At 32.8% G+C, this 64,091-nt stretch overlaps 4 protein-coding genes and 1 long non-coding RNA gene across 13 annotated transcripts; 2 read left to right on the top strand and 3 right to left on the bottom strand.

Moving 5' to 3' along the window:
• Positions 1 to 3,628: 3,628 nt before the first annotated feature.
• LOC133692035 (phosphoenolpyruvate carboxykinase (ATP)-like) lies at positions 3,629 to 10,571 on the top strand. Of its 5 annotated transcripts, XM_062112699.1 has the most exons (13): positions 3,635 to 3,910; positions 4,108 to 4,420; positions 4,515 to 4,687; positions 4,849 to 5,002; positions 5,106 to 5,190; positions 7,994 to 8,094; positions 8,348 to 8,646; positions 8,788 to 8,961; positions 9,180 to 9,245; positions 9,413 to 9,591; positions 9,737 to 9,906; positions 9,984 to 10,152; positions 10,243 to 10,571. In XM_062112699.1, exons 2-13 carry the CDS (start codon positions 4,134 to 4,136, stop codon positions 10,384 to 10,386), a joined length of 2,001 nt encoding a protein of 666 aa, XP_061968683.1. In that variant the 5' UTR covers positions 3,635 to 3,910; positions 4,108 to 4,133; the 3' UTR covers positions 10,387 to 10,571. The 5 variants fall into 5 exon arrangements, with proteins under 5 accessions (XP_061968681.1, XP_061968682.1, XP_061968679.1 ...); XM_062112697.1 differs by having other exon boundaries at positions 3,629 to 3,906; positions 8,348 to 8,961; XM_062112698.1 differs by having other exon boundaries at positions 3,629 to 3,910; positions 4,045 to 4,420; positions 8,348 to 8,961.
• A 2,434-nt stretch (positions 10,572 to 13,005) lies between these two features.
• LOC133691008 (ubiquitin-fold modifier-conjugating enzyme 1) lies at positions 13,006 to 14,716 on the bottom strand. Its single transcript, XM_062111316.1, has 3 exons — positions 14,266 to 14,716; positions 14,114 to 14,175; positions 13,006 to 13,355 (listed from the first exon to the last, which is right to left on the bottom strand). Exons 1-3 carry the CDS (start codon positions 14,596 to 14,598, stop codon positions 13,226 to 13,228), a joined length of 525 nt encoding a protein of 174 aa, XP_061967300.1. The 5' UTR covers positions 14,599 to 14,716; the 3' UTR covers positions 13,006 to 13,225.
• Positions 14,717 to 27,143: 12,427 nt separating this feature from the next.
• On the top strand, positions 27,144 to 46,289 carry LOC133690663 (uncharacterized). 4 transcript variants are annotated; one of them, XM_062110909.1, is made up of 27 exons: positions 27,147 to 27,632; positions 27,879 to 28,038; positions 28,280 to 28,372; positions 28,899 to 29,001; positions 29,151 to 29,313; positions 33,930 to 34,098; positions 34,766 to 34,894; positions 35,001 to 35,582; positions 35,707 to 36,336; positions 36,487 to 36,555; positions 36,982 to 37,089; positions 37,167 to 37,412; positions 38,190 to 38,237; positions 38,393 to 38,536; positions 39,010 to 39,174; positions 39,279 to 39,341; positions 39,575 to 39,685; positions 39,809 to 39,892; positions 39,979 to 40,026; positions 40,958 to 41,032; positions 41,648 to 41,743; positions 42,294 to 42,374; positions 42,458 to 42,529; positions 44,632 to 44,676; positions 44,770 to 44,853; positions 44,953 to 45,056; positions 45,741 to 46,289. In XM_062110909.1, the coding sequence occupies exons 1-27, from the start codon at positions 27,436 to 27,438 to the stop codon at positions 45,853 to 45,855; spliced, it is 3,984 nt and encodes a 1,327-aa protein (XP_061966893.1). In that variant the 5' UTR covers positions 27,147 to 27,435; the 3' UTR covers positions 45,856 to 46,289. The 4 variants fall into 4 exon arrangements, with proteins under 4 accessions (XP_061966895.1, XP_061966893.1, XP_061966892.1 ...); XM_062110908.1 differs by having other exon boundaries at positions 36,982 to 37,095; XM_062110911.1 differs by lacking the exons at positions 42,294 to 42,374; positions 42,458 to 42,529; positions 44,632 to 44,676; ... (1 more) ...; positions 44,953 to 45,056; positions 45,741 to 46,289 and having other exon boundaries at positions 27,144 to 27,632; positions 36,982 to 37,095; positions 40,998 to 41,032; positions 41,648 to 41,742.
• Positions 46,290 to 47,645: 1,356 nt separating this feature from the next.
• On the bottom strand, positions 47,646 to 51,053 carry LOC133692427 (probable beta-1,4-xylosyltransferase IRX9H). 2 transcript variants are annotated; one of them, XM_062113360.1, is made up of 4 exons: positions 49,908 to 51,053; positions 48,706 to 48,955; positions 48,378 to 48,590; positions 47,646 to 48,045 (listed from the first exon to the last, which is right to left on the bottom strand). In XM_062113360.1, exons 1-3 carry the CDS (start codon positions 50,672 to 50,674, stop codon positions 48,420 to 48,422), a joined length of 1,188 nt encoding a protein of 395 aa, XP_061969344.1. In that variant the 5' UTR covers positions 50,675 to 51,053; the 3' UTR covers positions 47,646 to 48,045; positions 48,378 to 48,419. The 2 variants fall into 2 exon arrangements, with proteins under 2 accessions (XP_061969344.1, XP_061969345.1); XM_062113361.1 differs by having other exon boundaries at positions 47,646 to 48,029; positions 49,908 to 51,052.
• Positions 51,054 to 56,621: 5,568 nt separating this feature from the next.
• Positions 56,622 to 57,570, bottom strand: LOC133690936 (uncharacterized). Its single transcript, XR_009841539.1, has 2 exons — positions 57,224 to 57,570; positions 56,622 to 57,105 (listed from the first exon to the last, which is right to left on the bottom strand). It is a non-coding gene; the product is annotated as an uncharacterized LOC133690936 (long non-coding RNA).
• Positions 57,571 to 64,091: the final 6,521 nt, after the last annotated feature.

Here is a 64,091-nt window from a genome sequence, read left to right as displayed (position 1 = left end):
AAATGCATGCCAACGATGTTTTTTTATTTTTTAAAAATCATTTTTGACATCAGCACATCAAAACGATCCAAAACGTACAAACCATATTAAATTTTAGCAAAAAAAAAAAAACAAAATTTTCAAATTTTTTGAGAACGCGCCACAGCCGCGTTCCCAAATGGTGCCTAAAGCATGTCAATAGAGGCGTTGTGATTGAGCTTTAACAAACTTTTTTTCTTTTCCTTCCACCATTCTCTCTCCTCTCCTTCAAAATTATAATGGGCAGCCAAAATTAAATTTCATCCTAACATTGTTTTTTTTATCATTTTTTAATTTAATTTATTTTTATTTTTATTTTTAAACATTTAAACATTTGATTTGACAAAAATCAAAATTCAAGTGTTTTTTATTTTGTTTGTTTATAGTATAATTATGTTTTCATTTATTTTTCATTTTGTTATCAAATATCGAGAGTAAGTTTTTTCTTGATATCGACAAGGGTTTATTTTTTAGTTGATCATTGTATATTTTTTTATTTAGTTTATTTAATGTTGTTGCTTTTTTAATTATATTGTTAAATTAATTATGCTTATCGAATTAAACTCGAGTCTTAATTATTATTTTTTATTTATTTAAAAACATTAATATAATCTCAACATTTTTTTTACAATGAGAAAAACTTGGCTCAACTTGCAGCATAACTTCAACCACTGATCTAGTATATAGATATGCATCCTCATGATAATCCTTTTTTATTTAAATACAACGAACGCGTGAGAAAATTGGTCCGTCTAATGTCCTCGTCGTTATCACCACAATTATGTTTCGTCGCAAAACTAATTATTGTTTTTTAAAAAAATGCTAAAAATATCCGGGTTTTTTTTTTCTGGGCACGCTGTGCCGAAAAAAAACTCCAATTAAGAGAAACACCTAGGTAATCCATATATAATCAATTAATTAAGTGGTTAATGCTGGCAGGACTCAGGAGTCAAAGGACGAGCAGCAAGAATGTGTGTGGATCCGACGTGGATTGCCAGAGTTATGCCTATCCAAAACCGAAGTGGTGGCTTCATAACTAGGATAGATACATGTCTGACTTCGATTTAACAAATCATTCGTTTAACAACCAACCCCCGACCCAATCAGAGGACCTATACGTGGCAAGGTACTTACTACTCGGAACCTCTCTTTGACCTTATTTAATTAACTGTTCAAGTGCGGCAGCTGTGCGGTGCTTAAAAGTCTAAAACCTATAAATAAAAAATAAAACAAATCTCGTTTCACTGAGAAGAATAGAAAAATTAAATTTTCAGGGGGGGCGTTGTTTGGTTTTGTGGTAAAATTATGTTTCTATTTTTTTTTTAATTTTTAAGTTTTAAATTAATTTTTGATATTTTTATATTGTTTTGATGTGTTAATTTAAAAAATAAATTTTAAAAAATATAAATATTTTTTTAAATAAAAACCATTTTTAAAAATAATATATCTAAAATCTCAGGACAGGTACGTGGATGAAAAATTTCAACCTTTTGACCCCTTTGGCCTCCCTTGAAATTGCTTTCGGTGTCAGTGGCAAATCACCATCAATGAAAGGTTAAAATAAAGCTCCATGTTTGGATGGTGTACCTTGTAGTTTAAAATTAAACTCTGTTTGATTTGATTTGAAATTATGTTTGATTACGTTTTAAAAGTGTTTAATAAAAAAATATTAAATTTATATTATTTTTTATTTTTTTTAAATTTTGATATTAAAAATTAAAAGAAAATATAAAAAATATTTTAATATATTTTTAAATAAAAATCACTTAAAAAAATCTCATACAACGATGTAAAACGCAAAAAGACAAACACAAATTATTCCATGTTATTTAATGTCATAATAACCAGACACGTTCTCGTAAACTTTTCTTCCCTAAAAAAAAAACATAACCAGGTCTATTTGATCAGCAAAAATAAGTTTTATCTAACATTTTCCAGTTTTGTTTTAATCATCAGGCGCTGAAACTAAGGCGTGCTGTCACCGGGTTCTTGTCTGGTGGCTTTCCTCGATTTAGACGTGTTTAGTGTTGTGATTGTATTATATTTTTTTAAAAAAATTAAATTTTTTAGTTTAAAATTAATTTATTATTATTATTTTAATATGTTGTTGTCAAAAATAAAATTTTTAAAATAAAAAATATATATTATTTTGATGTATTTTCAAACAAAAACATTTTAAAAAATAATTTTTATTATATTTTTAAATATTTTTTTATTAGAATATTAAAATTTTGAACATCAGTTATTATTTCTTTTTCATTGAAAACTACAGAGAATTTTTTAATTGAAAAACTGAAAAACAGGTACGTCTATGATCACAAGATATGAACATCAATTTCATCACGTTATAGCAAAACAAAAATTGACGATTTTAGGATACATGACAGTTAAACCAAATCTGTTTATTTTATTAAAAAATAGCTTAATTTAATTTATCTTTAAAAACTTGATTTGATTAATAAATCAATATATTTTTTATGTCATCGCAAAAAAAAGAGTTAACTTAAGAAAAATGTTGCTTAAAAAAAAAGGGGAAAAAAAACAAAAAGAAAATAGAAGAATAGTAGGTGGGCTGAAACTCATTGGGCCTGACCACTCGTTGAATACCAGATGTGATGCGGCGTTGACGGTGGCTCTTTGAGTCTTCGACAGTAACAGACGCCCTTTTTTTTGTAAAAAAAAAAAACTAAATCGTTTTTCTAATATTAAAAATTAAATATTAAAAATATTATTTTAATATATCTTTAAACAAAAATAATAATAATTACAATACAAAATAATATCTTTAAAAAAATCAAAATTCATCTGCGCCAGTGTACGTACGTATGGTCAAGTAGATAGCTTTTTATTTAGAATTTGTATAAAGCAAGGAGAGGAGGTCTTGAGAGGGCAGAAATCAAGGGTGTGACATGTTCTGAGCAAGCCATCAATTAATATTTAAAAATATTGACTAGAAGTTTATGTCCTTTTTATCCACAGATTACGCTATTGTGTAAATCACTTTTCGTATATAATATGATCAAGAGTTTCCAAGTCATGCTGATATTTAGTGATTTAAATCATATGATCGTTTCCCATCAGCCGCTCGTTCACGCAAGGCCTGTGATTAGTTTATATCCATCGCATGTGCAGATCAAAAAAGCACACCCAGTGGATCAATAGTTTCTGGGAAAGTTCTTGCTTGTAAGAATTAAGTTTATCCTTCAAATTTAATTGAAAATAAATCATTCATCTTAAAATTCATAAAATCTCAACCTTTAAATTTGATTTATTTAAAATTATTATTTTTATATTTTTTTTATCTGTGTTGATATCAAAATTGATTTTTAAAAAATAAAAAATATATATTATTTTAATATATTTCAAACAAAAAAACACTTTAAAGAGTAATCGTCAACGTATTCTCAAACACCTTTAAAACACAAAAACGATAATCACAAAAATATCAAATAAAATTATTTATTCATGATATAAATATTATTAGGCAATTACAATATTAACCCTATAAAATTTCTCCGTCCACCAATCATAGCCACATTCTCATGTGGCCAGTGTTTAACATCCATGATAGGACTGATTTTAGTGCTTTGCAAGGAAGACATGTGTGACCAGATGCCATTTTCATGACAGCTTCCAAACACCCATATCCATTCTCACAGCATGGCCTTGCATACTGTTTTGGTTTTAATTCGACTTTGGATTTTTCCAGTTCATTAGTCGCTATAGCAGCATAAACTTAACTGTCTAAGGCTCTCTTAACTATGGTTAGCTAAACCCTGGCTAAGTTGGCCTTTTATAAGAGGATTAGCCAGTGCATTTGGAGATCATACTTGCTTGGATCCCGCCTCTTCTTGCGTTAGAAACAAAAAAATCTGACACTTGGTACCTGTATGTGAGTGACAATTTTCCTTCCTTCCTCTGTTTGTTTCAAGAAATTTCTCTGCCATCATCCTTATCCTTGTCAGCTAATTTTTAGCATTTCAATGTTTTCTTTTTTGTTCTTAACCTGATCAGTTAGTTTTTCAGCTCGAAACTTCTTGTTCCATCTGCAAGGGGTATTCAATATTAGAAAGCTGTGACTTTTTGCAGATCGCATATAGAAGAAGAAGAAGAAGATGGACAACAGGGCACCTGACAATGGAGAGTTTAGCTTTGCTAGCAATACTCCTAGGAGTACTGGACGGAAAGGGCTGCCTAAAATCCAGACACAAGATCATAACAAGAAGGCAAACGACGTGTGTCATGATGACAGTGGAACACCAGTGAAAGCCAAAACGATCGATGAACTCCATTCTCTACAGAGGAAAAAATCAGCACCCACCACTCCCATCAAGGGAGCTCAGGGTACTTTCAATGCTATCTCTGAAGAAGAACGCCAGAAACAGCAACTCCAGTCCATCAGGTGATCAGATTATAGTAGTCAGAAATTAATTACGATTTGGTTACTGCGTGGTCAATTCTTTATGATTTCTTTTTTATGTTGTTGCTTTTTACAGTGCTTCCTTGGCATCGCTGATGAGAGAGACAGGGCCAAAGTTAGTGAAAGGGGACCCGGCAAGGAAGGGAGAGGGGCAACAAATTGCACATCATCATCATTATACGCCCACCATCAGCGCTACTGACAGTTCTCTCAAGTTTACCCATTACCTCCACAATCTTTCTCCTGCTGGTATAATTAATCAAACCTTCCTCGAGATTTCACCTTGTCTAATTATTTCCACTCTCTCTTGCATGCTCCTTGGACGAATTTATCAGACTGTCTATATGAACCGTGTCTCCGTGGCTTAGAAGACGTATTAAGTTTAACGTCATTGAATTAATGTGGTGCAGAACTCTATGAACAAGCAATTAAGTACGAGAAAGGTTCCTTCATAGCATCATCTGGCGCCTTAGCTACACTTTCCGGGGCTAAAACAGGCAGGTCACCAAGAGATAAACGTGTTGTCAGGGATGAAACCACCGAAGATGATCTTTGGTGGGGAAAGTAAGTCTCTTCTAATCAATTTTTTGCTACTATTAATTAATTATCTAGATCCCTTTACATTAGTTTAGTCCTTAATTCTGATTCACTAATTTCCTTTTTGCAGGGGCTCGCCTAATATTGAAATGGATGAACATACTTTCATGGTTAACAGAGAAAGAGCTGTCGATTATTTGAACTCGCTGGACAAGGTATATATATTGATAATTGATCGCTTAAAGTTGAGCTCTCTTTGCTTTTATGGTTATTCAAATTAATCCATCTGTGAAAAACAAGTCTAATTAATTGTCACTTGCTAGAGCTTAAGCCTTTCTCAAGCGATTGAAAAAGCGGCCCAAATGTTTTTATATATAAAATAAAAAGCGCCCAAATGTTTTTTTTTTGCAAAATTTATTTTTTATATATAAAATTATTATTTTAGATAATGATATAGAAAATAAAATTTAAAAAATAAAAAATATATTTTTAATATATTTACAAATAAAAAATACTTTAAAAATCAATAATTATGACAATGTCAAATGCCACCTTAAGTAATTAGCCCCTGCTTGACTTATTAACAATCAATCGCTTGTCAGACAACTTTGTATTGGTCCATATTGTTTAGATGGTCTTCTTATTTCATGGGAGACACGCCCTAACTTGCTGGCAATAACAACTGAAACATTATACAATACAGTATTAACCAGTAACTAATTAGTAATTAATTTTAGTCTAATCTCACGTATATCGCCATTTCATTGTACGTCTTTGTTAGTAAATTTAAAATTTTTTTTTTAAAAAAATATTTGCTTGCCACCGTCATAACAGCTCTGTTTTGTATGTAATGCCTGGTTTGGAAACGCGAGTCAACCTATATCTTTTAAAAATAATATATATATATATATATATATATATATATATATATATATATATATATTGGATTGTTTTGATGTATTAATTTCAAAAATAATTTTTAAAAAATAAAAAAATATCATTTTGATGCATTTCAGTATAAAAAACACTTAAAAAACAACCGCAACTACACTTTCAAACATGCACTAAATATATATTGTAATCCATATGATGATAATAGTAGCTTTTTTAGTGTTGCATATGGCCCATTTCTTTTTTGTCTCTTCAAAAAGAAAAACTAAATGACATTACTAAAACATTATGACACTCGAATAAAAATTTTATGGATTCATAATTTTATAGATCTATAGAGTAAACCATATCATATTAAATTAACTATTAAGTAATTTAATTTAAAATTCAAACTAAGTTAGGATTTGAATTGAAAGATTTTAATAATGACTAGCTAGCTAGCTACATTTAACGAGACTTTCAAAAAACTTTCCGCGACACAGCACGAGCATTGTTTTATTATTATAGATTTTTAATGCACTCATATTAAAATTATTAGGGTGTGTTTTTTTTAATTGTTTTTTTTTTTGAAATAATAATACAATGTTGTCAAAGAAACAAATATTATAGTTAAATGTTTCAGAAAAATAAAAAGAAAAAGACACGCTAATGAGACATAAGAAATTTTAGTTAGAGAGGTATCTCTTTCATATTTATTTTAAATAGACCTGATTTTTTTGGGTATGTTTTTTGAATGCTTTTAATTTTTATTAAATAAATAATATAGAAAAAATATTATGCTTTTAAAATTAAAGATATTAATAAGAAAAAGGAAGACCTTTATTAACAAATTATTTTTGTTTTAATGGAATTTAAAGGATTACTTTTCTTATATAAAATATTAGTTCCATATTATTAAGTTAAAAAAACTAAAAAGCTTTTAGCGGCACATAATCAAGTATCTTTATTTGTGCTTGTTTTTAACTTTACAACTTGGTCTTTAAGTAACTTGAAAATCTCTTGGCAAATATAAACCCTGATTTACTTTCTTAAATGAATGCATCATATTTTGAGTAGATAATTAAAAACTTTCTTGCTGCATGAAAAATCGATAACAATGCCTAACTTTTTTTTACGTTAAGAAGTTAACAAAAAAAAAAAAAAAGCTAAGAGCTTTGCGTAGCACAAGCTAACTAAGAAAGAATCCATATAGCGGCATGGCCTTGGCCTGTCTCTATATGTTTGCACGAATCTTATGCTTCCCGGGTCCCAAGATTACAGATTAGAGATCTGCAGACTGGCCAAACCTTTTTTCTGGCTGTCTTGGAATTGAATCGTAACCTTGACGTCTTAACAGGAACCAAGCAATCGTGCCCTCTTTTTGTCCATGTTTTCTTTTTGACATGGCCCCTGGTGCAACTTGCAAGGTTTGTGTGAGTTGGGACCGGGTGCTAAGATACACTGAGCTTGGATTTTTTTTTTGTCTGGTGTGGCTAATCCAGGCCTTTTCACTTCCACGACTGGTGTCCACAGGCTGGTCGTGGAAGATCCCAAAAGATTGATTTGAATGTGGTGTCTATGTAAAGTAATAGTTGCTGATGAGTGGTTATAACTAACATGCACTAAATTCTAAATGATACTCAATGCACGAGGTCTTACATGTCAATCCAAAGTTCTTTCCTTCAGGACATTTGAGGGTCTTTTGCATGCTCCTCTGAACTGATTGAACTTGTCAAGCTGTGCTAATTTGGTTCATGTCTATTTGTTTCTGCCAAGGAATTGGTAGTAGAAACGTAACAACTAGTTTGGAACACGAAGGCTTGATAGTTGATAATTCAATCGAGTAACTCTCAAGCAGTCACTTAGAAAATATACAACAGAAATATAATTGGCATGAAGGGTCCTCTGATGTAACTGTTTTTGCTGTACTGTCTTCTACTTTGAGGTTTTTCCATGGACAGAAATGATCCCAGGCTTCTAAATTCGTGGTAAAAATAAATGATTGACATTTTGACTGTCATCTGATTTGTATCTGAGCTACTCAGCAATACATATAGTCTTTTCATCCTTTAAGAAAAAAACATCTTTTACGTTTTGTGGTGATTTGTTAACTGATGTGAGAGTGACAATGGTAAACCTGCATTTCAGGTCTTTGTAAATGACCAGTTCCTGAATTGGGACCCTGAACACAGAATTAAAGTTCGTATCGTTTCAGCCAGGGCTTACCATTCCTTGTTCATGCACAACATGTAAGTGATGAGGCGAAAGCTACCTAGTCATTTTAACAATTTGTCTCCCTTTCTTTCATATGCTTTGAATTTTAGGTAATTTTCCGTGCATTGTTTCCTAGACATGTTAGCTGTTCCTAGCTTAGAATGCATTGACGGTGCAAAATTATTTGCTTCCAATTGTTCACCCTTATTAAAAAAAGTTAGGCAAGTGTGACAAGAGATGCGATGATGTGTTAGTTTAGTTTATTTTCGATAATTGGGTGGGTTACAGGTGTATCCGACCCACTCCTGAAGAGCTAGAGAACTTCGGAACTCCGGACTTCACTATATACAACGCCGGACAGTTCCCATGTAACCGTTACACCCATTACATGACTTCCTCTACTAGCATAGACATCAATCTTGCTAGGAAGGAGATGGTCATCCTTGGCACCCAATATGCTGGGGAAATGAAGAAGGGTCTATTCGGGGTAATGCATTATCTCATGCCTAAGCGTCAAATCCTCTCCCTTCACTCTGGCTGCAATATGGGGAAAGATGGGGATGTTGCCCTCTTCTTTGGATTATCAGGTACAGTTACCTTGGAACTTAACCGTGCAACATGGAGCAATCAACTGCCTACTGATATGTGCCTCGTACGATCTCCACATGATACTCGTTTCTATTACAAATTGTTGCTAACAATTCTTCCTTTGGTTTTGTTTGTCGCAGGTACCGGGAAGACAACTCTGTCCACAGATCATAATAGGTATTTAATTGGAGACGACGAACATTGCTGGAGTGAGAATGGTGTGTCAAACATAGAAGGCGGTTGCTATGCCAAGTGCATTGATCTCTCTCGAGAGAAGGAGCCCGATATTTGGAATGCCATCAAGTTTGGGACTGGTAATATATATATATATGTATATTGATCCGTCTTCCAATTCCTTGTTTTGAGAAAATGCAAACAAGTTTTATTCTCTAATATGGATAACATCAAATGAGAACTTGTGATGTGGAAGCGCTTCACTTCAGCAAGCACATGATATTGTTCTCCATTTTTTAGTGATTTCCTTTTGGTTGTACTGATTATAGCTAATAAGAATATTGCCTATATTTGGTAGTCTTGGAGAATGTGGTGTTTGATGAGCATACTCGAGAAGTGGATTACATGGACAGCTCAGTTACAGGTAATAATAAATCAACATATATTTGATTGAGCTGAAATAAGATGTCTATACTACTCGTTTATGCAAAGGATTTTTGTAAAATTAAAAATCTCCTCTATTGGGCTGCTAACTCAGCTCTTCTTGCAAACTCACCTCGATACATGCTAAGCTGGTTTTTCTGGTTGCAGAAAACACGCGAGCAGCATATCCTATTGATTACATTCCAAATGCTAGGATACCGTGCGTTGGTCCCCATCCGAAGAACATCATTCTACTGGCATGTGATGCGTTTGGCGTGCTCCCACCTGTGAGCAAGCTGAGCTTGGCACAGACCATGTATCACTTTATCAGTGGTTATACAGCTCTGGTAATCATAAACTTGTCCCATCTTCAATCCGATCCCAGATTGATCTGTAATAGATGTTCTACTTCCCCCTTCAACTTGACAAGGTCATTTAGACTCTTGGTTCAATAGAGAGCCTTGATTAGTAATTATCTCAACTCCTAAACAGGTAGCCGGGACAGAGGATGGTATTAAGGAGCCACAGGCAACATTTTCAGCCTGCTTTGGTGCAGCATTTATAATGATGCATCCTACCAAGTATGCTGCCATGCTGTCTGAAAAGATGCAGAAACATGGGGCTACAGGATGGCTTGTCAATACCGGTTGGTCAGGTGGAAGGTATGCTGCTTGACAATTGACACATTTTATATATCACACATTTCGGTTCAGCGGATAATTTTCCAAGTGTTTGGCAGTTATGGATCCGGAAAACGTATCAAGTTGGCATACACTCGGAGGATCATCGATGCAATCCACTCCGGTAGCCTTTTGAATGCTAGCTATAAAAAGACTGAAGTTTTTGGTCTCGAAATCCCAACTGAGATTGAGGGCGTGCCTTCAGAAATCTTGGATCCTGTGAACACTGTATGTTGGCTGTCTTTATCATATTTCTCTGCTTATTTCTTAACCCTTCAAACATGTGCCTTCCATTAATGCATGTAATTTTACTTGTAGTGGACGGACAAGAATGCATACAAGGATACCCAGTTGAAGCTGGCTGGTCTTTTCAAGAATAATTTCGCGGTGTTCACAAATTATAAGATTGGAAAGAACAACATGCTGACCGAGGAGATTCTTGCAGCTGGTCCTAATTACTAGTCGGGTGCTTTCAGATTGGAGAGTGAAACTGAAAGGAATAATACGAGGCTAAGCTAAATACATCTCGTAACATATATCATGCCTCGGTTAATATCAACGATTCAAGTCGTTTTATTTAGGTTTAATCGAATTGGAGCGTGTTGTGTATGAAGTGGTTTTTTAATGATATTTAAGACTTTTATATATATATATATAACATCCTTCAATTATGTTATCTTCGTTCGTGCTAGAAATGTATTTTGCTTATGGGATTTTAAATTGTGCTAGAAATTTGACTTGTCTTTTGCTTAATTATATTGGTAAAACACAAAAAAGGGAAATTCTCCGTTGCTTGGATTTCTTGCAAGTCATTAAGGGTTCCAGTTAGTGCGTGTTCTCTTCAGGGACTGAACTTGTCAGTATCAACAACACACGCACAAGTCAGCTACAACCGCTCTTCTTGAGAAATTCCCGCGGTTACTTCCATGCCAAAAGCACTGTTCGAAAACAATTCACTTCTATCTTTGACAATTCTCTCGTCCCAGGCTTAACTCAGTCCCCGAAAACTTTGGAAAACTCAGAGATTTGAAGTCGTTAAGAATTGGTTGCTGTCCGGAGCTGGACACTTTGCCACGTGGATTGACAAGGTTAACATCTCTAGAGATTTTGGAGATTATTGAGTGTCCTAGTTTAGCCTCCTTGCCAAAGGAAATCCTAGAAGGAATGAGCTCGCTCCGATCACTCTCTATTGAGAATTGTCACAGCTTAACTTTGCCACAGCCCTTGAGCGCCTATCTATCATGTATTTTCATATCTGGCTTCTCTGCGAAACGGCCTGCAACATCTCTCTGCACTTGAAAGTTTTACCACCATAAGATGTGCAGAGGTAGCGTCTCTGCCTGAGGGATTGGGATTCTTTGCCGCATTGGAAACCATCGAAACCCATGGCCATGGCTGTCCAAAACTTATGGAATTGCCAACATGGGTGGAGAACCTGGATTCACTTCGATCCTTGACAATCCCAGATTGCTATAATATCAAGTCTTTGTCGGAAGGTCTCCAACTTCTCTGTGCACTCCAACAGTGATCCTGAACTCGAGAAACGGTGTGAGACGAGCAAGGGAGCGGATTGGCAAAGAATATACCACACGCCACATATTTATGTTGGATCATCAACATCGCAGCAGAGGCGTGATACTGCTAGCAGCTCTTCTACTTCTTAGGTAAATCTCTTCTAGGTCCTTGCTAGTATAAATTCATTTACAGACAGCACTTTATCATTGAATATTAATAGAACTTGTTTTGTGCGGTGATGTGGTAGATCTTAGACCAAGAAACTGAGAAAGGATGTCTTTATCCAAAGCATCAGGATACCTGTGACCGAAGAGAGTAAGAGACTGCCCCTCATTTATACCAGTGATCCTTGCTACATGTATATTCTGTTTCCTGAAGCCCGCATTGAAATAAGGTGGGAGATATGCTCTGGGAAAGGAACTGGGATTGTTGCAATTTGCAAGTTATAAAGGCTCGCAGTCCGCGCATTGCTTCTTCTGAGGCTAAAACGCCACATTTTATGTTCATCTTAAGTCTTAACATATTTTATGCATAACTAAAGCAACCTGTCTTCTCTTCAACTCGCCGCATGAACACAAACTAGTTAGAATCGTTTAGGTATGAACTGTTTCAAAAGGAAAAAAAAAACGAAAAGGATGCTTATGATATATTCTTACCAACTATGAAGGCTTATTTACCTGATTGATTATTTTTATCAAAAACTAAAATGAAGATGATATTTTACCTTTGTTGAAAAAAGAAAAGGAAAAGCGGATTTCTTCTGCATTTTACCCTAGAATTCTTAGAAGAAGGTTATAGTTTCTTGTTCAACAAAATGATTGAAAATCTATAATAAAATTTTGACTGAATTATTATCAAAATAATTTTTTTTTAATATTAGTATCAAATCATTACAAAACAATAAAAAAATATTAATTTAATATTTTTTTCAAGTTAAATTTTGTTTTGAAAAACACCTAAAAATATTTTAAAAAAATCGTGACAAACATCATCAAACAAGCACAAACAGAGGAGATCAAGTTCATCTTCAGTTATTATCACAACTCAATTAGAATCTTCAGTATTTGTTTTAGCATTTCAAACTATTTTTTAAATTGTTTTTCACCTTAAAAACATTAAATTAGTATATTTTTAAGCTATCAGCATGAGTCAAGGATGGAATTAATTCAGAGGCTCCAATTACAGTGTTGGATTTTTCCTCTGTTTACTCCTAAGAGGCTTTTATTGTCATGTTTATGGCATGCTTCCGCTGGCATGATGAACCAATTACCAAGCTGAACGACAAGCTACGATGAACCAAAGTACAATCAGCAACAAACTGCTGCAATTGTTGTTGTCAGGGAGCTTCGAGGAAAGAAAGGGTTCCTCTAACAAGATTGAGATAATGTACAAAAAATTTTCAAGAGAGAACTTTTTAATCCCTCACAAATTTGTTTTTAATAAAATAGGAGCTATTATTTTGCAAGACGGACAGGAGCACATAAATAAATCCCAAAAACTGTATCTGAGATTCACTAAGGAAACAGCTCATGGTATCATTAAGTTATCAAAAGTACACACACAAAATTGACATAAATGGGGAATATTATCATTATGTATCTGCATTTTGAAACTAAGAGTTACAAAATTCAAGTCTATGTATCCAAACCAATAGAAATTGCAATCTCAGCAGATGGATTTCACACTCCTCGAAGTTGTACATTTATGATTTAATGCTTATTCTCTATGACCAAGTCAAGAAATCTGACACTAGATACTTTTACAGCCGGAATGGTTCATTGAATAACTAAGACCCACTGGTTGAGGTTGCATCATCTTTGTGCTTAATCATACCAGAATCCACAAGGACTGGGACCTCTGCCGCAAGCCATGGAGCAAGACCCAAACAAAGTGCATGTGCTATGCCAAACCTAGGACTGGCCAACCAGGAGCAAAATTCAAAATATTTTATCAGTTCATAATTCCACTAAATGGAAAGGATAAAAAAATAAATTATAAGGTGAGATTGGATGAAAGCTAGTAAGATAAAATGTAATTCAAGAAGCAGAACGGTATCAGCAACATAAAAAGTTCCATGAGATAAATCCATTTTTGACCAAATATGGGAATGCCCACCTCTGAAAATCAATATTATCTCATGCCAATTCATACATAATGTAACATTACAACATTAATGTTCAGAGTCCCTAAAGAAGACCAACCACCACAAAACAGACAGCCAGGGGTAGTGCAACTACTGAGTCAACAAAGAAAAAAAAAGTATATCAAAACAACAAAACTCCTCGTGAGTCGTAAGAGTCCATGGGAAAATAGCTTACAAAATGAGAAGAATCGACAAATGAGCTCCGTTAATAAAGAAAAAACATAATGATAACCTTAGCAGACTTAAATTATTCGACTCCCCATGCTATTTCTCCAATTTCATTAATAAATGAAAATCCAACTATGAATTGTGCATATAAAAGTAAAGTTTCCACATTCTAATAATCCCAAATCTTATCATCTCAATAATACATATTGTTTGATCTCTTCATTCGTTTTCAATTTACAATAATTCTTCAACAAACAAACAAAAATTCTTAATCCACAATATCAAAAAAATCCTTAATCCACAATATCAAATAAATCAATCAAACCATCATCCCAACACTGATTCAATTTAATTAAAACATACCAATTTTTAGCCCAGAGCGGCTTGAAATGAACCGTCAGACAAATCTTCCCTCCTCTATACATCTACAAACATGATCACCGAAAACAATTTTTAAAAAAAAAATCAACAAGAAACCAGCAAAAAGAAAAGGGAAAAAAGGACAAGAAATCAACCTTCTGAGTTTTTCCATCAAGCTGAGGCAACTCGAGTTCAGGCGCGGTAGAAGGGTAGGTAACAGGAATGTCAAACTGAAGATCAAACTCGTACTTAAGGAGATTATGAACGTACCAGCACTTGCCAGTCCAACGTGTCCCTTCAGGATTGGCTGCCGAGATACGAAACCAATCGTTATCGTTAGACTTGTTCATCTGTGTATAAGCGATCAAAGCCTTGTATTCCTCTTTCAGCCTCGTTGTCCATGCAGCTCCATCTCTTGGACCTGCCTTCGTTGTTAACAGCGGGATCTGGGTCAGTGTTGATTTCGTGTTTGGATCCCATCCCTCCATTTTTTGTTTTTTTCTAACCCTGACCCCCAATTCCAGATTTTATTTGTTCTTTCTTTCGCTCGTTTCTCCTATGTTTATCACAGCTTTCGCGTTTTGAGATGCTTTTCACGAAAAATAAAATAAAAGAATGTTTAATATTATAATAGTTATTGTTTAAAAGTTTTTTTATTTAAAAGTTTTTAAAATTATATTTTTTATTTTTTAAAATTTATTTTTAATATTATTTAAAAAAATATAATATTATTTGAAAATCATGTATAATCAATTAATTATTTAAATATCTTCTGAATAAACTTATTTAAAGTTGTAAAATATATAAAAATTAGGGGCGCTTAGAAAAAGTTCAGGCGAACCTAAGCTAGAGATATGGGCCCCACGCCTTAGCCCAAAATAATAAAACGATGCCTGGTGTTCTTGGGCCTAGAAGATGAAAGAGGCATAAAAGGTTTTTATTAAAAAACAGCGAATGACACGTCATTCATCTGTTATGTTTTATAATATGAATTAAAAAATATATAAATTGGTAGATCAAAAAAAATATTAATGTTAATTACAGATCAAATAGAGAACTTGATGTTTATTATAAGAAGTAAGATATTGAAGCAAATGTAAAACTTTGACCTACTAACGTGGGTAATTTTTTAATTGAATTATGTGACAATAAAATTAAATATTATTAGGAGATATAATGATTTAAATTCTATTATAAAAAAAATCATCAACATTCTCTTTTCTTATTGATGTGTTTTTGTATTAACAGTATGGTTTATTGAATAAAAAATAAAAACAATTGAAATATAAATTAGAAAACATTCTATTGATTTGAAATAAAAAGTTAAAAATGTATCTTTCTCGTCCAAACTTTATTCTCTTATTTATATGTTTCTTCTTCTTCTTCTTTTTCTTTTTAAACATGTATTTTTTTAATCTAAAATATTGTTTTAAATTGAAACCTATAACATTTTTAAAAGAAAGTTTCAATTAAAAAGCACATAATCATAAATTGATAATTTTTAAATGAGATATCAAACAATATAAAATCTAGGAAAAACTATATACAATTTTACAATAAAAAATAATTTGATAAATATTCAATCCGTGTTAGATATTCTTGGGGGAAATCTTAAATAGATAAATATATTAAGTTGATATATAATTACTAAAAAAAATAGTTGTTAATGCTCTCATTAAAAGTTATAATATTATTTTAAAATTATGGCATAGTCAATTAATTATTTAAATATTCTATGAATAAATTTATTTTGAGTCAGTCATGTTATAAAATATTAAAAAACAAAATAGGGGCGCTCGGGAAAATGCCAAGCAAGCTTAGGCCAAAGAGATCTATCTCCCTTGTGGCCTGAAAAAAAAAAAAAAAAAACCAGTGCTCTTGACTGAAAGGTTAAGCTAGTAACTGGGGTCTAAAGATGAGAATGACACTTCATTCACTTGCGACATTTCTCGACTATTAAAGTTAACTCTGATTTTTAGAAAATCAATGTCCAAGTTAGGGACTTTAAAAAATTAATTTCAAAATAATATTTACTAAAAAAAATGAAAATCTCATCATCTAAACTCTAAAACACTATTATTGACTATGAAAATATATTTTTATCTGATAAAAAAATCTTAAAATTAAAACAATTTAAAATTATTTTTCGAGCTTTCAGTTACAAGACATCATTCAATGAAAAATCTATCTTCAAATAGTTCCTCTCTAAAAAAATATTAAAAATACTTCAAAATTATAGTTACTAGTTGGTGTAATTTGATCTTCTAGAGCTTTTTATCTCTCTTCCTCTCTCTCTTTTTTTCTGATTTTGTCTCTTTTCTTTGAATATTCAAACACTATAATAATAATAATAATAAAACTTAATGATCAAAATGTAAAAAACTCAAAAAAGAGTGATCAAATATTAAAAAAAAAGTGAGACTTTAAATACCAATTTAACATTTCTACACCATTTCAAATTTTTTAAAAAAATTATTAATTTTGATCAATTTTAGTTCTGAGGACAACATAATTTTTTTTGTAAAATTAATTTTAATTTAATATTGAAATATTTAATGACACATGGAACACACAAAAACATATAAATTGAATCATGTAACAATAAATAAAATCATGTCAATATGACTTGTATGGATGCAATTGAAAATAAATAAAGTTTAATAATTGAAATGAAAAAATGTAAAATTTTAAGGACCGAATGTTGAAAATTTTGGAGCTACAATAGATTAAATGTTTTTTCTCGAATAGTTTTTTTTTATATATATATACTTTGAGTAAACTGAACATAGCCCTCAAATTTTATTTTTTATTTTTTCTAATTTGACTGTCATGGTATTTTTTTATCATTTCATTTCTGTTTCGTCCTTCAATCTATTTTAACATTGGCGGTGATAGTTTTAGTTTAAAAACATGACATGATTCATAAACACGTGAAAGATGACACTTGTCTTGAAAAATAAAACAATGATAATACAATTAATTTATCTACTACAATTAAAATTTATTTTTTTAAAAAAAAATCAATTAAAATACAAATATGGGTTATTGTTTCATGAAAATACTTTTTTATGAACCAATTTATGAACTTTCTTGTATTTATTTAACTTCATGAAAATTAATCGATAAAAAGTGATTTTCAATCAACATCAGGACTTAAAACCTTTTCGAAGAAAAATAAATTTCTTCTTTCAACTCTAAAAAACACTTTTGATCTTTAACAAAAAAAAAAACAAATTACTTTTAAAATCAAAATTTATTAAACTAGTGTTCAAGGTTTTTTTTTGTTTTGTATTTTCATATTGTTTTTTAATAACAATCAAGTTAATTCAGGGTAAATTTAGTATTTTAATAAATAAAAAATATAATTTAAAAATAAAAAATAGTTAGGACGTGCATTAAACGAGCCATCATGTTGAACATGCACACCATATTTAGATGGAAGGTGAGACCATGTACAGTGTCTAAAAGATGACATTTCTTGATTTAGTTAGAATCCTCTTAGCGATTCTTTTCTTCTCAGACAACATGTGTGGTGTACCGATTTCTAATTTGGCATTGTCAACTATTTTTCTCTCTCTTCTTTAATTTTTTTGTTTGTTCATTAAAATTTTGAAAGCAACTCTTCAATTTGTTTTTTTTTAATTTGATTCATATTCTTTTGATTATTGTTTGTTTTATTTAGAACATTTTTTTTTTCAATTTCATCATCTTTTAACTTTTTGTTTGTCATACTTGGTCCTTATTTTTTTTTTATTGTTCATTTTATTTGGAATAATTTATAAATGTTGATTTTTTTTTCAATTTCATCATCCTTCAACTTTGATATCTACTACACTTAGTATTTATTCTTTTGATAAACTTTTAAAAAATTAAACATTAATAGGTGATTTTTCCAGCTTATATTTTACGATAAAGTCAAACATTATAAAAAAAATTTCAACTCATTTTATACAATATTGTTAAACATAAAAAAAATAATCAACTTTCTATGAAACTATTAAAAAAAAACACTTTTCAGGAAACAAATAAGAAATGTAAATAGAATATGACTACAAATTGATTTGTTCTTCCACGAGTTGGAAAAGCATGTCCGAAAAATGCACAACTTATACCAAGCTAAAGACTCTTTTTATTCCTGACAACCAGTATCTCTCCCCTTCTCCGATTAATGTGTTTTAATATTGTAGTGTAGAGTATTTTTTTAAGTATTTATTAGAAATTTATTAAAATAATATTTTTATTTTTATTTTTTTTATTATTGATATTAATACATCAAAATTTTAAAAAATATATTTTAAAAAACATTAATTTGAAATTTTTTTCAAACAAGAAACAATTTTAAAAACATGTTATAATATAAAAATAAATACTCACCAATCAAAGTCAGTAAATATACTTGTTTTCAAAGACCCTGGGCCGTTGTTAAAACGAGTTTGGACCAACAAAAAACAATTTTAAAAAATATTGATAGATCCAATTGATCAGATTACACACACTTTTCTCCATGAATGCAAACCAGTAATGTAATTTTTGCAAGAATCTCCGCACTAGATTCAAGCTCGATAGGTATGTTTTGTCTCATGATAAAATCTCAATTAGATGTGCCCATTTTATCACCTAAAAGGATTAAAAAGTGATCCAAAGCATAAATTTATAATGCATTTTCCTTCCTTATTTTCCACAAATACACCTAAAACTGTATTACTAAAAGCATTGATTTTAAAAAATTATATACAAATTTCGTTTTATTGTGGATTGAAATATTAAAATGATGACTTTTCTCTTCATAAAAGAATTAAAGGAACTAATATTAAAGGGCTGAATAGGTCTTTTTATGAGGTTCTTTTGTCATTCTTGAATTATTGGGGGGTAACATTGCCTTTAAACAACTTTTTTGCATAGTTAAATTAGTTAACTGCGCTTAAAAAAAAGAAAAAAACTTAACTATGGTATGAAAGATTTCTTGACATCTCACCTTTTCAAGCACAATATAATGATTCTATTACCCTTAAAATCAAAATTCTCAAAGTTTGACTCCAGGGTCATATTTGTTATATCATAATAGTTTTTTCATAATAATTATCTAGTTTCAAGGGAAATGTTGCATTTTGATAAATAAAGAAAAATAAAAAAGTTGTTGAAGCGTGTATTGCACGTATCATTCTTTTTGTAAGTTTCAGGTGATGCATACGACTAACTTCAACGATTAAAGTCGTTGCTATGCTGCGTCATTTGATCTGTCTCGACATTTTTTTTATCTTTTAATGACATGTGTGGTTAATGGACCTTTTCTTTTCTTTTCTGTTTCCTCCTATAAATTAGTGCCTAACCCTCAAAGCTTGCATTTTAGTCTTTCAGGTTTTTTTTCCTTTGGATATAGTTTTTCTTTTTTTTATTCCTATTTGTTTTATTTTAATCAATTTATAAAATTAATTTTTTTTCAACTTCATTCTATTTGAGTTTTTTAATTTGTCAGATTTGGTTCTTATTTTTTTTATTTGAGATGGTTTTTGAATTTGAAATTTTTTTAATTTCACCCTCCTTCATTATTTTTTTTTTAGATTTGATCATCATTATTTTCATTACTATTTTTTTTTTGTATTGACATATTTTTTAGATTGATTTTTTTATATATATAATTATATCCTTCAATAATAAATTAGATGAGAATCAAGCTTTTTGATTGAATCTAAATTTGAAATTTATTAGATTATAATTTTAAAAAATTAATCCGGGTTTATAAGATTCATCGTTACCTGCTTTGTTTTTCATATCATTAAATTAAGGTTTTTTTTATTGGATTTTAACCAAACTTAAAATTACATTGTTGCCTTTCTGGATTTTGAGACTCAAGGTCTTTCTTTCTTTCTTTTTTCATTTTTAAACTACTTCATGTCTTTGTGTATCATCATTTCGTTTTCAATATCTATTTTTTCTTATAGAATTTATTATAAACACTTGAAAATACCATCATATAAAATAACATTCAGCAATCTAGTTCCTATACAACGAATATAGCATGTGATCTTTCAGTCTTAACATGATTAAAATCAACCCGTACCACCTGTTTAAGTTTCTACAATTCTATTTTCCTTCGGAGGCAAGTTCTCCTCGGAATTTTCTACTTTGCCTCTCGACCTGCTCTTCTCTCTCCTCTTCATTAGAGGGCTTGTCCACTTGATTGGTGCGTTCTCGTGATGGGATCGCATCACATTTTTGCTTTTATCAGCCCCATTTAGCAATATTTCTTGCCGTTCTTGCCTTGGAAATTATTCTCTCTATCCTTGTCTACTCATGGGAATTCCCATGGCTGAATTTGTAATGGTGGAAAATGGATTTCTCTCTCTCTCTCTCTCTCTCTCTATTTGTGCGCCACGCATGTATGGTTGAACCGGTTAGCATGGGGGGTTAGAATAATGAGAAAGGAATAAAAACAATCGAGTCGCGGGAGCATGCATGAATTGACTTTTCAAGAGATGGTGCCACGATAATTAAACTACTTCAATTAATTATTTATCATTCCGTGGTTTTCTTCAGAAGATTGCATATAATTAGCATAAAAAATTGTTTCTTTGGCAAATTGCCATTCTGTGTTTTTCGTGTCTAATTAGGGCTTCCTAATTTGTTCAACAAAGCCCTAGTTTACCATTGGGTTTTGGGTTCTTTGTTGTTTGTATTATCGAGCACTCGAGCTTGATGTAACAAACCGTAGCTGCCGGTAATGGGTGTGGTTTTTCTAGTGTAGCTTTGAATCCTACTTGCTGTAGCTGGCTTTTGTTTCATATGCCCTCAAAAATGGGGTACATTGTAATTCATAAAGTAATTAAAGAAATGTTTGAAAATGTTATGATCAGTTTAAACTTTAAAGTATTTTTTTATTTAAAAATATATTAAAATAAATTATTTATTTATTTTTTAAAAATTACTTTTGACTCAAACATATTAAAATGGTATAAAAATATATAAAAAATAAATTTTAAATAAAGCAAATTTTTAATTTTTAAAAAATACAATTTTAACTATATTCGATAGCACCTCTAAAAAGAGATGTTAACCCAACAGTAAAGTAGGATGATCAATCAATCCAACAAACAACAATGAGAAAAGTCGAATGAGCACATAAGGCAAGAAAATAAATATAAACAGATAAATAACACATGAGTAACATCAAAGTGCAAAACAAGCTAGAGAATAAAAAAAACAAACTAAAAGAAATGGCATATAACTTTCTCATTTCTTTTAAAACATACATTTGAATTACTAAAAAGAGAACAATTAAGGAAAAATAAAAAGAGTACGAGGAATAGATAACACAGTCAGAAGAAAGCAACATGTATAAAAGAAATAAAAAGATCATAAAAAGTCATGCTTGTACACAAGAAAAAAACATCACATAAAAGGAAAAACAAATACGTAATCCTAGAAAGTGAGAATCATACATTTAATACCCAAAAACTTATAATACCCAATAATAATAATAAAAGAAAAAAAACAACAAAAACAATAATCAGCAAAATGCTTAAAAAAACACAACAAGCTTAAAACATGAAAAAACTATAAACACTAAAACAAATCTTGAGGGGTGTAGCTCAAGTGGTCAGGTTTTGGGTTTGCTCCTTAGAGATTACCAGTTTGAATCCCACAAACCTCGGGGCCACTGCAGGCTTACATGGTCGTCAACTTCAAGGCCTGTGGGATTAGTCGAGATATGCTCAAGTTAGTCAAGATACTCACGTTAATAATAATAATAAAAACCTTATAATCTAAATTTCACTAAAATCAAATAAATTATCAACAAATAAACAAGTGGTGACTTACTAATAATATCCACTAACAAATAATACAACAATTCTTCTTCCTCTTCTTCTAAGTAATCCGTGTTAATATATGTAAAACTCCAAATTAGCATGATTATTGAACTTAGTTTTCCTGTGTTTTTAGTCAACGCTAGAAAGTTGAGAATTTCTTTTTTTGCTAGTATATAGTAAATGAGTATTTTATATCGTAAAAAGAAAAAAAAGAGGTAACCAAAGAGGACAACTATTATTATTATATAAAAAAAACAAAACAACATGCGTTTTTACCATTTAAAATTTACTAAGCACGCACTTATATTTTACTATTCATTCACCACCGTGTATTTTTGCTAAAATCTTTACATTTTGGTCATAACAGTTTGTAAAGTTTATAGTTTAGCTATGAAAATTTATTTTCTTTACATTTTCATTTCTTGAATATCCAAAAAAAAGAGAGAAAAATAATGAAAAATAAAAGAATAAACATAAAGATTTCCAACGAACACATTTCAACAATAAAAACTGATGATTTTAATGTTCGTATATTTATTTTCCTTATGATGGTTTTGTGAAGGTGGTCTTCGGTTTCTAATCATGGTAAAAAATAGATGATTTTAATGTTCATATATTTATTTTCCTTATGATGGTTTTGTGAAGGTGGTCTTCGGTTTCTAATCATGGTAAAAAATAGATCCAGCCTGAAAAGATGTTTTTATTTGCTTGTTTTGAAAGCGTGGTTGTAGTTGTTTTTTAAAATACTTTTTACTTATAAATATATAAAAATAATATTTTTTTTATTTTTTAAAAATCATTTTTAATATCAGCGCATCAAAATAATCTAAAAACATCAAAAATATATTAATTTGAAGAAAAGAAAAGAAAATTTAAATTTTTTCAAAAATATTTTTGAAATGCAAAAACAAACAGTGTTGCTATTAAATATGAGAAATTGAACTGACAATGACATGTTTAGAATTAAAAAAACATGAGAACGACATGGCAATTCAGTGATATATATATATATTAAAATAATTATTCTTTCATTTTCTTATACCACAGCATCAGAATTCCCACACGTGCTTTTTTTTAAAAAAAAATTATTTTCACACGGTGCTAAGTTTTAATTTTAAAAAATATTATTATGGCAAAAAAGATATTTTTTCTAGAAAACAAAATGAACAAAGACAGAGGGCTTTGGATATATATATATATATATAGTACATTACAAAACAAATAAATGGTGTGGCATTTTGCACTGTACACACAGACTGCATGTACTGTGGACTGTGGCAGTGCCCGGGCGATTTTGCCCTTGATGAGTCTGTGCATTTTATCTCTTCTCTGGCCCTGTTTTCGTGTCTTCCTCTCACTCTCTTCATTTCATGTCTCTGCTCGGTTCCTTCATTTTTGGCAGAGAGAACGACGGGCTGTTTGGCTCACGGTTGCTCGGTCGGCCCAGGATGCCGGTTTGTGGGCTGGCTTCGGGTCGTTCTTCGTGTTTGATGAGGTATGATTTCGCCCCCTTCTTTGCGCCAATTTCTGCTTTCTCTCGGTTTCTTTGCATCGGGTTCTTCGGTTCGTGTTTTTTTTTTTTCATTTTTTCCCTTCTTCTCACTCGATTCATCTTCTTTCTGGTGTGGGTGTTCAGTAATTGATTGTAGTTTTTGATTTCTCTGGTCTGGGTATTCAGCAATTGATTGGGTTTTTTAGATTGCTCATTGTCTGTGTGTTCGGTTTTCTTGGGTTCGTGCTCGGGATGCTTGCGTTTGGTCGTTTGTGTGTGTTGGGGGGTGGGTTATTGGTTCAATTGGGTTCGGGTTGGGTTGATCGATGGTTTGGAGGTCGTTCAATTCTCGGGTAAACATGGTCCTTGGTTGGTTTGATTCGGGTGCTCTCGGTTTGGTTTGATTGGCTGTTATTTGTGTTGATTTGGGCTCATTGCTCTCGGTTTAGAGCTTAACATAGAATGAATTGATTATTGAGTTGGTTTTTGCTCTCCGCTGATCGCTTAATTTTTTTTTCGGTTGCTTTGCTTTCTTCGATTGTTGTTACTGTTCCAATCTGGTTTCGTTACTTCAATTACTCCTGTTGCCCCATGTCACTTCACATTAATTAATTTGTCTGTGCATTTTGCAGGGTGACATGCTTTTTTTTTTACTTCTTCTCTTATGATCCTTGCCTCAGTAGACTGCGCCGCCTTCTTTCCTCTGTTAAGTAATTTTTTCATTCTAATTGTAATGTTTATCTTTGTTTTTTGTGTTGTTTCCTCTCCTGCATATTTCTCTTGCGTTTCATTTCGTCTGGTACCTTCTTTTGCTTTCCATTTTTCTTCTCAGCTCTGCTTTGGATTTCTTGCGTAATTGATCCTATTTCTTTTACTCTTCTTTCTTGAGGTTCTGGCCTGTTGCTTCTCACAAATTGCTGCAAAGACTCACCCTTGCTGCAAAGACTCACCCTTTGTGTTGGTCATTCTACTTTTGAGGTTAGTTGGCTTTTTCTAGGACAATTTTGGACAAAAAACAGAGATCACAGAAGAGTATATTCGCTTTCTCCAAGTACATATATGTATGTATGTTTTATCTATACATCCAAGTCTTCTCTTCCTTTTTTCTAATGTCTACAATGATTTTTACAGCATATGATATTAATTTTTAATTGTTTCTTTACTGATTTGCTGCATTTATTCTTCCATAATATTTGCTGAAATTTTTGAATGCATGACTTAATTTCTTCATCATTTCATTTATTACTTTGCGAATTTTATTTTTTTCAGGAAGATTAGCAACAAAATGATATGTCTCATTTCGAAGGAGGGATTTCACTTCGTTCTGCACCTCAACATCCCTCTATTTTGCGCTGATGTACAAATTGTATAATTAGCACTCTTTTGTCATCTTTTGTGACACTATGTATATACCAAAATATGTAACCTATGTTTACAAAACAAACTCTTTTATATTGTAGTTCTAACTTTTATATTATAAGTTTATCGTTTTTAATGTAATTATATAATATTATATACGCAGCAATGCTCGCGGCAACGCGCGGGCATATAGCTAGTATATATATATATTTTGTTCTCATTAATTCAAATTACCTGAATTCTTGTTAATGCTTATTTTAACTGTGTAAGGTTTTCATTTGAATTAATGAGAACATAATATATATATATATATATATATATATATATATATATATATATATATATATATATATATATATATATATATATATATATATAACCAAAAGCAGGGGAATTCAGGCTACGGTTAGATCCAGCAAAACACATCAATATGCGGAAACTTACATTTACTCTAGCCATGGGCACTCATCTCCTTCTCTTTATAATAAGTATTCAGTGCCTAAAGAGAAGGCCTAAATTGGGAAGTGAAAGAGCCTTTGGAGTCGAAGAAATCTTACAGGTAGGACTCTGATCTTGTCTCCTTCTTATCATTGTCCTTCTGATAAGTAGCAGAGAACCTCCCACTGGCCATACCTTTAGTTACAGTTACAGATTTGTGCTTGAAGGTGAAAGTGTGAAATGTGAATTGTGAGGGAGCGGCTTAGAAGCAAGGAGAAGGACGGTTAGAGTCCAGTGGATGCTAGGGTTAAGATTAAGCACGTGTTTTTTTTGTATTTATAATACCTCCAACTGAATCGGTTCGGTTAGGGTTTCGTCGATTTCGAGTTTCTGAAACCGAAACCGAACCGAAAATTTTTTCAAAAAATTTAATCGGTTTTTTTAGTTATTTTTTCTCGGTTTAGTCGGTTTCTCAGTTTTTTTACTCACTCTTATTAAATAAAATACTCCAAGCACAACAAGAAAATATGTTGCGATAACAAAAAAAAACGAGGTAGTCCTCTACATGCAAAAGCTTGTGCCATGAATGACATGTTAAGGAACTTAATTTATGGCATTATGTTTGCTTTCCATGAAAAGATGCTTACAAGCACTAAAACAAGTCTTCTTGATAAGGATTGAGTTGCTAAAAGCAAACTCCTTTTGGGAACCTAAGAGCTGCTTGTGTAGAAACTACATCATTTTCTAGATTTCCAAGCTAGCAAACCGAATCAACTGGTTTGGAAAAAAACCAAATCAAACAAAAAATGGTTGATCTGAATCGGTTTTTAGTTCGATTCGGTTTATAATTTAAAATAATAATAATTTTGATTTGGTTATTTATTTTGATCAAGAACCGGACTGAATTGAAAATGCTCAGCCTTAATTTAATTGATCAGGTTCTGAATTTGTTCTCTAAAACTTACCAGTTCGAGTGCCATAAATTTTAGAGTCATTGGAGGCTTACCCGATCTTTAATTTTAAGGCATCGGAGAATTAGTTGAGGTGTACAAGCTAACCCGAACACCTATAATTATAAAAAAAAAAGAAAAAAGAAAAAAAAAGCATTGCTTCGAAGATCCAAAACTGTCAAGTTCTAAAATAAGCCAATCTCGGGTGATATTCTTGATTCCATATTGTTCTATGATAAATTCAAGCATCTCAAATTAGACAAGGGATCCATTTTTGCTAGAATATGTTCAATAAGATTGTTCCTTTAGCCCTACAAACAAGCCTTTCGGCATGCCCAAATCATCCCTTGAATTTGAGAATTTAGGGTAAGGGTTAGGATCTATAAAAGAAAAGAGAAAAGTTGAAAATGGTTGCTAGGTTTTATTTTTTAATTTAATGATAAAGTTGTAATATTTGATACAAAAACTTTTTAGTTATTAAATAAATTATAATGGTAAATTTGTAAGAAATGAGATATATTTTGTTGATTTTTTTTAGAAATATATTAAGGTGGTGCTTAGCATTGAGGTTGAATTGTACTTTTTTTTTAAATTGAATTTTTTTAGCTTTATTTTTTTATGTTTTTGTATCATTTTGATGTGTTGGTGTCAAGAATAAATTTTAAAAAATAAAAAAAATTATTTTAATACATTTCTAAATGAAAAACATTCTAAGAGTGTCAGTGCTCAACTAAGAGGATATCTAAAATTACAGTTGTATTGCTCTTTTAAAAAAAAACTAAAGTTATTTTAGCTTTAAATGTTTTTTTTGAATTTTTTTAATAATTTAATATTAAAAATGAATTCTAAACAATAAAAAATATTATTTTAATATATTTTAAAATATAAAATATTTGTAAAAACAATTTTTACCACATTATTTCTAATGAATTTCGAACTACAATTTGGACCAAATAACCCATGTTCAAAGGTAATCTTGCCAAATAAAAAAATAAAAACGCACACACGCACAGCAACGCCGGGCCCTTTCACGCTCCGCAACGACATCGTCGTCGTCGTCCTCATCATTTTACCTATTTATAAAGCCAAAAGGCTCGATCCCAAAAGGTGTCAAACGCCAACATCTAAATCCCGCTGATTTCAAAAGATAAATCAAACTTTCAATTCCATGCCTTTTCTAGCGACAAAACCACATCTCTCTCTCTTCAAACCCTAACCCACCCATTCACTCCAAAATCAAATCCCCGCCGTGTACAGAACCAAATTCTACGCTCAACAATGGCTTCAATGGACGAAGCGCTCTCTCTCCTCACCGCAGCGAATTCTCACGGCGATTTGACCGTTAAGCTATCTTCTCTTAAGCAAGCCAAAGATGTTTTATTGTCACTCGAGCCGTCGTTGGCGGCTGAGCTTTTTCCTTCCTTAGTCGAACTGCAGTACTCGCCGGAGGGAATCGTCCGACAAAAGCTTGTGGAGTTAGTTTCGAAACCCTACTTTCTACATTTTTTGGTCAATTCATCCTAATTTTTGTTATGGTTGCTCGAATTTGGTTGCTAATTGTGTGATCATGAGAGGTAGTTTTAGGGTTAGGGTTTCTTTGTAATAGTCAATATGCTTATGTATACTAGCTTCATCATTTTGTTTTTGTGATTGATTGTTTATAATAAAATGGCTAGAAAAAATTTATTCCTGTGATTATTTTTATTTTATGTGGTTGTCAGGGTAATTGAAGAAATTGGTTTGAAAGCAATGGAGAATTGCTCAATACTAATACCTGTCTTATTGGGACTTTTAAGAGATAACGATTCTGTTGTTGCAAGGGAGTCTATTGTTAGTGGCACACATTTATATTGTGGTGTTCTAGAGGAAATGGCATTGCAGGTATCTTTCTGTCTCTACCCAACTATCCCTTTATTGGGCGAAAAATCTGAAGTTCGATTCAACTTGGTTTGTTCTCATTTTGGATGTAGCTTATAAAGAAATTTTCCTTTATTTTGACAGACATTTCAATGTAATCCATCGTTTCTCTTGCTATTACTGAAATTCTTAATTGTTTTTTCTTAAAATGCTTTATTTTATCTTTGCACTTTTTTTTTATCATGCTTATTTTGGAAAATTACAGTGTCACCGGCGTGGTAAGGTTGAACGATGGCTCGAAGGACTATGGATATGGATGCTTAAGTTCAAGGATGCTGTCTTTGCAATTGCATTGGAGGTATGGCGTGAATATGGTTGTTTATTTGCAGATCTTACCATGTGCCAATTAATTCATGGTTAATGATGTTCTCATCGAATGGTACTTGGGTAACTAATTCCCTATAAATAAGTCGTGTCGTGTGTTTTCTTTCCTTGTTCTTTTTTTTTTTGAGGGGGGGTGTTGTGTGGGTGTATGGGGCTTGTTACAAAAATTATCAATTCATTCATCTGCCATTTGCTGTGTTTAGAAGAGCTAGCTAGCTTGTGAGCAATTGGATTTTTGCAACCTTCCAACATGTTAACAGGCTGTAAGAAAGTTTCTTGTGCCTAAAGTAACTAGACAAAACAATTGGCAGTAGACATGTGATATTATGCTATTCTGGTCAATGGTAGAAGGATTCTTCAGTCATTGAACTGTTATAACATCAACTGCTGCCGCTATTGATTAAGTCAAATCTTTTCAACTTGAGGGAACTTTCTATTCCTTTGCATGAGGCATTTGAAACATATTTAATAAACTGAATGTTGCTTTAATTTGACTGTAGCCTGGACCTGTTGGGATAAAGTTGCTGGCGTTGAAATTTTTGGAAACATACATCTTGCTTTTTACTACCGAGACCACTGATTCTGATAGACTTGTTGCAGAAGGTATTGCATTCTGGCCTTTAATTGTTTATTTCTGTAAGATGATTTGATTATGGTGTTTTCTGTCTGAAGTCTTTTCTTGACTTTGATCTGTGCTTTTCTTATAAAAGAAGAAATAGCTCTGCCTTCTGATTTGGCTCTAATTCCTATAGGAAGCAGACGGTTATTCAACATTTCATGGGTAGCCGGCGGGCATCCTGTTTTGGATCCAGTTTCTCTCATGTCAGATGCCAATAAGACACTTGTCATTCTTTTGGATTTTTTATGGTCGCCTGGTAGTCTTCCTGGTGCACTGATGATCGCTGTTGTCAATTGGTGAGCCACATGCTTTTAATAAATTTTTCTATATTAGTAAATGGACATGGATATGATAGGATGATAATGGTTCATTGCAATTTTTTTTTGTAGCTAAAAAAATCATAGATTTGATAGTTTTATGGTGCCTATCTTCTTTTGTGGTAACTCTTAAATTAACTGTGCCCTTCCCTTTTTCCATCTTTGCTATTTTCTTTCTTGATTGTTTTTGGGTAAATAGTTTCTTGACATTTTCTTTTGGAGTCTAAAGAGCCAAAACCTTGAAGTGTATCCCTTTATTTAGCTATAATGAGATATGTCAGCATCCGTGTTGTGGGATTACTATCAGAAATCTTATAGGTCTGTTGCTCTTTGTTATCTTCTGGATGTGTGGGTCATTCATTCTATCCATTTAAATGCATGGAAGGTCTAAAGGCTTTCCGAGCATCACAGGCTGCCTTCTTAAGAAGGGGAAAACTATTTGTAAAATGTTTACTTTAATAATTTATTTTTGGCACATTAATACCATATTTGTGCATGCATCTTTGTGCACCTAAATACTGCTCATACCCTATTAGTTGTTTTGTTTGTCTGGATATCCGGATGCATTCATCAATACCGGCCAGTTTTTATTCTCATTTGGTGTGTTCATGACATATAGAGCAACACCATTTTTTCGTACTTTATCCTAGCTCTTATGCATTCTGATAGAAGTTAGAACATGCATACATATTTGTAGACACAAGCACTCACAAACAATATGCCACTTCTTTTTTCCCCATATATGCAGAGTTGCAGACACACAGACACATGTGGGCGTGCAATATGCCATTTCCCCAATAATTACATCATGGGCTCATTTTCAGTTTCACTGTGCCCTTTACTCTTCCAAAAACTTTTGCAGGCTTTTTTGCTGCGTCATTGATTTTTTTTCCTTATCCCAGCTGGCAGTTTAAGTAGCCATTAGTATGCCACATGAACGTGAACATTTGATTTCAATTATAGTAATTCAACCATGAATTTACCAGTTCTGATCTGTTGGGTATCTTCCAATTCAAAAGCCTTGAATTTTTTATAGATGTAGGTAGTAAAGTGCATTTTGCCTTGAGTTACATTATCTTCAAAATTTTGGAGCGATAACCAAAATTTGGAAACAGGTTGTAGTACAAGTTCAACTGCTTGTTTGCGGTATGATTGCAGCATGCTGACCAACTCTCTTATGAGGAATTATTGGGCCTGGATACTGCTGCATTGGTGGTTCAGACAATGGGAGTTACAGGGCTAGACAATGTCTATGTTTTATGGATACTTTCAAGCACCATTTGCCAAGTGATAGGAATGGTTAACTGATGGTAAATGATCTCCCCAGGTGCTGAGAAAGACTGGGTAGTCAAGCTACGCAGTTTATGCTTTGTAAAATGTTAGAGAGACAATATGCTTTACAATTTTTTTGACAATGTTCTAGATATTTGAAAATGTACCTATTGTTTTGTTACAGTTAATGCACAATTCAACACCTTAATTAATCGAAATTATTTTTTAACTAGGGATTACCCTGCCAAACTCGCTATTCAATTATCACGGTTCCAAATTTCTATCAACTGTTTTAGCTGCACTGCATTTTTTGCATGAAGTTTATGTATATCTGCTGGTTTTATTGTCAGTAATAGTAACTCAGCTTATATAATCGAGTTCTGTCTGTTAGGTCATTGCCCATAATGTCAAATGTATTATCTATGTTCTGATGGCTTTTGAGTTGGGTGTTGAATTTTTTCTTTGAAATTGTATTGTGCAATACGTGCATCAGCTTAGCCTTGACTCTGGAACCAATCATTCTTTATAAAATATTAGAAGTTTGCAAATGGGCCTTTGCCATCCAGCAGGGCTATATGCAGAAAGGAAGACATCACAACTATGGAACTTTTTTTGCTTGAATACTTTTCTCCGAAGTCAGTGAATGATTCTTAATTTGTTATGTTTCTAAAAGCTTCTGGAAAGAGTGGGTGAAAGGATGCATCGATACGACTATTTGGTGAACACTACTGATTTTTCATTATCCTTGAAGTATTCACATGGATGGAAGTTTTATTTTGTTTCTGTTCTTGTGGATTGTAACTGAAGCAAATAAAACAAATATACTTGGAATTTTATATTTAACCATCAAAAGAGATGGGAAATCAAAAACAGCACAAAAAGATTTTTGCAATGTATCTGTACTTAAAAACCATGCTTGGAGTTTTGCTTCTTGCTGTCACATGCAAATATCTTGGTGATGATGTTGTTGTTTAAGGGTTGCAAATGCTTAGTCTCTGTTTCTATGGTGTCATTTTCTTTGATGATCTGCAGCTGCTAAATATTGTTTATACAGATGACTGTTTTGCTGAGTTTATTTCTTCAAATTGCAGTATTTGTACTTGGTGACCAGGTTTGCACGCATTATGAATGCACAGGCAGAAGCTATTTTATTATGTTGGTATGAGAATGAGGTCCTTAATTGTTGTTATAGGGTATATTAAAGCCCAAAGAAGTATTGTGTGGCAGGGATATAATGATAAAAGGGAAAAGAAATACGTGGAACTGCACTGAAGAATGGCAGACACATTCCCAATTGAACTCCATGAATTTATCAAAACAAACTCGTTTCCTCTTAAAATGAGGTTATCTTCAATGTTGAACGAAGATAAGCTGTTCGAATGGACAGCCGCCTCTTCTTTCAAATATGTTCTCAAAATGTGAGGAATAATGTCATGTTTTTGATGAAATATACTAATGAAAGCAATGGTGTCCCCCCCTTTAGATACATGGCTGTATATTAGACGATAAAAATAAATAACTTATATCTAAAGATTTTATGTGGTAGCATTGATACTTCCTATGCTGGATTACTGAAAAGCTTTCACATGATGTAGAAAAACTCACAAGGGCCATAGCATGACATTTTGTCATAGAACATGGTTTTGCAATAATATTGATGTTATGAAAACTTTGATTGAGGGTTTGTTTTGATGAAGTGAATTCATTACTCTTATGCTGCTTTCTTCTAGTTGTTATTGTGGTCATAGTTTGTTGTATACAATGGGATTGGATGTCTGGATTCGTGATTGCAACTCCACATGCTATACACTGGTGTCTTTTCTTATTTTCAGAAGAGCAGGTAGAGTTAACCAGACTAATTAAGTACTTTATGTTATTTTCTTGGATTCTTCCATGAGTAGATATCTCAGTTGATTATGTGCAGCAGTAAGCAGGAGCTCTCAAAATCGACTTCTTTGTCTATGAGATTTCATCATTTATAGCATCCATTCCTTTAGTGTTCATCATGTTGTAATGCTGTGGAATGTTCATTGGTTAATGTGGACCATCCCAATTCTAAATTCTTCATGACCTTTAAAGATAGTGTTTATAGTTGTCCATTAGTTCTTATTGGAGACAAGCACACAATTTCAAAAGCTAAACATGAGTAGCTCTAAAGGGAACATATCTTTTTTGACTATAAAGGAAAAGAAAAGTTGTTAGATTTTGTTGGTGGCTGATGCCAATGAAAGAGTTCAGAAGATTCAGTGACCGGAGATTTAGAGATACTGTAGCATACTTATGCATTGCAATGGGTGATAAATATTTCATCTTTTGATTCTCCAAATGTCGTAGAATATGGAATATGGATTACCTTCATAAGCCTTTATGACAAGTCTTGAGAAAAGTTGAATGAACCCAAAAGGGGAGAGCTCAAGGACTAGCATGCATTAACCCTTTTCACTGTTTATGACAGCATAAAACAGATTAATGTTTATTTGGACTCGATTCTCACATGGAGTTAGTAATTCATTGTCAATGTTAATTGTTAATATGGTATTACAAGCCAGTTTGAGTTTCTGTTTAATTTCATACAGGGATTTTTTTTTTTTGAAAAATTCATATTGGGTATACAACATTATTGTTGGTCTATGTTATTGTTCTAGGATGTCCATTTACTGCCCAGTCAATTTTCAATTTCCTGGTTGCCCTATAAACTCTTAAGAGTGTTGACCTTATTAAATCCAGCTAATGTGAATCTATCTACCTTTTCATATGGAGGATGTCTTATTCTGCTTTCTGGAATCTTGTTCCTTTCCTATTTGAATAAAATTTCCTTTTGTCTGCAATGGTTGTATAACTCTGTGCATTTGAGGATTATAGTGAGCTTAATGATTGAGAACTGGGAAAGGTGTGGGTTTTCTGTGCACTTGGCCTTCAAATGACTGTCATCTTCTATCTTTTACCTGCTTTATATGCTCTACATGTGTTGTTCAAGCATTTCCTTGTGGTCTTTAGTATCAAATTTTTCTTTAAACTCTAATATATTTGTGGGGTAGAGTTGTGATGCACCCTTTTCATTTGTCTAAGCAATAGCTTCCCTTCCTAGCAATGTTTTCAGATTATGTTTCTTTTAATCATCCTTGGTTTCTATTTTTTGGTTTCCATTTTTCTTAATTACTTTCATCTCAAGTCTCAATGAGTTTTTATGCTTCGTTCATTATTATTCTTGACATCATTTAGGTCCTTATTTTATTTCTTTCTTAGATTTATCTCAAATTATTTTGTACATGGTATTATATTAGATTCTTCTGTATCTGATGACCTACTTATCTTTTTGACAGTCTTGCAGCTGTAGCGCGGAAGAGGCCGCTTCATTATGAGACTATTCTATCTGCCTTGCTTGATTTTGATCCAAAAGTTGAGAAGGGATGTCATGCTGCTAGTATCCAGTACTCTTTAAGAACTGCTTTTTTGGGATTCCTGCGGTGTACTTATCCAACCATCTTGGAGGTGAAGTTGCTTGACATTTTAACCTCTTTTTGAAGAAAAAAAAATCCTTCTCACTTTGCATTGCATGCCATTATTCAATAGGTAATTGTATACTAATTTACAGGTAAAAACCCTTTATCTTCATATTTTTTGTTCCTTAATTTTGAATATACATGCTTTATTTGAAAAAAATAAGTTCATTAAATTTTGAAATCACCAGTTGTATCCCAATAAAATTAAAGGAATTTGAAAGTTAAGAAAACTACCAAATCATTAAATTCTTTGTTGTGGAGTTTATAAATAACTATTTCAGTCTCTCCCTTCCCTACTGCTGTTGGTTTTATGGCAGTTATAGCTCTGCCTATCAATTCTATGTTTTAACCAGAATCTGCTGCTAATACTGGTACCACTTGCCCAATGCAAAATCTTTTAGCTCCTATCATCCTGGGCCACAGGTATTCTATATCACAAGCATGTGTACACTGCATATGAAAGATTATTTGATGAGAGGTTCTAGATTACAAACATAGTACTGTCCATATGTGTTCTTTAAGGATGAAACAGCAACACAAATAAAATGTTACCCTGCTTTGAAACTAGAATGAAGAAACCAATAATTAAGGGAAGTGGTATCAGAATTCTTTTATTTATCTTCACACTGACAATTCGGTTTTTATTTCATTTTCAGTCAAGGGATAAATTGTTAAGGGCTTTACGTGCAATGAATGCTGGGGATGCTGCTGAGCAAGCCATCCGCCAAGTTGATAAAATGATTAAAAATAATGAGCGCACTTCTCGTGAAGTCAGGTTTAGCAGGGTAATTACCCTTTCAAAACACTGTCCACCACAGCTGTAGTCGCTCTTGTTATTGTTGGAATTATAATCTTTCACTGAATTTAGATTGCCTTGTTTGTGATCCTTAGGATGATCAGCCGACAAGCCAACTGCCTGTCTCAGGAGATCAGCTCCGGAAAAGATCTGTGCCTATGGATAATGAAGAGCAAGCTAATGGTCATGAAATGGCTCAAAAGCGGAGTCGATATGGTCCTAACATTCTGTCAACTACACCAATCCAAATCAATGAATCTGGACCGGATTCTGTATTTGATAATGGCATCTCCGCTAATGTTCATCTATCAGATAGTGATTTGACTCCTGCAGAACAAATGATTGCTATGATTGGTGCATTGCTTGCTGAAGGAGAGAGGGGTGCTGAATCACTTGAACTTCTTATTTCAAATATTCATCCTGATCTGCTTGCTGATATTGTCATTACTAATATGAAGCATTTGCCTAAGTCCTCCCCTCCTTTAACAAGGCTTGGTAGCTTGCCAGTAACTCTGCAAAATTGCTCTTCAAGTAGTCCAGCACAGGCAGTGGCACCATCGGCTCCAGTTTCCTCTGCACAAGGACCCATTCCAGTGGTTACTGCAGGCAATTTATCATTGTCTGATGCACCCATTGTCAATAATTTCCCTGTAGATTCGAAACGTGATCCAAGAAGGGTATGCTCACTAGCCTATAATTATTTTTTTGCATGTTCCGGTATGCTCAGTCTATCCGAGTCACTTGTTCTAGTTATATTGAATTATCCTCTATTTTCAAATAACTTGCTAGTTGCTTTCTCAGGATCCACGCCGCTTGGATCCACGTCGTACTGCTACATCAGTTGGAGTACCATCTGTCGCCATTGTGGATGACCATGGTGGAATGCAACCTGAAATGGACAGCTCTGTTTCTTTAAGCAAGGCTTCTCCTCTTCCTGTGGTGACATCAGTTGAGAATCCTCCGGAACCTTATATTTCAAACAGCAAAATTGAGGACAAGAGTTTAGAAGGTCTACTGGTTTCTAAAACTGATCAAGGAAGCATGAGCGAGGAGGGTATCTGTAGACCTGAGGAAATTGTCCCCATGTCAGAGGCCAAAGCTTCTTCAGATCAAGCATTTTCTCCTCCTCACACTTCTGAGGAGGGTGATGTTGTATTGAAGTTGTCAGATTTTGAAGTGGCATCTGGTGCTGACACGTTATCTGTGATGGAACCTGAGCAGCTTTCCCCAGATGTCTCAAACATATCTGTGCCTGAAGAGATCTGTCAAGTCGATTTACCTCAGCTTCCCCCATACGTTGAACTCACTGAAGAACAGCAGAAAACTGTGAGACAGTTAGCAGTTGAACGGATTATTGAATCTTACAAGCATCTCTCTGGGACTGAATGCAGCCAGACACGCATGGCATTACTCGCCCGATTAGTTGCTCAGGTATGGCCAATGTTGGCCTGCATGTAGTGTGCAGAATAATAGATTAGTATAAGCCAGATCAGGAGTTAAAGATTATAAGCACTGTTCGATGCAAACCTGCTATCCTATATATAGTTGGTTTTTCAAAATCGTAGTGTTGTTTTCTTCCAGATTGATGCAGATGATGATGTTGTTGTGATGCTGCAAAAACATGTTTTAGTGGATTATCGACAACATAAGGTATTTGCTCTCTTGAACTAGCTGTTTCAACTTGTTTTGATGTATCTGGATGCTTTGAAATTTGTCTCAGATTAGAATTCATCCTAAGTGATATCTTTCATGACATGCATGAAAATTTGTAACTCTCTCTATCTAACAATCTCTCTGTGAGTGTGAGCTGATAATCATCAAAGTTGGTGCTGCAAAATGTTTGTGATGTTAAATCTTATAAAAATCTAGAAATTGTGCCTACACTATTTTCAAGAGAAATAATACAACATTTAGTAGTGTTTTGTGAGTAAGTTTATGATCAATGAAATGTACGTTCTTACAAATTTGTTGCTACGAGTACATTTTTCATTATTGGAGTCAATAAGCTTATTGTCTTCTGTTTATTATTTTGTACCTTAATTTTCTGTGATCTAACTTTTTTTTTTTTTTGGTCAGGGGCAAGAACTTGTGTTGCATTTTTTGTACCATCTACACTCGCTAACGATTTTAGATTCTGTTGGAAGTGCTTCATATGCTGCTGTTCTATATGAGAAATTCCTTTTGGTAGTGGTATGGATTTTTCTTCAGCGGTTTGTCTTAAATGACATGTTTACAAATAATAATTTAATCTCTCAACACAGGCCAGATCTTTGTTGGATGCTTTTCCAGCTTCAGACAAGTCTTTTAGTAAACTTCTCGGTGAAGTTCCTTTCTTGCCTGAGTCTGCCTTCAAATTGTTAGACGATCTCTGCCACTGTGATATTTTTGATTCACATGGAAAAGAAGTTCGTGATGGTGAGCGAGTAACTCAGGGGCTAGGTGCTGTATGGGGTTTGATTTTGGGGCGTCCAAACAACCGGCAGGCATTCTTAGATATAGCTTTGAAGGTAACTTGGCTATGCTAATCTGTTGGCATTGAGTATGATTTGTTTGTTTAAATTCGTGCTTATGAAATGCTTAACTTTGAGTCAGTTATTCTCTGTGTGATATTGGAGGAGAGTGATTTGATGTGGACATTTTATAGGAATTCCAAAACGTTCTCCGTTTGGTTCCTAAAACCCTCAGGTGTTCTTTGTATTTAAAATCCAGATAGTGTAATTTTGGATTATCTAAAGGCAAACTAATTCTGAAAGAAGGAGACCTTCCCAGTGCGAGGGAGGTGTTAATGCAGATTGGAAAGTTTTATGGGTTTCCTTACCTGATATGGATTTCATTACTCTTTTTCTGTTGGTTGTCCATTATTATGAACAAGAAAAGTGAAACCTATTGCAAATATGAGATAATAAAGCTGGTGACTGATGCCAACAATAGTGACATGAATCTGGTTATGTTATTCACTGTTTTTCAGTGAAAGCTGTTTTTTTGGCAAAGCGTCATCACTGTTTTCTTTCACCCTGTCTGATGCATTTATGAATTATGGCAGATCAATCTTGTATAAGTATTTTATTTTTGCAAGTTGGTTTGGTTAAATTAGTCCAACTTTTATACTAAATTTACCTGTCATTTTACACAAAAAAGTCCCTTACCGTTGCTTTTTTTAATCTAATAAGAAAAAAGAATTGGTGAAGCCCCACTAGAAGGCATTTTAGCAGCCATATGTAGAAAGTACTCCTATGTAACTATAAATAACATTTATTACTGATGCATTTATATCTTAATGGCAGTGTGCTGTTCATTTACAAGATGACATTCGATCGAAAGCTATCCGGCTGGTATGCTTTCCTTTTTGGCCTTCAAAAACTGTTAACATTCTGCTAATGGACTTCAGAAGCTGTTGGCTTGAATTTTCATGTCAAACTGAATTTCACTTCTACCTACAGTGACTGAAATTGGATCATTTGTTCTACATCTATTTTGTTCTGGGCAGGTGGCAAACAAACTCTATCAGCTAAACTATATATCACAAAATATTGAGCAATTTGCAACAAATATGCTGCTCTCTGTTGTGGAACAGCATGCTTCAGATATCAAGCCTTCACAGTCAGTATCCACTGATCAAAGGGAAGGAGAGGTATGGAACATATACTTTTTTTGACATATTCATATTTTATTTATTGAGGTCAATGCTATCTTAAATGTGGAGACTTAATTAATCCTATGGGGCGTCTGGAGGGATATGAATGTTGTATTTTGCTTCTATTGGGCCTTCAAATGCGAGCTATACACCCTGACTGGATGGATGGATTATTCCTCCAGATTGAAGGCATGTACCATGATCAGAGGTATATAGTTATGCTCCTTCTATGCCCTTGAACAATTCAACAGTTGTGTGCTAGTTGCACCCATGACAGACCAGGAGAGTTGTGTATACCTCAACAATATTTCTCTCCTTAAACAGTTTCTAATCTGCGCGAAATAGTTCTTTTGGTACTTGAAGATAATAGACCCCTGTTTAGGACTGTTGAGAACTTGGGGAAGAAAGGGATCTTTCATCAAAAGTGATTCTAAAACCAAAACATTTTTTCTGATGAAAATTCTTTGTAGGTGGTAAGCCAGGAAGTGTCTGTAAGTGGTTCTCAAGTCTCAGGGACTGGAAATTGTGAAAATGACTCCATGAAGGGTGCACAACCATTAGTCCAAAGTGTTTCGACCATGTCATTTCCTGAAGTGCAAAGACATATTTCTTTATTTTTTGCTTTATGTACAAAGGTTTGTCTATCTTGCACCATTGCTGTGACCTTCCCCAGTTAATTTAAAATAGTCTTTTAATTTGAGGTTTTTCACGATGCTGACCAAGCTCTCTTATCTTTCAGAACCCTGGTCTCCTTCAAATTGTATTTGATATCTATGGACAAGCACCAAAAACTGTAAAACAGGTCTCTCTTTGTTCGTTTAATTAATTTTTGTAATTTTAATAGCTTGTAATGATGTGGTGACACGTGGCTATTGTCATGTAGAGGATAGACTTCCCAAGTGATTTCTTCTCTCTTTTTTGAATATATATGATCAAGTTACCTCTTCCTTCTTTCTTTCCTGGCTGACAGAGTAAATGTTACTGCTCAAGCCATTATTTGTTCTGTACAATTTTAACTTGCCTTTTGGAACGCAGGCTGTTCATCGCCATATTCCTGTTCTAATAAGGGCCCTAGGCTCATCTTATTCTGAGCTGCTTCGAATAATATCTGATCCACCAGAAGGATGTGAAAATCTTTTGATGCTGGTAACTTTCTTTTGGAGATTTTTTATGAAATCCTGCTCCATTTTTTACTCTTTTGCTTCTATTTTCAGATTTTCTATTCATGACTGGTGCTGATTGTGGGTTCTTTTTTTTTTTCCTGGCTAGGTGCTGCAAATATTGACTCAAGAAACAACACCTTCTGCTAATCTGATAACCACGGTCAAACATTTATATGAAACTAAGTTAGAGGTTACTTTGAGAACCAAGCTCTTACAATTTCCAGCTTTAAATAACTGTCATATTGGTCCTTAACTCTGCTAAACTGCCTCCTGCAGGATGCCACGATTCTTATTCCAATTTTATCTTCACTTTCGAAGAATGAGGTTAGCTCTATTGTTTTTATCTTGCTTATATCTAGATTATTTTATCAAGCACCTGCATGTTTGTATGTGTCAATTAAATTCAGAAAGATGAAGTTGTGGACAGAAGTGTGGACTTAGAAACATAGAAATCATCCACTGTAACTTTTATGCTGCTGTGACACCTATATAATAGCCATCTTTTTGTGCCCTATAAATGAGTTAAAAAGATTCTTTATCTTTTTTAGGAAAAATGGAGGATTAAGTGTTTTATCGAATTGGCTTCTTGTATAACTGAGTTTAACTTTTAATTTTTATATTTCAAATTTTATACATATTCATTTCCCTCTTCAGTTATCCTCATTTGTTTCACTGTTAGAATTAGTTTCTGGGGCATGTGGATTGATGTTCTTAAACTTTGTGGTTCAATTTGTTGAGTAACATTACTAGAAAGAATATTTGCAATTATCTAAATGGTTTTAGAGTTGGTATGCACGGGCTTCTCTACCAAATCTGTATGGATTAACACACACTGTTTGTAAAACAGTCACTTGGTGACTTGTTCTTTCATTTGTATTGATCGTTGTGTGGACTTTTGTCGGCATGTCATTTATTGATTATTGACACCAGAATTTCCGACTGGATCCATAGTAAACTGAAGACAAATGAAATTAAGAAGGAAAAATAGTTTCCAATCATACCAAAATGTCAGATCAGTTAAAAGGGTTAAATGCATTGACCCTCATATATAGGATTAATTTCTTGACCACAAGAAGGCAAATGTGTGCAAACCTCAGTTCAGTTAGTGGTGTTCTCTTTTTGCATGACATTCTAGATGGTCACTTTTAGTAATACTCACATCCTTCTTGTTTCGCAAAGTCTGGCTTGAATGCTACTGTCAAATTCTTTTAGGTTTTTATTAAATGTTTGGATGTTACTCATTTTATGATGGCAGGTTTTGCCCATTTTCCCTCGGCTTGTTGGACTTCCTATAGAAAAATTCCAGATGGCACTTGCTCATATTTTACAGGTTCTTGTGAAACTTTATATGTGATTTTATTTTTCGTGAACTATATATCATGCTTTACTGTTGCATGTTTTTCCTTAAAAACAACTTATCATGGAGAAACTAATTTTCACCCTTGGTGGTCACACTAATCTCCTTTATTTATAGGCTTCTTTGGATGTTTGGAGACTGAAATGGTATATGTCACTGGGCTTCACTTGTCCTATCATTCTTTGTGGGAAAATGATTTTTATGTAATTTCTCGAAAATCATTTGCTATAAAGCCCAAGTGGATTGTGGGAGTGGCACATTCACAACATATGGCCATTGAATTTTTATACTTAACCAATGTTGGATAATGTCAGTTTTTTCTAAAAGGGATAAATATAAATGATCCAGAACTGTAAATGATTCAGCTGCAGAACCCATTAAGTTTTAACAATTTCATTTTGAAGAATTTTAAACTCTGTTGATCTTGGAAGGCTTGGCTAATATGCACACAAATAGTATGGATGACTTGCCTGAGCTTTTGTTCTTCACACCAACTGCTTGCGCTTACAATGATCTGATTATTCCTTTTCTCACCTTTTCCTTTATGAAGGCAAGAAAATTGCTTACTTTAAATAACTGTTCATACAGGGTTCAGCTCATACAGGTCCAGCTTTAACGCCAGCAGAAGTGTTGGTTGCCATCCATGATATTAATCCTAATAAAGATGGGCTTCCACTCAAAAAGGTAATTCCTAAGTTTCTGAATTAATAGTTTTCATCATAAGAAAACATTCAATTTTTTTCACCTGGTAAGCTATGATGAACTGTGAATTCTTATGTTTGCTGTAGTGTCAACTGATATGGATGCTACTCATGCAGCTTTTATACCAAAACCTTTTTATTCAGTTTCTTGAGCATGTTGAATTGGTGAAGCATCAATCTAGTCATAGTTTTTACCCATGTATCAACCTAGACTTACCCTTTAATTGGGATTTGACGTCAACACTTTTCAATGCATCTAAGATTTTTCTGTGGTCCAGGATATTCTTGTGCAACCGTTACTTGTCCTAGACTGCTCCAACTCAACAAAACCATGTTTAAACTCTTACAACTTAGCTAATTGTATCCCTCATCGATGATTCATTAAACTGTGGCTCAAATTATGCTAACTTAATTACTTAATTGCTATGCTGAACTTACTTTGCTATTTGCTGAAGGTTTCCGGGTTTTAAAGTAGATGTTTCTTTCAGTATATTGTTCTCCATGCTCTTAATTCTTCTGTTCTATGTATACAGATAACAGATGCCTGTTCAGCTTGTTTTGAGCAACGGACAGTTTTCACACAGCAGGTCCTGGCCAAGGCACTTAATCAGATGGTATATAAAGAACATCCTTCGCTCTCTGGATGATGAATGTTATATTTACTTGGATACTTGTAGTAACTGTATTTATGTGACAGGTCGATCAAACTCCTCTTCCTCTACTCTTCATGAGAACAGTTATTCAGGCAATTGATGCTTTTCCTTCATTGGTAAACCTTCATGTTTTATCTAATTTATTTGCCGCATTGCCATTTAAGCTTTATCATCCTGTTTGTAACCAAATCATATGCTGAATTGAATTGAATTCATAAGTAAATTTGAATTCAATTCATAACCTATTACAATTCGAATGTTTGAAATAAAATACTAAACCATAGAATTGAATTCAATTATGCTGTTTGGACTACATGTGGAAATGAATTGAATTGACAATCTTGACTCTCTTGTCCTTAATCTAGAAATCATTTTTGTTATAAAAATCATTTTTTTGTTACAAGGACCATTATATTTATTTAAAATGACACAAAATATAAGTATTTTTAAAAAGATATAAATAGACTTATCTCATATTAATTGGTTATCAAACATTTATTGAAAAAAATTCAAAAAATATATGTTTGTTAAAAAAAACTTATTCTAGAAATATCAAAACATAACCAAAAAGGAACTAGCTTACATTGTTCTAACACTTTCATTAAGATTGCATAAAAGAGCATCAATCCACTCACTCTTGCCTGAATTGGGAACCCCAGTTACAATTGTCAACTCTCATGGGGATTACCTGGTCAAAACACAAAAATTCAAAACCATAGGTTGTCTGCCATCATTCATAGACACATTTCCAAAATTTACTATTTCATTGTAATTTAGAGAGTTTAGTTGCAACATTAACTCCCTTCTAAAAGATGATATGAAAAGCACCTTATTTATCAGTTATTCTTTGTTTCTTTTTTCCTCTTTGTATTGAAGATTATAATATTCATGAAAACAGAATGAATCATTACAACTAGGAGAATACGACATACTTCTATACAGTGCATTGGAGAATAAAAGGACTTAAGAATATCCAACCGCACTGAATATCAGACAAAGTGACAAACACTCCTTTCAAATCCTGGGAAATTCAGTTCTCTCTAACTGTGGCTCCCATATTTAGAACAATGAATGATTAACACCCCCCCCCCCCCCAAAAAAAAAAAAAAAAAAAAAAATTTCACCTCTATCTCACAGTCCCTCTCCCTAACATTCACGGCACAAATTTCTCTAATTTACTGATACATAGTAATTTAAAAGAATTTAACAGCAGCATTAAATCCCTTCCAAGAGATGAAGGGAAAAACACCATCTTTGTTTTCCCTTCATGCTCAGTCCAATCATGGGAATAGACACGTGAACTAGGTCTTACCTTGAATGATTACATTTGGAATTCATCAGTTGAATAGATGCTGTTTTTGATATCTGGGAGAGATGGATCAACAAGATATTCTTTCTTCTCTGATGCTACAGGTGCATCGTTTAGCTTTGCCTTCCTTGGGGAATGACAGTGGAGACCTGTTTTCTTGTTTGATACATAGTAACTTAAAAGAATACATAGCAATTTTTGTCAGTTCACAATTTTTTCCTCTTCATAAAGAAGATTTCAATTTTGGGGAGAAAAGAAAGGGATATTTTCTAAATATTATTTTTCATCTGGAATTACTGTGGCAAATCAGAGGGTCTTCCATCTGATTAACTTTTGCACATTTTTTATGATTTGGAATTCAAATTAATACTCTCACAAGGATTCCAAACATAATGATTGATTTAACCCTGTGAATTGAATTCAATTCACAGGGTTCCAAACAGCTTGTATACAAATCATCTCATACACTGGCTTCAAGGAATACTTTATGTATGCAGAAGTTTGGACCTAGAATGCTGCTGCAACAACACTACCAATACTCTGTGTGTGTGTGTGTGGGATGGTAGGGAAGAAAGGGGGAAGGGTACTGTGACTTTTTATTGGAGTTGAATTCAGATAATGACACAATTACATTTCATGGAAAGAAAAAGATGGAGGGAGGGAACATGTTGTTGACTTTGTACTGCAGTTGAATCCCAGATAATGGTACAAGCACATACCAGGGAAAGAAAAAGATGGAGAAATACTTATGCTAAAAGACTTCAACTTAAATCCTAAATTTGCAGCTCCTAGAGACATTCTACATTGTTGTGTTATTTAATGCATGGGCACTTTTTGTGGTCTGGATATTCTTATGATTTCATTTCAATAATTTACTTTTAATATATAACAATAATGCTTGCTCTCCAGGTTGATTTTGTTATGGAAATACTCTCCAAACTCGTGAGCAGACAGGTATGTTTACTATACTTGAATGGAAATAACGATTATACTTGATCTGTTCCTGATTATGAGACAACTTGCCTTTTGTGCATACTATGTGTTTAGGTGTGGAAAATGCCAAAGTTGTGGGTTGGCTTCTTGAAATGTGTCTCTCAAACAAGGCCACATTCTTTTCAGGTTTTGTTGCAGGTATTATTATATTTCTTGAAATGGAGAATTTCTCCTTGTTTTTCTTTACTTTTCTGTTCATTCTCAAACTGCAGCTTTTCTTTTTATATTTGCTTGCAGCTACCTCCCCCGCAGCTTGAAAGTGCTCTGAACAAGCATGCTAACCTCAGAGGCCCCTTGGCTACTTATGCCAACCAACCAAGTACAAAAACTTCTCTACCTAGGTACAATTCTAAAGGACCCAATCTATCACCCAGTTTGATCAGAGAATCTAGTAGGCTCCTTTTTCATAGTGCTGTTATTTTTTTCAGTTTGCCTTTTGTAATGCTGCTGTTTTACTGAATTAAGAAATTTATGATCTCCCAAGTGAAATGAGCATCTTAAAGTCTTGGATAATCCCTATCAGTTTCAAACATTTCTTGGCGTATTCCAGTCACTGCCCTTTCACTGCCCAAGGCTTTTGTGGATTTTCAGTTTTTGGAAATAATCCTTTCTGATTCCTAGCAATGTCTCGTGTATTGATGGTTGGAAAATAAATGATAATTTGAAGTGACAATTTATGAGTTAATTATATTGAGTTGCCAGGAACACTTCTTTGCTACCATAAATTGAATACACGCTATATTGTTAGAATCACCTTTATGAAATCGTAACATTTGTTTCACTGGTTATACACATCAAGGGTGAGAGGTGTTAAGAGCTGTTCTTGTCTTTAAAGCTTCTTTATGCTGAGGTGCTTGTAAATCAATGAAAAAGCACCTCAAAAGGTTTGTTTTTGGATGATCAGTGACGAGGTGCTTGCTTACATGTTTTGATGACTGACCCATGACTTTTTTTGTGAGTCAATTTTGTTGCACTATATGTTGCAGATAAGGGTTTCATTTACTTAATTGCACTGCATTTTGCAGATCAACGCTTGCAATTCTTGGTCTTGTAAATGAACGGCACATGCAGCAGCTACCAATTTCATCTTTGCACCCTTCAAGCACAAGTTCTTCAGCTCATGGAGCAAACACCGCGTGATAATTAGCTTGTCAGGATTCAAGATTGACCAAGTGCACGGCAGAGCATCATGGGACCAATCTGGATGATGGTGTCCCATCCAGTAGGTCAACTTGCTAGGAAGGGAGATACAAATTGGCTGGCTAATAAAGTGACTGCTGAGTTCAGATGCTTCTGGCAAACTTGAATATGAAGATTTAAGAGAAGTCAGCCTGGTGATGTGGAATGGTGTTGTTGGCTAGGAATTGCCTTCAAAGAAACACCTCCCGCCCCTTTCCCTGCCATCCCCTCCCCCTTGTGCCATAATTGTAACCCCGTTTTTAAGGAAAAAAAATTCTGCAATTTATTCTTTGAAAATTTTGTTCTTCAATCCCTCTGTAATCCAGATAATGTTTAGTAAACATGTGTAATGTTAGTCTGTATCCATGCTAAAAAGTTGGGGGGCTATGATTTCAGATGGTGCTTCTGCTTCGGCCACAGGAACACAGTAACTTGAAAGAAAGAATGGGTACGAAGGCTGTATAACATGGTATTTTTTAGCATAGAGCATAGAACTGCGTGGCCAAACTCGTCTATAATTCAGGGACTTGAGTCATGACAGGATGACAGTATCTTTCGGTTTATTCAAGCTGTTGCCAAAATTCCATCAACGAGAATCTCATCAACTGCTGGGAGTTGGGCCTTTGAGTATGACTTTTAACCCATATTCGTTTTAAATAACCTAACTAGCACTTAAAAGTATTTCCTTTCTTTTAAAATTATGATACTAATTCACTAGTAGGAAACTTCAGTTTTCCAGATTTTTTTAAAGTAATTAAGATTTTTCTTTAATCTTTTTATAAAATTTAAAAAATCAAATAGTTGTCTTTTCAAATTCTACTTTTTTTTATTTGGGGCGTATAATGTTTTCTCATCATCTCGTCTATTTTTGTCAATTTAATTCAAATAAGGTTTTTGTTTTCCATTTTAGATAATTTGTGCTTGGTGACATATTTTCTTAGTTTTTCATGAAAAGCCTTTTATAAAATAAATAAATAAAAATTAAAGATACAAAAAAAGTACTGTTTTTTAAAAGTGAAAGCAATCTAAATTATTTTTTCTAGGTTTTTATTGTTTTGCACTTGTTCTGGGCTAAGGTAAATCCTCTTTTGTTTAATACTTGCATGGGCTAGAATGCCTTAAAGCATATCTTATCCTCGCCGTTGTTCAGACACTTGCATTTAGCCATGGTAAAGGGGCCATCAAATCACTCACCGTATAGGTAAGATGAAGACAGTGAGGATAAAAAAAAAAAAAAAAATTTCCTGTAATTTTTACCCTGTAAGTATAAAAAATCATTTTTAAAGTATCCCAGAGACAAGTGTCTGTCTTTTTACTTAACAAACATGCATCTGTTTTAGAATACTAACCATATGCAACCCTAGTGCATATTGAACAGTTTGACTCGTTCAATGTGAATGGTTCATAGTAGTTTAGCAGCTGCTCAGGCGATGAAAGACTGTTGGCTATGCTTCCATGCTGTGACAAGAAAAAATGATTTGATGTCCAATTTCGATTCTTTTCATAAGCGGATACTGGATGGTAATATATTCATGCCAAGAAAAGGAAAGAGCTTGTACCTCTCAATTGTGAAAATTATATTACCACGCGATCGTTAGCCAAGATGCAAGGAATCTAAACAAAAAATAATACCGGGCATGAGTTCATTTCGTGCAACGGCCGCTCAGGCAGAGAGCTGTTTTTATGCAATCAACGTGGAATTAAAACTTGGATGGACAAAGATTAAAAAAAAAAAAAAAAAAGGCAAGGGCAACGCCAGAAACATTGAGACAACTTTTATAACAACTGAATTTTACAACTTGCAATTTTCTTGATTCTTTTGAAAGGCCTACCACTCAAATACAAAAGAATGGATCCACGACAGCCGTCCTGGCTGTCCTCAAACGCACATACATCTGTTTTTAGATGCCGGGGGGCAAATCTTAAGAAATTAAGCAATAAATCCCCACAAGAATCAAGCACCAGAACTCTACAACAAAAAGGGCATTCTTGTTTCTGGCAAAGAATATCATTCTAAGAAATTATGCGAAAACAAAAACTCCTGTTTCTTTGTCATAGGCTGCTGAGTATCTATGGAGGCTGCTTGATGAAGATGTCACAAATGAAGCAAAAAAATGGTTGGGGATGACGAGCCACTGCATGAAACAAGAACTGCGAGTGTGAAAATAAATGTTAAAAAAAAATCCAAGATAACCTTTCTTTTTTCTTTTCCTTTCCTTTTGGTTTTTTTCTTTGAAAAAGCATAAAATTGATAATCCATTGAGAGTATTACAAGTGGAAAATAAAATAGAACCACCATTTGAGTGGAGGGGAATTTCTTTTTGGTCGGGATATTTCTCCCTTGTTTTTCTTTTGAGGGAGGTCAATCTTTCCCAACACTTTGTTTTGTTCTTGTTGTTTGGATCACAACAACAAAGGTTGAAATGAATGTCTATAATCCAAAAGGCATAACAGCACTACTCGTGAAAAGTTTGACAGCATACCTCTCTTGATCTTTACCATCAAAATTGCACTTTGAAGCTCAATCACTTGATGGGCTGAACAACTTCTAGATTCTTCTGGAGCAGCCAGCCTCTGGGATAGACAAGACCATGAGCATCTAAATGAAGATGCCAGTTCAGTATCCTTGAACAGCTGGGTGGTACACTTTCCATTTGACTTTCATCTTCTACCACTTGCTCAATGAATGTGGTCTCCTGTGAAAAAGCTAAAAAATCAGGGAATGGAGGGGATTGAATATCAAATATAGTATATGACATATTTTAAGCAATATCAGGAACATCCACAAAATGCAATTGGCATGATGCATACTTGAAAACCCTCCTTCACTGTATCTAACTGTCGAATTGGATTTGAAAAGGGGCGGTTCCATCTCTTTGGATCCCACAAGATGGTGCTGTTGAAAGCAAATCCAGACATATCAACATGAAACCTGCGGAGTCTTTTACTTTTCTCATTTGTATGCCATCCAATTACTTGACTGGCATTGCATACCGGACCTTCCACAATTGCTTTGTTTTTGCTTTGTGCAAGCATTGCAACAGGCCAAGTGCCAAAATGACTACAAAACAAGCATGCAATACGAGAAATTTGTGAATGAAAGCATAGGCAAAGAGCACCAAACTCCATAACAATTGAGCTTCAAAGTTAAAAGGTCTGTGAACAACATGTATGCGAAATCCACACCATTGCAACAACAAGAATATCTAGCTATATCAGCTGAACAAAACCAGTATCTTTACTAGAGACAGATAAAGTTATTCTCAGTTTCCTTTGCAAAAAAAATGGCTTGAAAATTAAGTGGCTAGATTTGCAAGTTCTCATCAATTCCTTCTTGTTTCTTTTTTCCCATTGGAGATAATACAAAAAATCAGGGAGTTTATCAAGTTTCCCATCAAGAAAGTCTCAGGACAAGTGATGACATAACATTTCTTAAGCAACTGAAAGTATATAACCCGAGTAAACAAACAAATCAGAAAAAGAAAGATGGCAGGACTAGGTTGCGAATAAAGCACAAGAAAACAAATAATAATAACCCCCTCGTGTCTTGAGTTATCTTACTAACAACCTCTTCACAGCTTAAAAACTTAAAATACAGAAAACCCATCAACACAAAAGATTTGCTGTAAACAGGAAGTCGATCAATCTGCTGAATCAAATGAATAGATAAACAAAAAATGTAAATCAAACAGAAACATATGGACCTAATCTGGTAAGCAGACAGTACCACCAACCAAAAAATGTAACCAACCCAATGCCTCCTTATTTAAGATACCATCAAATAACCAATAGAAAGGTGGCTACTAAAGAGCATTTCCCCATTAGCAACCAAACAAAATTAAACCTAATTTCTTAGAGCAACCAGAGACACACAAACTTAATCCCCTAACTAACACACACATCACTGCATACAAAAAACCAGAATTCCACAAGTTAGCATTCCAACAACACACAGACAGGCATAAAAGACACTTGGCAAAATTAATTAATGAAAAAAAAAGAAGAAAATTCACCTGATATTTCTCAAGCTCTCAAACAATTGAAGCGAATATACATTATCATCATCAGCAAAATACACAATCCCATCAAGTCTATGCCTTTCTATATGCTCCAATCCCGCATTCCTCTGATGCACTCCTCTGTCCTTCACATTCGTGTTATTCTTATTAACACAAACCAAATGCCTATACATCACCCCGGTTTTCCTCAATATCTCCGCTGTCTCCGCCGATGCTGACGTCATCTCCACCACAATCCACAACAACGGCGGCTGCACTAACCTCAACACCTGACCTAATCTATTCAAGAAGTAGGCTTGTAATGCTCGATTATATGTCGGTGTTATCACTATCACTTGCTTTCGCTCTACATAATCAAACCTTGAAAATCGATCCAATTGCGGTGTCGTTTTCTCGACGCCGAGGGACACAGCAGCGAGAGCGAAATTATCTTTGGTGTCCAATTGGACATTGACATGTGGCGGCTTCATTTCGAAGGAGAAATCATGCTTATTGATATCGTTATCCACTTGACCAAACGGGAAGATACCAAGTAAAAGCCCTAGGATGAAGAATATCGTGCACCTATAAAAGGATCTGCGAAATCCTTTGCGGCGGAGATAGACGGAAGCTGCTGCGACGGCGGAGGTGGAGGTCAAGGAAGAATACTTGCCGCTGTTGTTGTTAGTGCTGAAGAGCTTGTGAGCTTGTACTGAAGCGACACCGTTTTGGTAGCTGCGGTCTTGGTAAACCTGTGAGAGTGTTCGACGGATTGATGCCATTTGATTGGTTTCGAGCAGCTTACATTATCAAATCAAGATTTGATGGACGATGGAGACTAATCCACATGAAAAAACCCTAAAATGAAGTTAAATGGAATTTATGATTTCCAGTTTTTTTAAAAAAATTATAGAGTGAAAATGGATTTTAGATTTCAAGATTTTGTTCGGATGCTTTTAGAGGCGATGGTAGTGGATTTCAGAGATGGAAGGCTAAGATCTGGTGCCCCCTTTTTTTAATATTTCTAGCGCGGAGAGGGGAAGAGGAGATCGTTGCAGGGATAGTTGGGGGCGGAGTACGGCCCAGCTGGAGAGAGGGGTTGATTGAGCGCTAAATTACGCGGTGGTGTTCCATTTAACGAACGACAAGTGGTTGCTTGTACTTGGAAAGTCTACGCGTCTCTTCCCGTATATCTCAGTCGCACACATGGACTCTTTACAATTACTTTGAAAAAAAAACAAAAGCTAATTCAGTTTATGAAAATACTGTGGATCAAATCACATTTCTTGGAAGATTTTATGGTGTATCAGTAATTAATTAATAATATTTTATTAGTTTTTCTATTAAATTTATCTTAAATAAAAAGATAAATTAATTTATACTAGGAAAGAAAAAAATTAAATTTAACACTCACTAAATATAATAAGCATATTTACATATATATTTATTTCTTCTCTTCGTATCCATCTTTTTTCTTTAATGAATTAATTAATAAGATGCAAATAATTACTTTTTAATTATTATAAAATTAATTCAGTGTTAATTATGGATTTGCACTGTATTTCTTTCATTTTCCTTTTCTTTTAATCTTTGAAGCATTTTCTATTATAATCACCTAATTGTTTTCTCAATCCTATCATTTTAAACCTGATAATTTATTTTGATAACTTGCCATAGGAATTAATACTTGATTTGAAAAAAATAAAATAAGATTTTATTGCTTAAAACCAATTAAGACCAAAAGGATCATATTTGATACTAAAAATAAAAATAACCTCTTTTTATTTTAGGATAATTACATAGAAAATTTTATAGTTTGATGGACTTTTTGCTTTACCTTAATTTTTTTAAAAATAACATTTTATTTCCTTAACTTTAATAATTTTATAAAACTTCACATCCTCTAACTTTGGTGCAAAAAAAGTTGAAAAAAAAATATCACAATATTTACAAGTTTGTTGTTATTTTCAATTAATGATTAAAGAACTTTTATTTAAAAAAAAAAACAAAAACAAAATTGCCACTACATGACCTTTAACTACATGGTCGTTGTCAATTTTTTTGAAAAAATAGTTGTTAGACAAATTCAATCCCTTTTCCCTTAATATTTCTAATGAACACAACTATTCACAAATGATCTCTCTCATCACTTAAAATCTCTAATAAACACAAACATCAAGTTAAAAAAACACATCAAGACAAATGTTTTCAACAAATCTTCACCATTATTGCACAAAACTCATCGTTATATTTGTCAAATCTAACACCTAAAATTCTCTACACGCTCTGCCAACACAAAATCCATCTCATTTATAGCTAACAATAGCCCAAACTCCTCCACAATCAACAACAACTCAAAATTTATAGTACACAAAGTTGAATACATGTTTTCATTTTCATCAAAACCTAATAATAACCTATAAACTTGCAACATCTTGGATGTACTAAAGTTCAAGTATAAAAAGTACATGAAATGTGGAAAAATGATAATTGTCGAGGTATTAGAATTAGATTCAAAGCCTTTACCATGAAAATCTTGCTATCGGGAACAAAAGAAGCATAAATTTTCCACTCACAACCAATACCAATGCATTTAGCTCTAACTTTTTTATTATTATTAATGTATCTCTTCACATGATGTTCATGTTATACTTTATATTCTCAAAAAATTTCTGAAATGATTGACATTCTTAAACTTTATTGATCAATCAACTTTCACTTTAATATTTTACATTTAAACTCGCTCACTTTCATTTTCAACTTCCTCACAACTACTATTTAATTTTGCATTACCTCAACATCAAAATCATTCTCGTCAGAACTTATTTTCCAAACATTTTTTTTACTCTAAACCACCATCCAAACTTTTATTAAAACATAAATCATCTTCTAAACATCAATCCATTCGTGTTCTACTTCATTAACAAATTCAAATCCCTTTCCATTAGAAGAAATATAATAATCATATTCCTCCTCATCATCATCTTCCTTATATTTTGTATATTCATCAGAAACCTCGTCAACTCTTTTAGCTCTTTCTAAAATGTCATCATCAATTCTTTCACTACCTAAATTACCAAGATTTACATTCTTCATACATTATCAACATCTATATTGCTACCAACATCACCATCAAGACCCAAATCATCTATATCAAATTCAAGTATTACTTATTACCGACATAAAGTATTTTATTCTAGTTTTCTTACTGCCATGAAGCTTGCATATGAAACACCTTTTTCATTGTTGGATGAGCAACATCATAATCGCTATCAACATAGATATGAATCTCCTACTTGCCTTCGTTCAAATTCAATATTTTTAACGTAGATGCATTGTTAGATTTTTTAATTTCATCTTTTTATTTTTTTTATATATTCCTTTTGCGATGTAATTTCATGAGATAAAGTTTTAAATTATAGTATGAAGATGAAATTAAAGTAAGATGACCATAATGCAAAACACAAAGAAAATGCATGGTTAATATTAAAGTTTTTAGAATTTATGTTTTGGTCCAGAAGTTTTTTTTTTGTTCATTTTCAAGTCCTTGGGTCTAAGAAATGAAAGATAAGTCGTTGAAAAACAATGAGGTTATCGATTGACCACAATCCAACCACTACAAAGGAGGATATTTGTTCCATGAGTTCCTGTTCCTAGGATGAGTTCATTGGAGATGCTTCTAATCATGGTGGGAAAGGCAAATGAGGTTGATTTTTATATTTTTGTATTTAATTAATTTTCATTTTTTAGTGAATTTTAGGTCTTTTAGTGTTTTGTATAGATTTTTATGGTGAAAATATGATGAAAAATGGATTGTTAAGGCAAAAATCTTCCTTTATTTTTTTACCACTACAATGATAGTCAAATTCTAAACAACATGTCACCTTATTTTATTTCTTTTAAAAAAATAAGTGAATTGGAAAAAAACTTAAACAAGGTCCCGAGTGTTTTTTTTTAAACCATACATGTAGGCTTAGCCCATTAATGCCTAATCCTTTTTTTATTTTGATTATTTCTTAAATAATTTAATTAATACCCTCTCTATTTTTTTATATTTTTTACTTTAAATTATTTTTTAATTTAAATATCAATTAATACCCCTCTCTCTAATTTTTAAAACTTCTTAGTTCATTTTTTAAAAAACATTGTGATTATTTTTCAAAAAAATATTTTGTATTTTTATGATGTTTCAAAAAGATTATTATAATTTATCTTTAATTTTTTTATATTTGATATAAATAAAATTTGTTTGCATAATTCATTTATAAAAATGATAATCATTTTTCTTTGGTAAGAAAAAAAAACCTTTTAGATAAAAAAAAATAAAATTGCATAAATTAAAAAGAAAAATTAGGGTTAAATATCTACATATTTTTTTGTTTTTTTACTTTTAGAAGAAAGATTAACTTTCCATTTAAATATTTAATTAGTATTAAGCATTAACAATTCTTTTACTATTTATTTATCTATTCATATATATTTTTCAAATTTATTTCATTAAGTGTAAATAAAATCTTGATATATTTCATTAAATTTATTCATGTAAAATACATCCGTAACATTGATATATATATTTTTATTATATTCAAAATTAATTTGAAAATTTACCAACACGGGTGACAAAAACTAGTTATAATTATAAGTTTCCATTGTTTAGGATATGTTGTCATGCTTATTAATTAGAATCTACTGCTATAAATTTGTTTTTGTGTTTCTTTCTTTGAAACTGTTTTGATATAATGAGATAGCAACAACATAATTTTTTGGAATTTGATTTAACTATTTGCCATGGTATAATATAGTATAATAAATAAATTCTCTGGCAAATAGAGGATTTTGCAGGGCTAGTGATGATTTAATTATAGTTTTTAAAACTAATTTGGATTCAACCCAAGAGGCAAGTTCCGGGTAATTGATTAGGTGAGTTGATCCAGCTTAATTTATGTAAATTCAATTTTTTTATTTTATAAAAAAATAAAAAAAATAATATTAAAAAAAATCAATGATTTTTAACTGAATTTTCCTCAAATTAACGGAATCAAAAGTCAATCTAGTTTTTGACCTAAATCACAGGTCAATTGCTGGTTGGGGTTTCAAAACAGTGGTTTTAATTTGTAAAACACAGCGGGCGCCAACCTCGGAGCACCGAGATTCCATTTGTAATGTAGGGTCGGGTCACTAGATTAATAATTATGATTAAGAGAGATAATACGTAATCCAGTGGGCTAAACAGTGTGCATGGTAACCGTCGCAGATCTACTGGGTCTGGTCTCCATGTCAACAATGGAGGCTCTCTACACCTATAGTTTAAGGGAAGACCATGATTTACCCGTAATGACCGTCTACAGATGACTTTAAGAGGCCCAGCCTCTTTAAAAGCTTCTGTCATTGAAGCCGCCTCAGCCTCTCATAGAAGACTCAATCCTTGTAGCATACTAAGATCAATCAAATTGGTCAATTAATCAAGGCAAGAAGCAAGATAATTTGACTGCTTTCATTTACATAAACTGAGTCTGCATGCAGTACGCCAGGTGGCCATAGAAAAAGAATCTCCTATGCGCGGAAAACGTATAGCAAGAATCGGTTAAGAGGCATCACCTAAAAATGAATATAAGAGCACAGTTAGAAGTAAAGTTAAAGTTCGTAATGGTAAAACGCTCTCCTGAAAAAAAAATATATCAGAAAAGAGACAGGGAGAGTGTATTACAAGGAAATAATGGTATTGTGGTCGAAATCATCATGTTTTTGCTGAACCCTCTTCTCGCAGAGAAACAAAACAAGAGCAGGTGATGATGCTTTACCAACTAGAAACGGCAGCAGGCTTCAGATCAGCAGTTTTAAGTGAGTTTGCACCAGTGAAACTCACAAGTCAAGGAAAAATTAAGCAACACCATTGCAAGAAAATCATCGATATGTATTTATTCAAAATGAAATTTGGAGACCAGGCGACTACCGTGCCTGAATATAAATGTTGGAAGGATTCTGCGGGAACATCACAAGGAATGGAATTATTTGGTTCTGGATTACATTTAATGTACCATTTCATAATGTTCACCAAAATAAAACGATTCTATATGCCTCTAAGGCACTCATAAACTGTAGAAGTTTGTTGATACTTGGGGATTTAAGGATGAATAAATGACTTTGATTGATACTTGGGGATTTAAGGATGAATAAATGACTTTGAATCAATAAACAAATATTCTCTCTCTTTAAAGTGGTATTCGCTATCATTATAAATGTAGTTTGTCATAGGTTTCAAAGCAAACACACTCCAGCACTCATCAAAGCCACCAGAAAATCTAGGATGGTACCTTTCAAGATTTCTTTTAGAACTTAAAAAGAAAGATATTTTTTCTAGAAGAAGATATATTTACAAGTATTCCCAACACTTCAATTTATAGTTTATGAACAATCATAACTACTACAATAGAGTTTTCTATCCAAAGAATTTAATGTATCCATGAATGGTCATGACCCTTAGTACTTACAGGTCAAAAAATAAAAAGCATTCACGCTCAACCTACAGCTCAAACAAGCTCTTGAAGGGTCTGATTCTCAACCTGTAGTTTAAACATACATACCTCTTGAACAAAATTCAACCATCATTCAATCTTCCTTCTACATACAAGTATTACAATCTAAAACAGCCAAATCCAACGTTGTTCACGATCATATGGCTCATGGGAGCAAATAAGACACTTTTCTATTCCATACAATAATCAGCACTACCACAATGCAAATGCTTATACTGTTATAATTGCAGAATAATTTTGTAGTGTTTAGTACAGAAATATAGTCTCAAATTGTCTTAGCTTCAAACTCTGACATCACAAGCAAACAACAACCCGTATGTGTTATTTTAGTCAAAAGATACATAATTGAGGAGGAGAAAAGACAAGTATTGCTGGAAAATGTTTTTCAACATCATTGACAAGGGAAGCTTTTGGGTAATCAAAAGAAATTGCAACTATTTTCCAATTGAGCTCCCCCTCGTCAATCACAGCAACATCAACTAAAATCGAAATAAGTCATTACACACGTATTCATCTTAGTTATCAAAGCAATATTTATATCAGAATCGCATATATATGTAAGACAAGATTGTACCAGGATCATTAATCTCCAAATGCCCCTTCAACTTTCATTGAATGCAAATGATGGGTCTTCCCAACTTTGTGGAAGCAGCCCGTAATTCCAATTTATATTGTCGCTGAATAAAGACCAAAAACAATAAAAACAAGGCAGCAACAAGAGCTAAGTGCATTGGCACAAAGAGATGTGGAATAATTTGAAAAAAAAAAAGCACAGGCAAAAAGAACAGAACTTACGGGTAATAACGAAGTCTTCCCTTCTTGGTATCCTGCTTTATTGGAGTGAAACGTTCATCAACAACAACCTTCATTTTTGCAGGTGTACGTTTTCTCATCTCCACACCATAATCAAATATCACATCTCCTAAATGCAATGGTAGTAAATCTTGCTGTTGAAATGGGGAGTTTCGCGGGTTAGGTAAACAGAAAATATTTTAGCAAAAAAAGATGATGTTCTAGTTGTGGACTTGAAGTGGGCATGGAGCAGAGTGCTCTGGCTCTCTGCCACTGACCCCAGTAGCCACAAGAAACCAGAGCTTGTGTGTTGGGTCGAAAGCAGGGATGGCAGTCCGGTCTAAGCCGGAGAAGACCCGCCCAAAATTTTTTTTGATGTATTAATATAAAAAATAAGTTTAAAAGATAAAAAATATATTTTTATATATTTTAAAATAAAAATATTTTAAAAAATAACATTTATTTTTCCTAAACATTACTTCATGGCAATAACAGACATGTAGCTTTACATTCCAGGCCGGGCCGGGCCCAGCTAGTTAGATGCCTGTGCATATATAACAAACAAAAATGTAATTAAGAACTTTTAGAGAAAAGTTATAAAAAAATGTGGTGGTGTGTTAAAATTTCCATCAACTTGGTTCATCATTATTGATTAATTAGATCCTCCTATTACTAATTAAATTAATAGAATCTCTCTCTCTTTTTTTCTTTACAATTAGGACCTCCAACTCTCACAAACAATGTCAATAAGATTTGTTACTGTGTTAATCATGTTAATAGATATCTGTCCATTTAAAGTAAATAAAACACAAAGAATATATATATATATATATATATATATATATATATATATATATATATATATAATCGTAAACATGGATAGACTGCAATTTTTATATCCATAAAATCAAGACAAATTGCCAGCAAGAAGTTTCTAATGCAATTCTAAATTAAATCTCAACGATCAAATTCATTGAACAAAACCCAAGTCAAAAATTCCCTTTTCAACGGTGGACTGTATGCACAATATTTCTCTCCAATTACTTTCTTTTATGTCCAAATCAATTGCCGCTCCATCAAAAAATATTAGGAAGGGTCATAATTGGAACAAAGGGACCAGAGTATAAAAAAGAATAAATTGGGTGGCAGCTTCAAAGGCCAAAAATTCACTTTGATCCTTTTACTTTTTAAATGATAACATTTCGGTCTCCCGATATTTTGAAAACTCAGTTCTATTAATAGTAATGATGGATATCATATTTACATATTTGATCACTAAATCCATGATAAAAAGTAAGAGGGTGACACGAATATAAAATGCTAACGAGCTATGAAATGCACTTAAAGATTCATGGCTCGCCTATAAATTACACATATTTAGGCCTCCACATCACGTGACTTAATACTCGCTTGGACCTAGGATGAGTGACGTAGCTTTCAAAAAGCCCTGTTAACCTAATTGACCAGCAATGAACTAGTTTTCATATCAAGCCTATGGTACTAACATAATCTAGTAAGGCTACGATCTTAGGTAGAGGAATGGACCTGCCCAGAGGCATTAACTTGAATAGAAGTAACCTTTAAGACATAGACCCTGACAAGAATAACTAGGTTCTAAGCTACTCCACGCACCCTTAGTATAATTGGTATAAAGTATTAAATGTTCTGAAGTCTTCCTATTATAATTGAGTTTAATAATGATGCTATGAGTGCTTATACCTGGTGAATAATTCATATGACATTATCTTTTTTCACGCAACAGTGAACCATCAATCATTAGAGGTTATTACCCTAAATAATTGTCATTAATTTAGATATAACAATTCTTTCCCCACTTTATCCTTGTGTATATATAGGTTATCATGGTTTATAGCTATATAAGCATTAATGAACAACATAGTAAGACAAGATTCTAATTTCATAAGTTTTAATTTTTAGATTTATTAATGCATACTCTTATCATCTTCTTCGTTATATTTTTACAATTAAATATACCATACATTCTTAAAGGTTTCATTCATCTAATAACTTTATTAACTTAAACATCAGAAGATCTTGAAGTTCAATACAAAAACTTGTTTTTATAGGTGTTCATAATCTTCAAGTTTAGCGATTTACTATATTTGTGGGACTATGCTAATCTGCAGGCCGAAATAATTTTTTTAGTAAAAAAAGACACTTTGACAAAGTAAACATATTTTAAATAAGTTAAAAAAAACACAAATCAAGGCATAGACCAGACTGAGCAAAAAAAGCGTATAATTTAAACATATAATAAAAGAACATATAACGACAATAAATAGACTAATTTAAATAGAAAAAAGTAGAAGTTCAATTCCAAGCAAATCCAACGCAAAAGAATGAAATTGAAAAAAAATCAATAAAAAAAAGAAACAAAAACCGAGCAAACTAGGAAAGCCAATTAAAATCTGTGACCTGGATCATGCAAATGAGATAACCTAAAACAAATCAGGAAACATTACGAAGCTTGGTTCTAAAACAATATAATATAAAAAGACAGAACTGAATAATATAAAATAATAAAGACCTTAAAATAAATAATAATAATAAAAAAAAAATAGACTAAACATGAAGGTACAATAAATTAAAGAGCTTCTTTGAAATTTTAAGATGGAGAGCATGAAAATCAAGAAGGAAAAAAATAACAATTATATCATAATGAAAAGACTCTTAATAAAAAGATCATAATATCCTCCACCCCTAATTTATTTTTTTTACATCGCCAAGATAATTTTGTCCTAACACTATTAGAATAAATAGTGTTACGAGTACAGAATACAGTAAATCCTCTTTCTCACTCGATCCCATTTGTTTGCTGAAAAGTAGTTTTTTTGAAAAGTGAATTTTAAGAAAATGAATTTCAGAAAAGTAAATTACTTTCTGATGTTTGGTAGTGTATGAAAAATAAGTTAGAAAATATTTTTCAGTGTTTGGTTGTATCATGGAAAATGAGTTGGAAAATAACTTATTAATGTTTTATTTTTTTTCAAGTTTATTAAAATAACGAGGAACAAATCTTACAAATTAAAAAGTTTATTAAAATCACAAGAATGAGGACCAAGTTTGATAAATAAAAAATTTCAATTAAAAAATGATAAGAGAAAAATAAATAACAATTATAAAAATGATGACCAAAGTTAACATAAAAATTAAATTCTAAGGGATGAAATTGAACAAAAAATATTCAAAACAAAATATACATAGCAATCAAAAGTTTGAGGACCAAATTTGATACAATCAGCGAATAATATGATATTTTTAAATTTTTCACAACTTTCAGAAAGTGTTTTCCGTCTAAAATAAAAAAAAAAACATTTTATTGAAAACCAAGCTAAATTTTTCTTTGACTGAAAAGTATTTTCTGTTGATCAACTTTTCTAATAACAAATAAACATAGAAAAATTTAAAAAGTGATTTTTAAAAAACCATCATGATGTTTTTCTTTTTAATTTTAATGTAATCTTCCACGTTTCAGATCAACCATCAATCTTGTGATATACCTAAATTAGGCGAAGCTCAGTACAAATTGTAAATGTGAGGATAAGCTCACGGGCTTTCTTTAATATTCTATTTACTCCAAGTGAATACACAGAATACATGATCCCGGTGAAACTTTTTTTTTCTTCTCAAAACCTAACACTAATGATTGATTTTTTAAAGGTGGATAACAATGACGAAGGGAAAAAACACGGTAATTTCTTCACGAAGCACCTGAGCTATGTCGATGGGCCATTCCTTCGTAATAATTTAGGTCCATTTATTCATGTAGGCCCGAGTCCAAGCATTCTGGGCCCGTTCTTCCAATTATACATTCGGCCTTTAGACACGGTTAATATACCCAGCCACCTATTTTTGCCAAAAGTTGAAAATTTAGTTTTTAGATCAACATGATGATGTTAATATAAATTTTAAAAAAATAAAAAATTATTATTTTTGAATAAAAAATAGTATGAAAACAAACAAAAAGTTATCTATATTAGGCCTGGTAGCTACCATGTAGACTTTCTTTATAGGCTCGGGTCGAGTCAAGCTCGCAAGCCATTTGTACATGTGAATTGGTGGCTGTTTGGGTCATCAACAAGAGGGTGTGTGGTCTTGCATCGTGGGCATGGTTTGAAATGTTCCATCGGCATTTTATCTTGGATGGAACCTGTCCAATCTATGCTGGTGGGCAAATAATTTGATCGATCAGTAGCTATTGCTAGGGCCTAGGGTCAAGTTTTTTGAGCTCGGAGATGACTTGTGCCCTTCAACGCTGAGAATTATTTTAACCATTTTGTTTTTTTAGTGACAACTAATTAGTCATGTTAAATTAAATTTCCGAGTGATCGAAAAAAATGAACTCTACGTTATACGTGCATGGGCTCGAGAACAATTAATACTTATATTCCACAAACTAATTTGGACCCGAAAGAAGGGATGCATGATTTCGACCAAAAACTTTTGAGGATGAGCATTCGAATGTTTAGGTTAAAAAAAACTGCCCAGTTCATTAGTTCGGATAAGAAAATCCTGAACTTTCAAAAATCGGAATCAAGCTGACCAGATTAAGTGAAAGTCGGATCGTTTTTTTTTATTATTATTAAATTGTAGCGATGTTTGGTTTTTGAACTTTTGCGAGACAGGTAGTTTTAAATAAATATAGCAGTCGCTTTAAAATCTATCGAGTTTATAGATCAATTAAAAAAAATAAAAGAGTTAATTTGTTTTCTTCAAATTAACTCAAGAAGAATCGAACACCAGGATTTATTTTCCTTCAAAAGTTGAACTAGTCGAACCACTTTCTTTTTTATTTATAAATATTCGAGAGCACAAAGCCTCCGCATCAGTTCCCATGGGCGGCGGGCCCACGCACCCATGGCCAGGCAGGGAGCTCAGCCCTAAAGAGCAATAGAATCTCGAGTCTGACAGGGTAGACGTTACTACTCCCAGCAAGGAATGTAACCTTTCCTGGATATAAACATTCTCTCAAAAATAGGAAATGTGATTTTCTTCTAAAATGAGGCAATCTAACATTCTTTAAGTGATTGGAAAAGCTAGTTTACTGTACGTATTATTTAATTTAAGTGAGCCAACATACCCTAATTTTTATCAATTTTAATATAATTGTTATAAACTTTTATAGTATTTGAGAGAATACTGACGATAGTTTTTCAAAGTACTTTTTATTTGAAAATAAATCTTTATAATATATATTTTACTAAATAGATTATTTTTTATATTAATACATCAAAACGATCTAAAAATATATATAAAAAATTATTTTAAGTAATTTTTTCTCCTTCAAAATTTACAAAAACATGCACTATTTAGAACACAGTTACAAACAATGTCAAAGCATGAACAAACACCCTTTTGTAGTCAAACACGAATATTACATACCCAATAATTACATTTCCTGCAATTATATTTCACATACTAATAAATGCCTTCATTGTATCTATCCTATTCGAAAACAACACAAAACTGCTAGAAATCTATTTAATAATTTTTTGATAATGATTTAATAATATAAAATTTAGAGAAAAAAGACAGGCACGCCCTAAAAAAAAAGATCAGATGAACTTTTTCATCTAACAAAATTTGGAATTAGCTAAAACTTAAAAAAAAGTTGCCGGACAATAATTAAAAAAATATTGCAACTCATATCGTGGTTGGTAAATTATCCACGACGATCATACAGCTCTCTGCCATTATTAGCAACCATGCATGGCACGGTCGGTAATATTACCAATCGCTTCTCACGAGGTTGCTAAAATTACCAACCAAAAATAGCTTTTGCTAAATATTAGCAAATAATAGTGACGATTGGTAGAAATTTGCAAGGCCTAAATTGCAACTGATTGGTTCTATTGATAAATATTGGGCAAGTGAATCCCGTGGAGCCTACTGTCAATTCCTGTGCCTAAACTTGCAAGCACCAATCTGGTATCAAATTGATGGAAAGGCAGAATTGTTGGCACCAATTTGGTGCTAAATGTAACAGTGCTTGACCGATAAATAAGTTGCATTTCAAGCCTTTCAAGTATTAAGGAAATAAATGAGAAAAATTAAGGAGTGAAAAAGTGAGAGCAATACACAAGAGTTTGAGAGATACACTTTATTATGTGTTTTAAGAAGAGAATGTGAGGTGTTTACTCTTATTAATATTAATAGAGATATTGTTAATTATTATCCTATTAATGTTAATAGAGGATTATTGTAATTCCCATAATTTTCTAGTGCAATACTTCTATACTTGTCGTAGATAAAGTCAAAGTTGGATGAACCATATAAATTTTATGTGCCTTATTTGTCATTTTACCTTGTTCTTTCTAGTTATGTATGATTGTTTTGCTTTCTATGATCCTAACAAGTGACATTAGAGTTTTTTGGTGGAATATTTTTGTTCATACATATATTGTTCATATATATGACATTATTCATGTATAAGTTGTTGTTTATACACACACACTGCTCACATGTATAGAAATTCAATATGATGGAGATATATGAAATAAAAAGCTTTGTTTAAGAAATTCAATTATTTGTAACCCTTTTAATCTTTTCTAGGAACTTAGTAAGAGTAGCATTCGTGTGATACTATTTTAGTATACATTACAATTTGTAAGCACAAGATTATGCCAATGATAATTGATAGATTATGGTGAACAAAATGACAATGAAGTACAAGATTCAAAAGTTTAATGCCATTAATTTCTCTTTATGAAAGATATTAATAAAGGTAATTTTAAGAAAAGATAATTCTTGGAAGCAATTACAGATAGGCATACGAAGATGATTGATGAGCAATATAGAACATGACTCCTCAACAGGATTGGTTTCATAAATATGATGCCATCTCTAAAGG

This window comes from Populus nigra, chromosome 4, assembly GCF_951802175.1.
Source record: "Populus nigra chromosome 4, ddPopNigr1.1, whole genome shotgun sequence".
NCBI lineage: Eukaryota > Viridiplantae > Streptophyta > Magnoliopsida > Malpighiales > Salicaceae > Populus > Populus nigra.
The sequence above is the reverse complement of the archived record's forward strand: the minus strand, read 5'-3'. Positions and strand labels throughout refer to the sequence as shown.

Coding starts and splice junctions, on each gene's coding strand:
- LOC133691008 (XM_062111316.1), bottom strand. CDS start 14,598: ATGGAGGGATGGGATCCAAACACGAAATCAACACTGACCCAGATCCCG. Junction 14,176..14,265: donor TTGATGGAAAAACTCAGAAG/GTTGATTTCTTG, acceptor TCATGTTTGTAG/ATGTATAGAGGAGGGAAGAT. Junction 13,356..14,113: donor CCGCTCTGGGCTAAAAATTG/GTATGTTTTAAT, acceptor CTGGTTGGCCAG/TCCTAGGTTTGGCATAGCAC.
- LOC133690663 (XM_062110908.1), top strand. CDS start 27,436: ATGGCTTCAATGGACGAAGCGCTCTCTCTCCTCACCGCAGCGAATTCT. Junction 37,096..37,166: donor AGAAATTCCTTTTGGTAGTG/GTATGGATTTTT, acceptor CTCTCAACACAG/GCCAGATCTTTGTTGGATGC. Junction 39,342..39,574: donor CACCAAAAACTGTAAAACAG/GTCTCTCTTTGT, acceptor TTTGGAACGCAG/GCTGTTCATCGCCATATTCC.
- LOC133692035 (XM_062112697.1), top strand. CDS start 4,134: ATGGACAACAGGGCACCTGACAATGGAGAGTTTAGCTTTGCTAGCAAT. Junction 5,191..7,993: donor ATTTGAACTCGCTGGACAAG/GTATATATATTG, acceptor CCTGCATTTCAG/GTCTTTGTAAATGACCAGTT. Junction 9,907..9,983: donor ACCGGTTGGTCAGGTGGAAG/GTATGCTGCTTG, acceptor AGTGTTTGGCAG/TTATGGATCCGGAAAACGTA.
- LOC133692427 (XM_062113360.1), bottom strand. CDS start 50,674: ATGGCATCAATCCGTCGAACACTCTCACAGGTTTACCAAGACCGCAGC. Junction 48,956..49,907: donor GAGAGCTTGAGAAATATCAG/GTGAATTTTCTT, acceptor CTTGTTTTGTAG/TCATTTTGGCACTTGGCCTG. Junction 48,591..48,705: donor CAGTGAAGGAGGGTTTTCAA/GTATGCATCATG, acceptor GCTTTTTCACAG/GAGACCACATTCATTGAGCA.